Source organism: Carassius auratus, unplaced genomic scaffold (assembly GCF_003368295.1).
Source record: "Carassius auratus strain Wakin unplaced genomic scaffold, ASM336829v1 scaf_tig00001679, whole genome shotgun sequence".
Taxonomy (NCBI): Eukaryota; Metazoa; Chordata; class Actinopteri; order Cypriniformes; family Cyprinidae; genus Carassius; species Carassius auratus.
The window spans coordinates 409,699-464,745 of NW_020523380.1; the positions used below are offsets into that span (position 1 = coordinate 409,699).

Here is a 55,047-nt window from a genome sequence, read left to right on the forward strand (position 1 = left end):
ACATAAACCATTTCATTATTTTGTGGAAATATTTTTCCCCAAACAAAAGTAATTTCCAATGCAACAAACAATTTTGCCCTATTAAAGTTTTTCAATTTAATAAAAGTATTTAGTACGTTTGCTGTAATTTTGTTGAATTATGCAAAGTGTTTTAATTGTTTTTATTTATTGAAATGTTTCTTTTAAAAATATGCTAAAATGTAATTTACTTGTACACAATAAATAATTCGAGATATGGTTGATATAGCAAATGTTCCTACAACTTCGTACAAAATTTACAGAATTCCCCTGCGTGTCCACAAAAGTTAGTGGACAAATTCTCAGTGTGAAAAGTGTGTTTTAAGCATTTTAGTTAATTTCTTCAACATGCCTTGAACAATTCTCTTTTAAGTCAACATGCCATGAGTTCCCAGAGATGAACAAACACTCGTTATCTTTTGTTAAAAAGTTTAGTTAAATTTAAAAGCTTTTGCAACCTATCTATACTATTCAATTCACACAACAAGATGACATACCGTTTTGACATAGGTTGCCTTTATATGACGCAGTCAGTGGAATAAAATATCAACAACGTTATCTATTTTTGCAGATTGTACTAGACTGTGATTTCACTGGATTATTTCCCTCATGTGTTTTATCTTTAGTAGGAATTTCCTTCAGGCACGTTAAAGGCCGCCCTGCGTTTGTGCTTGGTGTCAGCAGAGGGCGGTGTGCTGATGATGTCAGCATGAAGAGAGGTAAGGATCAGCCTGATGGGACCTTTATGGGATGACAGCTGATCCCACCGTGGCGCAGATGACCGTCGATATCGGATCACATGCAACTTGTGGGCCAAGTAATGACAGGCGGGAGAAACTCATCTTACATTTAATTTCTAAAGAAAATTGAACGATACAAAGCTAATGGCAGAAGGGAAACGCGCAAGAGCATCCACTGGATAGTAAAAGTTTTCTTGCTGTCGGTTTTTTTTTTAGTTAACGTAAGCCTTTTCAGCAACGCAGTCTAATCGCATTGAGGGCGTTTGTGGTCACACAGGTAAGTGGAATCTTGTATTTAATTCTGTATTTAGCTTGTAGGTAGCCTCGGTTACCACGAGTGGTTCGGGTTCAACATTGTGTCTTCTGTTTTGAATATGTAAGAGTGTTTATATATTTACATAAATAGCGGTGCTGAGGGTATTTCGTGGCATGTATTTGTCAAGCATCGTCTGGCATTTTTATCAGTTTCCTTTTTCCTTCATAAAACACGATTCTCCTTTAGTAGTGTGGATTTCGATTCTTTTTAATGATTCGAATCTTTTGAATTGATTCGTTCTGTGGCTCTATCAGCAGGTTACACTGTTAAAATATGTGTCAGGGTGGGAGTCTCTTTTGTAAATTATAAGTGAGTCGCTGTTTGAGCCTTCGATCAGACGATTCGTTAAATGTCGTTAATGACCAAAAAGCTGAGCGTGATACACAAAATATTGAGTAGTTCAGGGAAGGGGACGTATTCGTTCAGGAGGTCCATCCAGTGAAATGCTTCAATGAACTAAATATACAAAGAAAAACTTAAACCAGCTTAAAGTTTTGATGGTATAACATGATGGTCGCACAGACTGGCCAGGCTGAAGGTGAACTGTTTAGTGTCTAAATGGTTGACAGTCTGGTTTACTGACCAGCTAAAATCAGCAAACAAACCAACTGAATCAAGCTTTGGAGACCTTGGTCTTAGACAAGGATGGGTTTTTAAACGTAGTTAGGTGCACTTACATTTCCAGGAAAGCTTTAATCGTTTGTTCAGATATTGTGACCGATGTGGCAACTACCCCTTAAATGTTCATATCAATAAAACTGAAAACCAATTGAAAATGCAAGCCAATTGAAACAGCATGTAGGTTGATTCTTGTCACCTGTCAGATGGCAACTGTTGTCAGTTGTCTCTCTTCCTGCTAGAGACTTTGGGACACGATTCATTTGCACAAATCAAACTGTGTGTCAGAATATACTTGTATAGGTGTTGGCAGCGTAACAGTGCTGTATTTACTCAGAGATTAACGGAATGCTCTTGTTTGTCTGTTTTGTAATCCGATGTACTCAAACGTTGTGTTGTTGGTTGGGTTGCAAGGGGGTGGAACATCTTCAGTAAATTTAGGACATTCCACAACATTCCAGAAATGTTGCAAACTTTGTAGGATTTTTAGTAATATTCCCAAGGATTTTTGGAAAGTTTCTGGAAATTTTCCACCCCTTTGCAACCCTAGTTGTTTGTCATTCAGACCTCACTGATACAGTTGGTACCAGTGCAACCGGTTTAGGCCTTTTTTCTTTGGAGCTTTCAGTAGATGTTGACATCCTTATATTAAAAAATATTAATTAACAGGACAAACCAGGTTACAAAACTAATAAAAAAAAACGTTAATTATTTTAAATCAGTCTGAGTATTCTGCTCCCTTTTTTCAGTTTCCTTGCCAAAGACTCACTATGGGTCAGCATCATCAGCTACATAAATAATGTTTCAATTATTTATTATTGTAACAACTAATGTGTTGACAAGCATCAATGTCAGTGAATGAATTTGATACTATTGTATGGTTTCAAACTGATTTTCAGCTACATTTATTGAAACATTCTTATCATCATCAATGTAAATAAAATAAAACATAGTGTAGTGAACAGATCACTATCAGATCATCATCTGATAGTGTTGAGAAAACCATATTTTGCATATTGCACAGATATTAAATACTGTAGCCATTTTTCTGGTATTGCAGTGAGACCTAGAATTAAATGTAAAATAATCAAAATAATATATATAAAAATATGTATTACAAATTGTAGAACAATTGGATCCATAACAAAAAAGTTTATAATGTACATATGTTTATCAATAAATATTATTATATATAAAATTTGACATACCAATTTATTAAATGAGAGAGAGAGATCAGTTAAAAATGAATAAGCTGTTTTTGTAGCAGTTATTTTTAGTGCTCCTTTGAATATATATTGAAAACAGTATATTTAAAATGCTCCTTCAGTATGTAGATCTGGTTGTAGAAAACCAACATGAGACTACGTTCCTTGTTGCATGTGGAGTGTTTGAATTATTAAAATAGTCAGCAGTAGTATTCCCTGTCCACGCTTGTCATTCGAGTCTTTTTATAAAGATATTATAAGAAGTGGGTTGTATCTGAAACATGACAGCTAATACATTGATGCACTACAGCTGTTCTGCAAAAAGCCTCCTGCCTCTCAAAATTATATTTTTGATTTTACATTAACTGATTTAGATTAGATTTGCTGAAGAGTGCAGGGTAAGTTCATAACATGTAGAGACTTCACTCCACTCCACTGTAGTCCAGAGAAAAGAAAGTTGGGAACATTCTTGGCATTCTTTTCCAGCCACAACTGACGTTGGAAAATTGAATCTAAAATTATCATAGAGGTTTGGCATTGTCTGTATGAGACAGCATCATTGACTCCTGAGACTCTTTGAATCAACCGTAAGCTTGCAATGCAGCTCTCGGCCCATGTACTGTAATTGATATTAGTTTGTTTTATGTCATGTGCACCATTCAAATTCAGCAGATACTATGAATCATGCAACAACTGATGACTTCCATTTGTCTAGAACACCAGCTGTTTTTAGGAGCTTGTGTATTGGGACCTCATATTGCACATGACCTCCTCTATTTGATTCAAAGAAGAGTTGTACTTGTCAGATTCGGGTACAGAGTTTAAGTCATGTGGGGCCAAGCCATGTGACTTGTGCATGCTACTTCCAACTCCACACCAGAGGTGATAGAAGGCAAGCACATTTTAAATGAATCTGAGATTGGTCAGTCTATGACTGTGTTGTTTTAAGGCCTTTCTTTATGGTTTTTGAAGACAATGAGTTGTGGCCTGTGGTGGATGATCTTCTTTTGTGTTTCTTAGAGCAAGATTGTATATTATAGATTACTGTTCTATCCATAGCCAGCTTCAAATGGATCTAAATGACACTTTATGTTGCCTAAAATGACGGGGTGTTTGTGTTGCTTAAAATTTCATGATTTACTCACGATTCTTCTAGTTACAAATTCTGTATGCATTGTTCTTAAAGCATATTTTTTGAAATCATTAAGCATTTGTTTGGGCATTTGATCATTCGTTAAACCATTAACAGGTTTATAATGCTAAAAGTCATGAAGTTCAATAAGGTTCCATTCTGTATTTAAAAATATAAACATATATAAAAAAAGTTTAGTAGTTATACACGTAAAATTAATGGAAACAGTGCAGTGTTATTTGTGATCTCACAGTTATTATGGTATATGGAGTACTTTGTATAAAGAAACAAGTGATTAATCAAAATTGAATTCATTGCAAATAGAATCAAATAATACTGAATTTGCTAAAATTGTTCTTGAACCCAGTTGAAAACCTATGAATGGGGAATAGAACTGAATCAAAATAAATCCCATTGCAAGTCGAATCAATTTGTTTTTGAATCGAATCAAAAACATGTCAATTGTGAATAAAATTTAATCTAATTATATCAATAAATGGAATTCTTAAATCGAAAACCTGTGAATCGAACTGATGAGCTGTTACACAAAGATTCACACCCCTAGGGCCAACTAAACCTCTTTTATGCTTCTTCTGAGTATTTTTTTCTCCTTTTAAACAGTGACCTTAAGTCACCATGTAAAGTAATATGAACTTGTTTCAGATCCTTATTTCACTAATGCAAATTGCTCTGGACTTCATAAACGGTAACAGGAAACATTGCTGTTAGAAAAGTGGCTTCCTGGTGGCAATTTTAGCACTTTCTCTCAAAAGACTCCTTGATAACTGATAGTCTTGTCTTGCTTTTTCTTGAATGTTCTGTGGAAAAACCATTCCTCTTTGCCAATCATTTGAGCATCTTTAAGCCTCAGCAGTGGGCCGTAGTCCAGTAGTCTCATTAGATGCTCTGTAGGAGATTGTTTTCTGTATAACCTGTAAATAAAGAACAGCCTCTCAAGGTTGTGTTTGTTGGGGGGGATGTGTGTTTGGGAGAATGGGGCATTTCAGAAAGTCCTCTCTCACAGGCCAGTTTCCACAGTAACTGTGTACATCTGGGTTGTGCTTCTCAAGACAAAGTGTTTGTGTAGGGAAAGTTCCCCATGCATGGTCTCTTGTGAACCTTGGATTTCCCCATAAAACTCCACTTGGACCTGCCATACACCTCCCATTTTCATCAGCCTAGAATCATGGCACCCAGAGAAAGTGATGGAATGAGGAAGTTTGGGTTCTCTGTTCGTTAATCAGACAGTGTTTACTTCACTCATGTCAAGCTTTCCTTATTTCCTTTTTCCTGATTATTAAAACTTACATTTCAGTCTGTTCTCTCACATTGTATTTCAGAGCTTCAGAAGAACGTACAGGACAGGAGTCTTAGGGACCAGTTTTATAATATTTTCCTGGTGCTTTTGAGTCCTTTTTGATGCTTGAAAATGTAATTCCTGTTCATTGTAATTGGATGGAAAAGAGCAGTCTATGATTTCTCCTAAATTATGTAATTTTTGGGCTATTACTTTGAATTAGAGAACAGAATCATGTAGAACTAAGGAGTTGAAAATGTCTTTGACTTGAAACAATGTTTTTTTTTTTTACATTTTAACTTATGTGAGTATGTGTATGTGTCAAGCTCAACAAATTGCTACATTTTTTTGAAGATTGCAAAATAAGGATTATCCTGCCAAGATTCAGTATAGGAGGGTACCGTCTGATTTCCCCATCACATTGTTCATCACATAATTTTGGGTCGGATCATGGTTGTGTGTTTTGTTTCTTTTTTTTCTTTTAATTAAAGATTGCAATTTTACTGAGAGAACATTTCATTAAATGTTTACATTGTTATCTCTAAAGCACACTTGAGTTGGTTCTTGATCATTAGATGTGATGTTATGGTGTCTTGAAAACCTTGCAAACCATTTTTAGGAGGTACTTTTACACAAAAAAACTTTCTGTTAAGTAATTGACTGACTGCCAGTTTCTGACACAGCCCACGGCCCATAATAGATATCCTCTTTCACTGACGTTGTATTAGCCTTACTGCTTCTTGTTTTTACTGCATGACTTCATTACCATCCACAACCGTGATCTGTTTGAAATCTGCTGCATTTTCTCCCATGCTGAGACAGGAGCCACATTAGTTTGAGCTCATCTAGAATGATCCTCATTTAGGGCTGTTTTGAAATGAATGCATTTAAATGGATGCAACGCCACATGCCTGACTATGGGCACACACAATGCCAGTGCTGTAAACACCCATCCGTAATAAAAAAGCAGCAGAACTATGCCACAATATGGAAGCTTCCAGTCCTGAATGTGTGTTGCAATAACAGAGGGGGCAGGCAGCAAACCACCTCTTCGCATATCCCCTCCTATTGTTGGCATGAAATCGGACCTGTTCAATAAATAAAAGCAGGCAGTCAGCAGATCGAGTTCCAGAGAGCGAACACTGCTGGAGAATCGGAAAAAGGGGAAATGGATGGTTAGAGTTTTTAAGGGAGTGTCTTGGATCTGGAGAGGGATGAGAAAGATGGTTGATTTATAGCCAAGGAAAGGATGTTTTCACTTAGTCTCCGTCCAGGGTTGGATCACAGCCACTCATGACAGCGAATCATACCTAAAGAGAAAGGACAGAGACGTAAATCCTTTATCAGAGTTTGGAAAGGGATTATATACAGTATGCACACTTCCTGTACAGCATGGCAAAGAAAAAACGTGTGAGTGGGCTTTAGCTGGAGTTTTAAACTTGGCGTCATGCAACTGGTTTCCAGCACGCAATTTGTCCACAAAGAAAGTGAAAATGCTGTGTGACAGTTAAAGGGATAGTTCACCCCAAAATTAAAATTATGTCATTAATGACTCACCCTCATGTCGTTGCAAATCCGTAAGACCTCCATTCATCTTCGGTAAACAGTTTAAGGTATTTTAGATTTAGTCCGAGAGCTTTCTGTCCCTCCATTGAAAATGTGTGTATGGTATAATGTCCATGGTTAGAAAAGAAATAAAAACATCTTCAAAGTAGTCCATTTGACATCAGAGGGTCAGTTAGAATTTTTTGAAGCATCGAAAATACATTTTGGTCCAAAAAAGGCAAAAACTACCACTTTATTCAGCATTGTCTTCTCTACCGGGTCTGTTGTGAGTGCGTTCACTGCAGTGTATGATATCCGGTTCGCGAACGAATCACTCAATGTAACCGGATCTTCTTGAACCAGTTCAGCAAATCGAATTGAAGCGTTTGAAACGGTTCGCGTCTCCAATAAGCATTAATCCACAAATGACTTAATCTGTTTACTTTTTTAATGTGGCTGACACTCCCTCTGAGTTAAAGCAAACCAATATCCCGGAGTAATTCATTGACTCAAACAGTACACTGACTGAACTAGGGCTGTACGATGTGTCGTTTAAGCATCGATATCGCGATGTACAAATCCACAATAGTCACATCGCGGATGTGCGATGTAGGCTGTCGTAGTTGATCCGTTATTCATTAACCGTACGGGCCAGCTGCTCCCCGGCCCTTGACAAATGTGATTCGCAGATTAATTGCACAGCTTAACCATCATGGAGTGAAAGTTTATCATTTGCATGTGTTTTTAAGTCCTGTCAGTTTAACAGAGCGCATATAAGAACGAGCAGAGAGAGAGAGCGAGAGAGCCCTGGCCGCACACGTACACTCACCTTCACCGTCTTCAAACAACACGAGCGCTGTCTTGCTCTCTCTCCCTCGCGCATATTAATCAAAATCAATTGACACGATGGTGTCAAAAAACAAAACAAAAAAACTATCCACTGATGAAATGTTTTCTGTGTTGTCAAATCTTGTGCGATATCCTAAACTGCAGAGATAATTACACAACGCATGCTGTACACGTCTGATTCGCGAACTAATGATTCCTTTGAACTGGTTAAATTTAATGAATGGTTTAAACAACTGACCTGTCCAACACTGAACTCACGAGACTTCTGAATTGGTGAATAAAAAAAATCTTTAACACTTTACAGTAATGTTCTATTTATTAAACTATCGATTCAATAAACTGGTTGAAGAAAACGGTTCACTGGTTCTTTTGCGCTCGACGTAATGACGTCTTTGGCGATGATTGCCCTTCATTCAAGCCTTCGGTTTACCCGCGCTCATAACACTAGCACAGAATCTGTTCAGAATCAATCATCAAAAGAATCTGTTCGGTTCATACGCTCTGTGTGTCGGTCTGCTTCACGCTGAATCACACGTGTAGTATCATCAGCTCCTCGGTTCACGAATCGGACACGTCTGAAAGAAACGGTTCTTGACTTGAACGAGTCAATCATTCATTCGTTATCTGGCTCAGCTCTCTTCACAACAGTTCAGTCAGTGTACTGTGTGTATTTTCGATGCGTCAATAATGACATAATTTTCATTTTTAGGTGAACTAACCCTTTAAATCACAGTTAATCAGAATATATTTGATATTAAAGTCAACAAATAATGTAAACTGACCCTGTTTACTTTCTTAATACATTTTCCTTGTTTTTATGTGATGATTCATTATTCCATGTAGTATAGGGTTTCCCAAACTGCAGGGGGTTTGTGAGTTGATGAAAAGCTAATGTAACGATTACCGGTTTGATGATAAATCATGATAAGATTCCCCACGGTTAGTATTACTGTTTCATCTTTTAATTATCATTAAAAACTGTAATCGATTACCATGATTTGAACAACTAGCGATAAATAAATACTTTCCAGCATAAAGCACAGTTTTCAGTAAGTCTCACCTGCGCACAGCATGCGGAGTAGTTTTGTTTTGAGTGAAAACGGGGGGAAAGCTGTGAGGTTTAAAAGCATGCTAAGGGAATTATACAAATGAATATATGAATTAATTAATTAATTATATGAATGTACCACTGAAGGTTCTCGCTGTCTTAAGAAACTATATTGTTTTCATCTTTGCTCCATGTAATACCTAAATCAGTGGTTCTCAATTCCAGTCATTGCGCCCCCCTTCTCTGCACATCTTGTGTCTCTTATAACTTCAGACATTTGTTCTATTCGAATGTAAGTGCCCTGCAAAGTGGACATCACAGGATATTCCACCATGATTCCAGTTCGAAGCAAACATATATGTTCCATTCACAGTGCATTGAAATGTGCAAGACGTGAATTTAAATAGTTTTATTTACAGATGTATATATATAATAATTAATTAAGCAATTATAATTTTGAAATATGAGGTTTACCTATTTATTAAACTTTTTCAAAGCTTTATTTAATATTTTACATTAGATATTTCAACTTGCTATTAAGAGGCATTTTTATTTAATATTCTGAAAACTTGCATGTCCTTCAGAACAGGTAATGCCATACTTTTTTGTTAGCCAAACAGCTTTGACCTAAAATATTTACCTGACGTAGCCCCTGAAATTGACTTAAATTTGTACAATTTGAAAACACATTCTCTTATTTACATTTATGCATTTAACAGGTGCTTTTATCCAAAGCGACTTACAGTGCATACAGGCTATACAATTTATTTTTTAACTAGCATGTGTGTTCCCACAATTGAACCCACAACCTTTTGCGCTGCTAACGCAATGCTCTACCACTGAGCCACATTTTTATTAGTGTATTTATATAATTAATAATAGTATTATTAATATTATTTCTATATGTTAGAAGCGGAAAAATAAATCTAATGAAAACCAAGTTCCCGTTAAATTGAATTTATTGATAGTATATACTAGTCAGTATTTGCATGATTAGCGACAATTGGCCAGATTATTGTACTGGCATTATCCTACAAGGTTTCAGGATCTTCGGAAGGAAGGGGAGGAATTCCCACTGCGAATGCTTCACAATGTCTCGTTCCGCTCTCAGGGAGCCGAGGTTATGACAGTAACTAGAGACATTTCTCAACTTTCTTGTTTATATCCATTGGACGAAATAGTAGTAAACATTCAGTTAACTTGTTTTGTATGTGTAAACTCAACATTTTGCCCGCTTGACTTAAAATTTTAAACTTTTTTTAAACAATTTGCAAGTTAGAGATTTTAGAGTGAAGCAAAATACAAATTAACACATAGCAAGCAAATTGTCTTGGAGACAAAACTATTCATTGTACGTAATAAGTTTTTCTCATTGAATATCCAGTTTCAGTCTGAAATACCCTAAAAATCTTAGAATGAAAGTAACATTTGACACATGATGTCGTCTTTTTTAATATGCAGTTTATGTGGAGCATAGGGTGGTTTCACTCTGATGTCTTGTCTTGTTGTAGTCACAGCTGGTTAGGAGAAAAACCTTTTCATGAAAAAGGGGTTTTCTTCCAGCAGTTTATACCAGAGTTTATTCAGTGATGAGAAGCAAAGAGAAATAGTTTGTATTAGTAGGTGTGATCTAGTGTGAAAGCGGCACGTGACCTGCTCAAACACAGATAAACAACAGCGATATAATGTCACATTAGTTCTCAATACTGAATCTTTCATCTGATGCACAGTTGCTTCTTTATTGTAATGCCAGCTGTTTGGGTGTTAGTGTGTGTGTTTGAGATAGAGTGTGTAACCCTTTTGAAAGACTGTAGAGTGAGTGTTTACAAAGCTGTCTGTCGTTCTAGCACCACTGTCACTCCAGTGCCAAGTGTCTCACTCACACACAAATACAGAGACCCTCTCTTTCTTTCACTAGTTTGCTTTTTTCATTCATCTTTATTTATTAGCCTGAGATTTACTCGTCGTCTCTGTTTCATGTTCTCGATGACCTTAAGATTCAAAATGAACTTTTCCTAGCACTGACATGTGATTATTTCATTAAAACAATTTCAGCATTGATTCAGCAGGGCATGCTTTTATTCGTATTCATGGTTTTAGAATTGGAATCAGCTTTTACTGGGGAGATTGGATGCATTGCTGCAGGAAAGTAGATAATTTGTGTTTGTTTGTTTGCTTATTGTATCAGTCAGTATTCTATATTTAATTGTGCATGCTCATGATGAACTTTGCTGACATAAAATAATGTAATAAGACCGTTAAATATAACATTTTGAGCAAATCTGAGAATGAACCACCATTTGTATTCTGGAAATTATAATGTTGTGATCCCTAAATTCACTTGTGGAATTAAATTTTTTTTAATGTGAAGTAATTTATATGAAAAATCGGATAGAATTTTAATATTGGAAATTTATTTGTGATCAATGATGCCTGATCAATCTAATATGGCCAAGGCAGAGAATTGATCATTGTCATGAGAAGATTCTTGTTTAAATGATCAAATATTAGTTGTGTTTTAGAATGTGTTTTAAAATGTATTTAAGTGTTCAGATTGTAGCCAAGATAAACATGTAATGATTGAGTAAGCATTATTGGATTCAGATACAAGGTTGTTTTCCTGGACACAGGATGGGGTGACATAAGTATGAAGTTCTGCTTCAACCTGCCTGCATGCGTTATGACTAGTTAGCACCATGCAGAATGTTGAAGAGGTTAGTTGTGCTTAAAAAACTGCCCACTGGTTCTATTACCACATTCCTGCTCATCTGTACACACTTCACCCATCTGTGTCAGACGAACTGATTCAGACAAACTGAAAGAAAACAAGAAGCAAAATATTGCTTCCTAATTTTTTTTTAATATATTCTCTAAATAAAACACACACAAAAACACACACCATATAGATAGCTAGATATACAAACAAATACAGAATTTTGTTACAATTCTGAAATATACTAATATAATAGTTATACATGATAAAAACATTTTTTTTTTACACACACACACACACATACACACACACACACATATATAAATAGCTGCAGGTAGACTGTAGGGTCATGCCAGTTCTCTTTCTGATGTTCAGACATGATGACTCACATGAACTGACTCGTCAGCTGGAAATATCCAGCTCTCATTGGAATCGTGCTCTGGGAACTCGCTTTTTTTCCCACTTAGAAGATGCTAAAGCAAAGAGACTGTTACTCTCTCTCTCTGACACACACAGCCACACACTGTCTGTGGCTTTGCCCTCGTGTCTGAACATGTTGGTTCTTCCGTCATTGACAACTTATTTATTCTGCCGATTGAAGTGGTGCACAGAGTGTGTGCCGAAGACTGGAATCCATTTCTGAGTCAACAAGTCTCTAATTTTCCATTGTTACAGAGGGTACTGATCAGAGGAGGACATAGGGAAGGATGCAAAATGCCTGAAATCATTTATCAAATCAGTGTTCTGGTTTTACTTATCCCCTTGTGAAAGCAAGAAAAAGTCTTAAGTCTTTTAGAGAAATGGATGCATATATGTTTTATCCAACAGTTTTTAGCTGACTATAATGGTTATTTAAACACCCACAGTGAGGTTAAGGGTATATTTAAGGTTCACCCTCTCTCGTGAGGCTTAAAGCTTTGATACTCCCTCATATTCTTGAGTTGCGTCAGTGCATTCTTTCTGTAACTGAAACACACTGGCTATGTCCAAAATCAAGAGCAGCTGCCTCTCTTCTCAGTCCATCAGTCATTCAACAGACTGCTTGTAGTATGAAGGCACATTTTAAGGTTTTAGACTGCCTTCTGAAGCACCATAACATGATGCCTCAATGATCATTTAATTAACTTAATTGTTGAATGAAGTCCTTAGTTTTGTTTTCTTTGTACGCAAAAAGTATTCCTGAAGCTTCGTAAAATTATAAATTGTCTGTGTTGCTGCCTTTTTTTCTTTGACTCCGCACATCATGAATACTTTCTCTGCCGCAGGGGAAGATCAGTGGTGTGGGTGAACACTAGGCTTTTGTATTGTATTTTGAGTTTCTTTAAAGCTGCAGTATTTTCTTTCCTTCTACTTTTATCACACAAGCCTGACTCAAATGCAGTCATCTGTGTGCAACATAAGGACAAAATGTCACTTTCAGACACAGTCTTTCACCTGGCATCCAGACAAGTTCTACTGTGACCCCTGTAAACTTTCAGTTGAGTCACCTGTTACCCCTCAACCCAACACCCAAGAGGTCCCGAGAAAGACAACCACACACACACACACACACACACACACACACAGCAGAAAGAGAGTTTGTTGAGCTTCTGAAATGTGTGTTTCAGCTCTAATTTCCTCTCTTTATTTTACAATCTCCTTTTTTTTTTTTAAATGAAGGAGTACTGTAACTATCTAACTTCTAATTCTGGCAGCAACATGCTTTCCTATAAATATTTTGATATGAATTCACATTGTTTCAGAGCCACAATCACTTGTATTCTTCATGCATGCAGAACTTTATGACTCTTCATTGTCTATTATCTTTGGACTGCACCGTCTCCCGCTCAAGGCCTCCACCCCATTATTGCTCTCATGTGGATGACTTAATGTGTTTATAGGGTGTATAAACGCATTTGAGCTTGTTGAAGAAATGTTGTCCAGAGAGAGGTGAATTCAGTTGCTCTAAATTATACACATTTATTTCGTCATCCTCATGAAGGATTAATTCATGCTGTCACTTCTGTTTGCTTGCACATGGAGTTGCTGTTGAATGAGCAGAGGTGCAAAAGAGGGAGACTAGGGTTTGTACACACAGGATGCATTCTTTGCTATTTATGCTACCATTCAAAGGTTTGGAAACAGTATGGGTCTTATTATTATTATTATTAATCTTGAAAATAAATAGGTTGCGTGGTATTCTAATAAATGTGGAATCTTTATTTTCCAAATAGCTCTTCTGACGTCATTGTGTTTTGAGCTCATCACTTCAAAATGTCTTATAGGTGAAGTTCTTTAACAGGAAAGGGCATCCAATCAACAAATACATTGGGAGGCCATATTGAAAATATGTTTGTTGTATAGGTGTCATGTTTAATCCATCTCTCTTTTGCTTGTGATGCACAGGTGATGAGTGAACATGGAGGCTGGATCGGTGGTGCGTGCCGTGTTCGAGTTCCTTCCCAGCGTCTCTGAAGAACTCCCTCTGTTCACCGGAGATGTCATTGAAGTGCTCAGTGTTGTTGATGAATTTTGGCTGCTTGGAATTAAAGATGGAGTCACAGGTAAAGTCATGTGAGGATTCACAGTAGATGTTGTCTTCTGTCTGTGATTTCGATCTTGATATCTTTTTTTATTCTACCTTCAGGCCAGTTTCCCAGCACTTTTGTGGAACCTGTTACAATCCCAAGCACCAAGACAGGAGAGAATCTGTATGTGTGCATCAGTGACTTTAACTCTGTGGATGCTGGAAACTTACCACTAAAGAGAGGTACATACATTATGCTCTCATTTGTTAAACATGCAGGAGTTTTATCCAGGTCCAATAAGGTTAATAATACTGCAACAAAGGGAAAATTATGCTGATGCTTACTGCACTTTTAAACCGATCATTTACTCAACCTCATGTTATTCCAAACCTATATGACTTCCAAACAATTCAAAGACATAATGCAATCCCCATAAAGAGACTTTTGGGCATTCTGCATTTTTGGAGATAGTGGGGGGGGGGGGGAAACATCAGAAAAATCCTTGCATCTCAAAAAGCTACCATATGGTTTCAAGAAGACGTTTGTGTTTCATGTAAGAAAGAAAATCTTGCAGGTTTGGATCATAAGGGTGATTTATCGATTATGACAGAATTTTTCTTTTTGAACCAGATATTGTTTTAACATAAAGACGTTTAATCTATAATGTAAAAACTTTTAAGTAGGTGACGAGTTAAATCTCTTTGTACTGCTATCTCTTTTCTTCAGCATAAATCCTGCTTGCTCAGAGTGACGTATGTCATATATGTAGGTATATATCATTTTTTACAGTAGACAGTAGAGCCATAGATTGTAGATCACCTCTACTGTAGCAACAGAGAAACCAAGAAAACACAATTTATAAGGTTTAATTGCTATGTTTGCTATGTTTTAGCGAGTAGAGATGTATATCAAAAGTGGAAACTCAGTCATCTTTATTCCTGAGGTATCTAGTTTATTTATGGTCTGTTTTGATCTACATATAGTATATAAGCTTATATCATCAGAGTTTCCAGATTTTGAGCACTATACATGCAATTTATAGTTTTCATGTGACATCACACCCTTACAAGAACGCCCACATGGATGGCAAAACAAGGCTGACCAGCAGTTCTTTTTATGAAGTTTGGTTTAAGTAGTATTGTAGTAAGACGGTGATATTTAAAGGCCAAATATTCAAAATATTTTTGAATCGGAAAATTAACAGGGTTGTGCTGCAGTTCTATAGATGTTTTGCCCGCCAAGTCTTCGATCCAGTTACCAGAAAACTATGAATTTAAAATAGCATTTTCAAGAAGAGCAGATCCCAAGTCACCACTAGATGTCACTAGTTATTTGTTTATAATGTGTGGAATAAATGATAGTCATTACCTAAAAATATATATATTTTTGTATAACTTGTCTGTTATTCGTATCAGTTCTGAAATGTTTTTTTCTTCTTTTCATTACCTACTTTGGAAAATGTTACTTTGTGTTTGATGTTTTGAATATTACATATTACATGTTTTATATTGCTTTAGATATAGTCAGTCCTGATCTAATGTGGAAACTGTGATTTGTCCAGTGCACACTTCCTTTATTTTTATGTGAAAAACACAACTGGAAGAGTTTTGTTTCCGCTATCATGTCAGTGGGGATCATATACGCTGTTCTAGTTTATGTGTTGAACACAATGGGAGGCGGAGCGCGACTGTGTGGAATTTGGCCCTTGTGACCCTAATGGACATTCTGGCTCCTGCTCCTGATGTGAATGTGTGCGTGTTCGTTAAGTGAAACTGATCACACCGGTGATTTAACCGCTGTGCAAACTGACTTGATGTCAGACGTCAGAGAACTTCACACTGCTCTAATACTGTTTACAAGGACAGCATAAAAAGAAATAAATTGTGTATTTGGCCTGGGTGCAAACATAGGCATCAACACAATTACTCAACTGCTAGTTCAATTTTCATTTACAATTAATACACTTAGCAGATACTTTAGTGAGGATTCAAACAAATATGCTAGTTTTACAAATAAGTATGATCTCAAACAAATAAAACTAATGCAGCTAATACAATATATAGTCCACCTAAATCCTTATATAAATAAGTCAACAGATTTTCTTAATGATCATTTTAAGCTTGACAGAAGTCCTCGTGTTCTCATATGTAGTAGTTATGTACACTATTTGGGTGTGAGAAAAGTAAAGAGAAAAGGAGGGACTATTAGGTGAGGGTGACGAAGGGTACTGTGGTTGTCAATCTGAAGGGGCGGTCCAATTGTTGGTTTGTGAACACATGCAGATGGTCATCTTTCGGATCTTTTTTTTTTTTTTTTTTTTTTTAAATTTATTGTCAGTAGCATTGAATCGTGTCTAGATTGAATTGGGAATTCAGACTTGTTTTCTGTCTTTAATTACTGCACCAGAGGTACTTATTTATAGTATAGTATAGTATTATAGTATAAACAAGTAAAAAAATATATATTCCCATATTGTATAACAAAATACACTTATTTTAAATGCTTGATATTATTTATCCTGTTTATCTAGCCTTATCCTTTTTTGAAAAGTTTATTCATTTATTTACTTATTTTAATTTACCCTCCTGACTGTAATATAGTAGCCTAGATTCTGCCATTGCATAAATAAGTAAATTTAATATAGTCTAGATAGGCTAAGTAAATTAATATCTTGTTTTTAGGATTTTTAAATCTTTTTTTATAATAGAAAAAAAGACTAATAAAAGCTCATTAAAAGGGGAAGTGAGAAGTTTTGCAGTGCATCCCTAGATATAAACAGAGCTGCTGCATTCTGATTAAGCTGCTATGGACTCATTACATATGCTGGGAATTCAGCCAGGACAGAATTGCAGTAGCTGTTGCTAAAAGATTCAAGCAATTTTCTTCAAATAGTTTTTTATTATAACTAATTGGCAGTAATTATTTTGAGGATATTTCAATCCTCATTATCCTGATGTTTATCTTCTTCTCCTCTCTCTCTCTCTCTCTCTCTTGCTGTAGGTGATGTAGTTGCTGCTGAAAGCAGTGTGGATGCTGTGTGGATGAGAGGGCATAATGCATGGGGCTCACGTGGGCTCTTCCCCATCTCTTGCGTCAAAGAGCTGGAGCTTTCTGGGCAATCCAGGCAGCTGTCAGAGCGCAGTGCGGCTGCCCAGGCCTCGGAGCTTCCCCCACATGCGCTGGGCCAGGCCTGTGCCCTCATGAGCCTTCACGCCCAGCTGGACGAGGAGCTTGACTTTCGAGAGGGTGATGTCATCACCATCATAGGCCTGCCAGAACCTGGCTGGTTCCAGGGAGAACTGGAGGGCAGGACGGGAGTTTTCCCTGAGGGCTTTGTAGAGCTGCTTGGACCCCTGCGCTCACTTCTGGAGGAGCCTGAACCTCAGACCCTACATCAGTATCCAGCTTACAGCATGGAGGAAGAAGAGAGAAGGGATGAGGAAAATTCAGAAATGGAGATTCAACAGCAGCATGAGGAAGAAGAGGAGGAGGAAGAGGGGGCTGTATATGGGATTGCGCTTTATGAATTCCGAGCCCTTGAACCTGGTGAGCTGGACTTTGATGCTGGTGAAAAGATCCGTATCCTCACCACGCTGGAGGATGGCTGGTTAGAGGGGCAAATAGGTGGCAGAAGAGGAGTTTTCCCTCATCGATTTGTCAAGATACAAGGGCAGCTGCAGGTTGTCCCACAAACCGAGACATTAATTTGTGCAATTAGTGTACCTGAGAGAGAAGAAGAGTGTTACACTACCGATAATACCTCACCTCAACAAGATTGCACAGTGCCAGAATATGGGCAGGAGTGGGCTACTCCGGAAGATCACACAGTGTGGGACCTGGATTACTTTGAGCGCCGGGAGGAAGAAAGAAAGGATGAGCAGGTGTACTACATGCACTCTGATCAAAGTTCTCAGGGGAGAGAAAAGACTCTACATCAATCACAGGTTCAGTCACAAGAAAGAAGACTAGAAAGACCTCCACTCCCTCACACACCACCCCACAGAGCGAGTAGCTCAACCCACGGAGAAGTCCAAAGTAACAGAACAGGCAGCCCCAATTTGGGTAAACCCCAGCTGCCCCCTAGGCCAAGTCTACACGCCCTCAGCAACCGAAAATACAGTACAAGTTCTCACACCAGTTTACGAGAACCTCCCCCAGCACCCATCACAAAGACACAAAATCTGAATCTGCTCACCAGAACCTCACCTAATTCCATCTGGACAAGAAACAGAGGTAACTATGCATCTCATGACAGCAGAAGCCCCTTCAGCAGTAAAATCTCTGCTGATACAAACAGGCAGAAGAAGTTAACTCGACACGCAAGTGTTAGTGATGCGGACCTAATGTCTGGGGGCTGCAGCGACCACTGGGCATTGCCTCAGGAACAGGGTTCAAATGGGTTACCAAGGTCTCAGACATTGGGGACTTTAGCTATGTCAGCTGGAAATCTTGAAGCCAAGCTTTCTCAACAGCTGATAGAGTTCGAACAAAGCTTACCAGGTTGTGGCAATGGATTCACAGAACTGAGCCGATGGGAGGAGGTTAGTGGTAGGAGGGGCAATAAAGTTTCCCGCCACTTCTCTATTATGGACTACAGCAATGAGCATGACATAATCCATGGTTCCTCCCATACCTTGATGGAATGTCTGTTGCCCACCACTTCCTCTCCTTCTGGTTCCGCCTCCTCCTCTCTGGAGAGACGGAAAACGCTACGCCCACCTCCTCCTAGACCGCGGGTCCTTAGGCCACCTACAAACTTGAATTGTCCTCAAACCAATGGACGTATTGCTCCTCAGCCTTACAGACCTGCACGTCCAGCGCCACGACCACCTCCTCCATGCACACGCACCAACTCTGTGATGCCAGGCCCTCCTTCACCCACCTCCAACCCATTCTATAACTCACCAGAAGAGAAGGAGACTGTTGAAGAGGTGGAAGATGCGGAGGATTTTCTGGAGATGGAGAAAGAAATTGAGAGCGAAAGAGAGAGGGAACAGGAGCAATATAAGTTACTCTTGAGGTTGGAGGAGGTGGAAAGAGACATTGATATGTATTCTCACACAGCCCAGGAGCTGCAGACCATGCTGGAAGACGAGCAGGATGAGACTTCGAGACAACAGGCTCTTGAGAATCTGGAATTCTGCACATACACCATGGAAACACTGATCCTGGAGCAGCAGCAGCTACAAGGTAGTCACTAATACTCTCAAATTAGTATATGTGATGTGTTTTTACAGCAGATACAGATTACGTTCATTCATTCATTATCATCCTTTGAGGTAAAATTACACCTTGAACATTACAGAAGTTCCAGATAAATGCTTTCGATATGCCTTTGAAACGTCATCAGAGACAAAGTTCACTGCACTGGGTGTGTCAATACATACTAACTTTTATTTATGGTGCAATTCTCCATACCATGTCTGTCAACATAACTTATTTCCTAAGAAGTTCGTCATCTATATCAATATGCATCGGCTGGTTTGCTAACATTGTCTCAAAGTTGTTGTCAATAATTTAACAATCTAAAAGAGGAATTATATGCCCTATATAATTATTGTTCTAATGCTTTCTCATCGCTGTTATGTAATATTCAGCGGTTGTTCATAGATGGTCTATGATTGACCTTCACACCTAACTAGGGAATGGAACACACCTAGGCATAGTGCTAAACACATTATAGGCGGACCTTTTCAATAAAGGATAGAAACCACTTTGATTCTCAAAGTAGAAAAATGTCTTTACACAATATTTGTTGAAGTCTGACATAAGGCATTGTGGCCATGATTCACTGCACAATAAAACATACTACTGATCACTTTGTAGCAGATCTTGTTAAACCTCTCGGTCTTAGGTGGTAATTTTGTGTTTGCACAAACTGTATACACAAATACTAAAGTAACTGTTTAGCAACTAAATATGCATCTGTAGTTGTAATTTAAAAGGTATTAATCCTTATAATTTCTTTAACATTGGTATATTATATGTGGAATGCTTTTCCTGTTGGCTACACTTTTACCATGTACATATGAAATATATGGCCTCTTTGCACCCATGTTCAGACATTATAATTGACATTTATTAGAGTTATTATCAGACATAGTGATGCATACAATTGGTTTAGAGCACTGCCCAAGTCTTATTGAATATCACTTGATTTCTGTGACGCCTGTATGTCTTGGACTAACTGAAGTGTATTGGAGCAACACTGTTTGTGTGTGTGGTTTAATCAATTTTAATTTAAACTTCTTCATTCCTATTAATAATTCTTTGTTCTCTTTACTGTTTACAAATTTTGCACAGTTCTTTTCCTGACTAATCAGCAAAAAAACCTGTGGACTTTAATAAAAATTTTTTTACACTGAGCAGTAAACAGATAATAAAATAATCCCAGTGAAATTATTTAGGTTTATAATGCTTAATATTATAGCAATGTGCGTCATATTGAGTCATTGGGTGTCATAATTTTGGAAGTAACATTATTTCCTTGTGGGTTTCTCTGTATTAATTTAGGTAGGTGTGTGAGTGTGTGTGTGTATGTGTGTGTTTCCATATTTATCATAACAGGGTGTGTTTCTCAACAGGGAGGGTAGAAACCATGGTTATTTATTGTTACAGTGAAGGGAGTCAGTCAAGAGCCTATCAGCTATGGAGTAGTACTTGCTGAACAGCGGTTTTCTACTGGAGGGAGGAGACAAGCTTCTTATTTCATCATCTCTTCTGGAATGGAACAAAAAACAAGACTGAACAAGACCCATATTTCTCATGTATCGTTTTTAGTCTGGGAACAGTTCTTTCCATAGCTATGTAGTTGGAGGAAAGACAGAGTTATGATTTTAGTTCTAACAGATTCATTTATATGTGTATCTATGAGTGAGTGTCCCATTCTAGCCTGGTGTTGCCCCTTTCACAGCCCTTGTTCTAATTTGGATCTATAGTTTGGGTGCTCATAAAAAGCATCAAGAGCTCATTTGTGTCCTGGATCTAATCTCCAGCTCCCAGCTTTTCTGTGCTTGTCTCATACATGAAAGCCTATTCAGGTTAACAGAAGGCTCTTTAAAAGACCCGTATGATCCTATCGCCTGCTGGAAAGGCTGTGAGGGATTGAATGGAGGGCTATTCTAATAACAGAGATGAGAAGAGTGTCATGCGAGACCTGGATCCTAACTTCTGTCACAAGCATGCATCTGAATGCTTCATTGCTGTAATTACTTTTTGGGTCCTGTTGTGTTCTCTGATAGATTTGGACTAATCAAAATGTATGAAACAGACACTCACCGAGGGACAGTGCCTGTCTTGAATGCTTTTCATCCACAGGTTTGTCTGTGTCCTAAATGAGATTTTCAGGTCCCAGGATGTCCAACCCATTAACTACACAGTGATGTTTAAACCTCCCTTAAAGTACCTAAAAATTTAACCTATAATAGTCAACTGATTATGTTTGTCAGATTTTAGATATAAATGTTTTAAACATGTTTTTTGACGAATTTCTACAGGTGCACCATCTTTGAATGTGAGTTTTGTTACTTTTCTAAGGGTTGTACTTGTGCAAACAAAGAAAAATAACTCAATTAAACAAGAGGAATGTTGATCATGATGTCTCTGAAGTGAAAAACAACATGCACACAGTTTCGGTCTGCTCCATGTAAAGAAATGTGAGCTCTTAAACACTGAGGAAAGGAGAAGCAGTCCACAAACCACAAATTTTCTTTCTTTTCAGCCTTGACTGGAGAAATATTTAGCATTTTAATACCTGAAGTACAGTACTGTGTACTGTGCAGTTGGAAATCATAGTACTGTGTTCTATTTTGTCTATTTTTTTTTCTTTTTTCTTTTTTTGTAGAGAGGAATTACATACTATACTGAAGCGTGTGAATATATATATATGTATTTTTTTTCTCCATTGCATGAAAAGATGCCCTAGCCTGTGAAACCAGGGGCATCCCATAACAATGGTGCATTGTGCAGTGTGCAGGCACTCGACAGTGAACGGTGTTCTCTGGAATAATCAGCCTGTGCCTAACTATCCCAGGTCAGCTTGTTGAAACATGAATGACAAAGATTATGACATTCATGGGAACCTTGTTTCTCTGAAATGTATGATGAGCATGTTAGTGCAGATAATGCACTGATTCTTCTTTTGACAGATCATTTAGTGCATCAGGTTGTTTTTTTTAACCATATACACACCTCCTAAATTTCTTGAAAAACAAGCAGAAACTGAAATAGTACAGATTCAAGATCCCTGTTCTAGTTGCACAACAGCCCAAAGAGAGTCTTTAGGGGACATATACAACTTTGCTCATGAGTAATGCCAAGTTTAAAAAACACCTGAGAAGTGGAATAAAGAGGATAATACTCCCTCCTCTTTTGTTAAGTCCAGCCTGTGTTTTCTTGCAAATAGAGACTTCAGCCAATCACAGCTTCCCTGTAATCCATTCATGTGACTACGTACAATGATTAACCCTAAATGCCTCCCCTTTGCCTCCTCTCAGTTGTTGCTTCTTCCCTCCCCCACCTCCTTCTCTCTCTTCCTCCTATTGGCTGGGTAGGCAGAGAGAGAGAAACGGAGAGAGAGAGAGAGAGAGAGAGAGAGATTGAGTTTCTCAGTTCTAAACCAGACAGTCCTGTTCAGTCGGCTGTCTGAGAAAGAGAGTTAGCGTGAGACAGAGAGGTTTAGAATGCCTTTTAGGTGGAGTGGTCTACATCTGGACCTGGAATGTGAAATCTGGGCTAACACAGCTTGCCCTGTTTGTGGACTTCCATGGCCATTATGAAGGGACAGGTGGTCTTAGGACACCCTATGACATTTGCCCCAGTGCCCTGGGACTTTAACAGGACTCCTCCCAAGAGAGGTAAGAGTGTCGAAGAGTTGGTGAGTGAGGGCTGGGAAAACGAGAGACGCATACAAATGCTGAATTTTCAACAGCAGCAACATCTTCAGCAGCAGTCAGTCATGTGTCCTCAGGACTTTAGACCCGCACCAGGAGATTGCGAGCACCAGGCCTACCTCGGACAAGCCAGTGGGTGCCGTCAACAATGCTGGGAATATGAGGACTGGGACAAGGTTCCTTACCAAGAGGTCCCTCCCAAACAGTTCTTCTATCAGTCACCAGAAGCAGTGTACCAAGAGCCGAGGAACCCACAAGAATGGACCAGCAATCACGGTTTCTATCAGCACCGGAAAGAACTGGATTATGCTGACCACAGAGACTTTGCACAGAGCCCAAGGAGTAAAGAATGTCCTAACTATGTGGCCCGGTACCACTCTTGGGAATCAGATGAGTACTGTGAGGGTCAGGAGCCTTACAGTCGCAGAGATCGGGATGCGCACAGTTTTGATCGAGATAACCAGGGCTACTACGATAAGGAGCCTGATAATTATAAAGATGGGGACTGCAGGGGCCGGGATTACTATGACCATAAACAATTGGATAAGTCTGAGCATTATGACCTCGAAGACCAGTACTATGACAGTAAAAAACATGAATATTACGACTCCAGGAAAAAGGACAGGTACAGATATAGAGAAGCAGACCACTACGGCTCTAGAAAAAATTACGATTATGAGTGCTATGATCGTAGAGAGAAAGACCAGAATGATGATAGAAAAGGGGACCGCTATGACCGTAGTTACTGTGAGGAAGGCCGTAGGAGAGGTGACAGCTATCAGTATAGAGTGACGGATTCAATCGATCGAAGAGACTATGACCGGTATGTACAAAGAAAGGGAGATTACTATGACTACAAAGAAAAGGAGAAGATCTGCAGTGAGTTTAGGAAAGATGACAACTGTGAAAGAACAGGAGAAAAGAAAGGTAACTGCTATGAACTCAAACTGAGAGACCGGTATGATTACAGAGAAAATGGCCAGCCTGAGCAGAGGGATCGCTTTGAACCTAAAGAAAAAGACTCTTATCAGTACAGAGAGGGAGACCAATGTGATTACAGAGAAAAGGATGATAGAAACTACTGGAAAGATGAACATTATGATAGTGGTGTTAAAGACTGCTATGAAAACAAGGGTTGTGAGAGTTATCAGTATGACAATTGCAGAGAGATCAGGTTAAATTCAGTAGAACATAGACAAGAGGGTTGCAGTACTGACCACAGCAGTGGACGACACTGCAAGGAATGGGAAAAGGATGCTTATCAAAAGCAGACACCGAAAGAGAGACGGTCTTATGAGGATCCTGATAAATTCAGTTATGATTACAAGGACCAGTACCATGATCGCCTGGGTTTAGGAAAACTGGATAAGGAAGGTCAAGGCCAGACACGGAAGCCTGTTTACGTGGGTTCACTTGACAGAAACAGCTTCTATAGGAAGACAGCACCCTGCTCTCTCAGGAAGTCAGAGTTTGCCACCAACAGGAAAAAGAAACAAGGTAAAGCACATTGGAAACAGTAGCACATCCAGTACTATGAAAATAAATCTGAGGTTAGAGTAGGGGCAAAACACACCTTGAGGTAGCTGTAGGTGTTGTTTGATGTAACCGAATGAGTCAACTAACAATTGTAGAAATGTCCACATGGATATCACTTATGTTTATAGCTCTCTTTTAACCTTTTTTTTTTATTTACCTTTTTTTAACCAGGAAGTCTTATTGAGATAAAAAACTATTTTACAATAGAGACCTGGCCATGGTAGCAGCCATGCAATAAGACAACATTTTAAAATACAATTTATTTATTTATTAGCTTAAAGCGTCCTTACCTAAATAATTTATATAAATAGAAAACAAAATAGGTCTCAAAATGGAACCCTGGAGAACCCCTTTAGATATATCAATAAAATCAGATTTGAGATCCTCCAAATCAACACATTCAATGTCCTTGGTCTGAAACCAACACTGCCGAGTTTGTTTAGCAGCAATTCATGATCCAATAAATCAGACGCCTTGGATAAATCTACAAATAAGGCTGTGCATTGCTGTTTTTTATCCAGGGCACAAATAATGTCATTTATCACTACCGTAGCAGCAGTAATGGTACTATGGCCAGTTCTAAGACCTTGTTGTGGAGCTCTGCATTAGGACATCTCCAAATCAATTCAGGAAATACCAAAGGTGTCGATTGTGCAGTCACCATCTTAATGCATAGGGATGCATGTCTTTGAGAGTGTCTATTAAAGCTGGCAGTGTGGAGCTGAGTTTCACATGTTTTTTTTCCTTAGAGGTGAACTTGGAAACGTACAGGGAGGGGGGAACTGGTCCAACGGGTGTAATTACTTTTCAGAAGTTTTGTTGTCTGTCTCCCAATTGTCCTCTGTATCTCTCTTCCTCCCTCCCTCCCCTTTTCAGTCTTTTTCTTTTGTTTGACAACCACTATGTGTTTTGGTACCGTGACTTCAGACAAAAACAACAAAATGTTCAATGCCAAGAAGTACCATTTTGCATCAGATTTTACAGTCCCTTTTGCCACTCTATAGACTTTATATTTCAGAGAAACCATCTTTAGGTTTTTTTCTGATTTTGTGGTAGCTCTCAATACTTCTATAGCATCACTTTTGAGGAGTAATTAGCTGGTGAAGTTGATTTACGTATTGTAGAGTTAAATAAGTTACCATATGCATTGTAATGTTTGAAGCTAATTTAATAGCAAATGTCAGTAGACCAGAACGATTTTAAAATGAATGGTTCATTCATAAATTTGTATGACCTAACCTTGATGCTGTGGAAATTCAAACTGGGTCCAGATCTATATCTTTACTGTTTACATTTTGTCTACTTCTTCAGTTTTCACTGACAGTCAAGAATGAATGGTCTTCAGTTATAGTAGCCTTATCAGTGCTTTTTAGCATGAGGTGACTGTTTGTTATTATTTCAGTGATTGGTGATGGGTGCTTGCCATGGGTGTCTCAGTGGGAGATTCGTCTGGCTTGTCAGGTCTGATACAGGGCAGGTGGTCAGTTCAGCCCAGGGTAATCCTCTATAGCCCAGTGTTCTAGTCATCACCTCGGTGTGGAGGAACAGGAGGAAAAGAGACTCCAGGGGAGATCTCTGGGACTAGGATGTGCCTGGTACCAGAACCCTCCTCCCAATCATTATAGTCTTCAAAGACCTCTTACTAGTTTGGGGCACCATGAAGAGTATGCCCAGCCTGACTCATAGTCTGAGTTCATCTGTTTCAAGCTTGGCAGAATTTGTTCTTCTGTTTTGGATTTTTGAGGTTATTTAGTACTAACAATCACCAGCCTGCTGATAATATACAAATAAGTGTGTGTGTGTGTGTGTGTGTGTGTGTTGGTGTGCTTTTATCTATTTAGTTGCCTGCTGTTGGTCTTTGTAATCCTTGTGCAGCTGCCCATGCCAGTGGGCTGGAAGGGGATTAGGTGAAAACCTTCAACCAACCCTCTCACAACATTTGTACAACATTAAGTCAGTGGCCAGCTTGGAAGACAAAAGCATCAAGTAACTGGCTGAGGAGGGAATAAGCTAGTTAATGTAGGTCAGGAGCTCTTATACATACCCTGAAATACATATGCTACATTACAGCTCCGTGCCAAACACCATTGGTTTTGCCCTTGATTTACTGCTTTTTTAACATGAGACCGAATATTTACCCATGTGTTGAGACTGAGAGTAATTGCATGAATAACTATTATAGTAGAAAAGCTCCTCTTTGTGTAACCGTAATGGGAGGGCTCTCACTGGATCTGTATATCATGCCTTCCTTTTTGTGCTTAAACAGAGTGTTAGGATAAATGCAATTACATCATATTTCTGTAATGCTAATCTCAGCCTGTTAAGGGGATTATATACAACTAAATGACTATACCAATATGCAAGTTGAGTCATGAGCATGATCTTATCAGATTATGTGAATCAAGAGTTCTGTGGGAAAGAAGGGGTTTTGTGAAGCTGATATTCAAGCATAATAACAAGATTAGCCAGAATAATGATGAGATTTTGATGATGTTATTTGTAATGAGTCTAGACAGGTTGCAAGGGGGACATGCAGGGTTTCTTGATTATATTATGAAAGAAAACAACTGAAATGTCACAGTAGCTAAACAAACTGTATTGCCAGCTGCTTGATATGTAAAATTAATTAAACACAAGGAGTGCAGTACATTGTGTTCTTTTGAGACCAGAAGTTCATATTTTTAAGGATCTAATGCTGCGTTCACACCAAACGCGAATAGATCGTCAAATTTGCATCTACCACGTCTAGTTTGCCACTTGAACATTTTGAATGCATTCACGTGTCTAGAGCAAAATAGACAAGAGTTAGAAGCGAAATTGATGCGCGTCCGAGGCAAAATCCGCTTTTTGTGTGAGGGGCAAGTGCAAAGCGGTTGTCTGTTTGCAAGATCGCTGATGTTGATCGAGCACTCGGGTATTTTCCACTTTTTCCTGCACGCTTCCTCTGAATAAACACATTATGTTGTTAGCGAAAAGTAGCTGTAGGCTATATTAGAGGGAAAATAGTTGTGAAAAATGGCGGGAAGGCAGCGGCTCGATAAACATGTACGTGACTCAAAAGTTAAATGTGTATTTACAACACATTTGTCTAAGCGAGGTCCTTTTTATTCCTGTCTTGTGTCATATAGCTCCGGCTGACTGCTCACTGACAACATCAGTCGTTCCTCCATGTTGAATGAGTGACTCATGAGCAGGCTCCTGATTGGTTAATGCGGCGCGAATTGACGCCAAAGTAAAAATTTTTCAACTCTAATGGCAGACGCGAATTCTCGTCAAATGTTAAGTGCACAAAAAGCCCAATTCGCGTCATTCGCGCGGACGAGGCGAATTCGCGTTTACCGCGCCGCACTAAATGCCTCATTCGCACCCCGAGACCTACAGACGCGCGTAAACATGTCTTTACATTGACTTAACATTGAAATCATTCGTGCCAGACACTCTATTCGCATTTCGTGTGAACACAGCATAAGCCTCCTGACCATACTGTGCGCAGTGATTTGACTTTTTTTGTTCAGAGTACTTGTAAAACATACTATAATATAATTATAAATTTTATTTGTAGTGCTGTCATAATGCGTTAACGCATGCAATGATTTTTTTATTTTAGCACGTTAAAAATATTTAACACAAACAACACAGGGGCATTCCAAACCCGTAAGATCTTTGGAACACAAATTGATATATTTTTTGATGAAATCCGAGAGCTGTTTCTCAACAGCAAGGTAACTACCACAATCAAGGCACAGAAACTTAGTAAGATCATCGCTAAAATGGTCCATGTAACATCAGTGGTAATCATAGCTTCATAGAATTACAGTTGGACCATTTTGTCGATGTTCTTGGTACCTTTCTGGGCCTAGAATGTGGTAGTTACCTTGCCGTCTATGGAGGATCAGAAAGCTCTTGGATTTAATCAAAATTATCTTAATTTATGTTCCAAAGATAAATGAAGGTCTTATGGATTTGGAACGACATGAAGGTGAGTAATTAATGACATAACTTTCATTTTTGGGTGAACTAAGCATGACAGAAAAGGTAAAGAGTTGTGAGAAAATACAATGCGTGTAAGATCCATGTCATGTTCAGCAGCAGCAGCTCTTAAAGCAGCCAAAATAACCTTATTACCCAACTGCTGTGATGTCTGTTAATCAAAGAACAAAAGAAAAAAAAAGGAAATAAATAACTTTTGTAGCTTTAAGGATTCATCTATATTTAAAGCTGCGGTAGGGAAATTTGACGCTCTAGCGGTTAATAAACAGAACTGCTTGCGTCTTTCGGAAGAACATCGTAGCCGGAACTACTTCTCTCTGTTTATGTCTATGAAGAATCACAAAGGTACTGGGTTACTCCGCCGAGGTATCCCCGAAGCAATCTAAAATAGTCCGAATATAAACATTTATTATAGGTGCACCCTAGTGATTCAGGACAAGCCAAAAACACTGTTTGGAAAATGGATTCATGGTGTACTCGCTTATTATATACATTTTTCTACATTTTGAACACAAACAAAGTTACCGACCACAGCTCTGATTGGTTATTTTTTACCGGGAGCGATGGAGTTTCTGCAAATGGCAATAGGACCACTGGGAGGAGCCAGAGGAGCTTGATTTTTTTCACAGATTATCTGTCTCGTATTCTACTGTCAGGACATAATGACAGGTTTAATAAATATGTAAAAAATATTTTTTTTTACAAAAGTTCCCTACAGCACCTTTAATTTAGTATTTAGTGTTTGATAACTTGATTCAATTTCTGTTCATTTCCTACATGCTGAAGGGGAACAGGTAGCAAACTATGATATTAATTATAATACATTTATGTGAAGATTGTTTTAAGTTCACTTAAATCAAAAAATTTGATTAGTTAATTTTTTATTGATTGATAGCACTATTTTTTATTTTCTAGTTAATTTTTTATTGATTGATAGCACTATTTTTTATTTTCTCAGAAAAATAAAATAATAATGGATTGCCTCAGAAAGAGTCTAGATCTCTGCAATAGAGTTCCACTTAACATTCATTTTCATGACTTTGTAGATACGCTAAAAATGATGTAGACTTGCAAGGGTACAACATTTAATTTGTTCTTAGTCTTGTCAGCAAACAGTGTCCTTTATTTAAATTTCAAAGTAAGGTTTTTTTAAAGGAATTTTGAAACAAGCATGCATCTGAGAGGATGTGGAGATGTTATTGGAATGCTTGCTCATGTTTATTATGGGTGTCACATCCCACACAAATCAGACATCTGACTGACTACAACGGAGAACTAGAATGTGAACCTGCAGCCTTTTGAACAACAAAACAAAAAACACAGGTTTCTGTGACGCAGGGTTCTGCACCAGAATGAGACTGAAAGTGTGTGGTGTAACTAATAGTTTTTTAAAGAAGTTTTAGCCCTCTTGCTTTTCCTGTGTAAAGTATTTGAAATTATTTTTTCATTAATTCCTTGTACATGCAGGATTTCAACTGTACTTGTAAGCCTTGTAAGCTTTAAATGCAACATACTGTCATTTTCCAAGCTGTTTACTTCGTTCTTAATTCTGACTAGGGCCGTAAATCTGTCTGAAAGACTGGATTTTTGTGGCTTGCAACAACTTGCTGCTTTCGCTCTCACACTTACTCTCTTGACAGTTGTGAAGGGTATCCATGGTAAATGGGCGGTCTTATGTGAACTTTGTCTTGAACACACAGGCCTAATAATTCAAGTGACCTTAGACTAGAAAGGGACAAAAACAGCTCAGCACGGTCAGACCATAAAAGAGTTTCACACGAATAACAATGTTATCATTTAATTTTCAGTCATAAAATGGTTGGCTTTCTCTTTAGCACATTTGTTCTTGCTAAATGAAATCTGCAGCAGATATTGTGAATATAATATAAAATAACTATTAAATGCATGAATATAGTATGTATATGGCAAATACTTTTATAATATAATGATCTATATAATATTGTTTATTATAGAAAACAATACATATAAATATTTATTTTAATATTATAAATAATATTTTATAAAATAATTTATATTATTTTAGAATACTATAAAATAAATTGTAAATACAATAATTATATAAATAAATTATTTGTTGAACAATTAATCAATTATATAATTCTATAATATTATTCTGATTATTTTTTTATTTTATAATATTCAGTTATATAGTTATTTGCCAGTGTTTTTTTATTTTTTATTTATTATTATTTTATTATTATTATTATTATTGCTTATTAGCATCATATATGTATTATATTGTTAATGGGCCATACTAGATAAGTAAGTAAATGCATTAAATATTAGTTTTATCATGTTTGAAATTCATTGGAGCTTGATGCACATAAAATAAAATGGGTGCCCACCTGCCCCCCGGTACACCTGAACAAATATCCCCACTTTAAACAGAAACAGATTAAGAGTGATGAAAGGCAAAGAAGCCTTAGCATTGAGAGATCCTCAAGATCTTGATGGAGTTCAGGCCCAGTGAGGTGGGGCAAGGCCCCAAGTAGCCGGTCACTCCAAAAACACGGAGTAGACCTCCCAAAATGAGAGTATCAGTACAGTTTGTTTAAGAACATTAAAACTCCAGCTCCAGGCTTTAGCGTGTGAGTAACTGTCTCTGTGCTTGCTCAGTTGTCTTTAATGGTGCAGGTTCCCATTTATTCAGATGGTAATGCCGGGACAGAATAGAGTTTGTGTCTTTTAGAGAGGGCCTTCACTGTTGATACAGAGGGACCGAGCTATTCCACTCCCCTTTAGAGGAATGCATCGCCTGTGACCTCTGGTGTGTGTTTGTGTGTGGCAGTGAAGATGAGGAGTTTGGAGGGTAAAAGGTGGGTGACGTCTTAGAGGCCATGTCCTTTCTTTAAGCACTACTGAGTCGCCAACACAGACAAGCCTGAAGATAAAAAGTCTTTGCTGCGTAGATGTATCGAAATGTTCAATACGAAATGGAAATCGGTGTCAGATTCATGGAGTATGTTGTTTGTGAGAGGAAGTGTTGTGTAGCTGTGTACACTAGTTTACGCCTCTTGGCTTTGTGTATGAACAGCATGTTTAGTTTAGTTGTCCATGGTTATGCTAAGCTCTTTACAGATTCAACAGTAGTGGTTTATGGAGAGTAAACATTGGGATTTATGATCATTTGGTGTGTTCCTGAGCCATATTTAAACCAGTGTACAGTGAGGCTCAAAAGTCTGAGAATTTAGCTTCTGCTTTGCAAAATTTTCCATAATAAATTATATTATGCTTTAAGTAAAAAGCAGAATATATAATGTAAAATGTAAAACAAATATTGATACATATATCAAATGTCATAAAAATGTGGAGAAACGTGTATAAAAAGTAATTTAATTAGCAATTTAAGTTTAAAACAAGTTGTTTAGGGTATTGTGTTTCCATATTTGTGTGTGTGTGTGTGTGTGTTTTGGACATCCTTGGGTTTGCTATTGTGGGAACTATGTGAACAACACAGAACACACTGGCTGGAGCACGACCCTGTAAGCAGACCAAACATAATGTCACAATCAATTATGTCCACAGAGACAGAAAGAGAAGCCATTGTGTATGTGTGTGTGCTTGGTCGTGATTACCCTCTCTGCCATTCACCAGACCATGGCACACATACAGAAATCCATGAGCGCTGGAACACAGTCTTGACATGAAAGCTTAGTTCTAGTGCAGCACAGCACCAGTTCTATACCACATACTGAACCTTTTTATGCTCCGTTTCAGTTTCTCTTCCACTCTGTTTCTTGAGATTTGGTTTTCTTTCTAGGAAACCATAAACCTCAAACGGTTTAAGGTTTCTGCTTGAGTAAAAATATAGCTTATTGAAAATCATATAGAGCTTTCTTAGTTTTTTTTTTTATTTTTTAATTTTTTTTATTTGGACAATATAATGTTTCAGCATGACAGAGAGAGTAAAATAAATCTGTGCTTTTCACAGTGGATTACTCATAATTTAATTTCCTTTCTCTGCTCTTGTGCAGTCATAAGCACCATAAATCCCCCCAATGATGGTTGTTAATCATTTTCTATGACTGATTTCTTAGATTCAGTTTTGAAAATGAAGTTGTTTTCATTTTAGACTCTCTGAATGAATGAACGTATTGTGAGAATTTGCTCTTTGAAGATTGTTTTGTTCAGAACAATGAATACCCTAGGCTTGTTAAGTAGATGTGGGTCACAACAGATTTCATTATAGTGCTAGTATTTGTGTACTGTAAAGTAGAACAATTAGTGCATGGATGAATGATTCATTGACCAAACTTTGGTTAGTATAGGCCAAACTTTAATGGGTTGTGCACAAAACATTTGAAAATAACTAAATTAGAGGTTATTTATAAATTACATCCTGTTTTGTTTTTTTACTTATTTACTTGTCGCCAACAGGTTAGACCATACAGAAGCCTAGAGCTACAGAGAGGATGCCATAAAATTAACATTATTAGTAGTAGTTATTCATTGTTTTTAGTTAATTGTTTAAAGTCTCTGGTTGTATTGTGCATGATTCATTGCACAATTGCTTTTTATCATATTAACATTCAATTAATAATTAAGTATTAATATACAGTTGCCCTGTCTCTCAGAACAGAGGTTCCAAAGATGCTATTATGAACCGTTTCTGTTTTGCTGTAACATTTCAGAGGTCAAACGTGCAACGGAATTATAAGGCTTTTTTTGGTTGTGCTCAAATCTCTTATCAGTCTTTACTGAATCAGCAACATTAAAGATTTTATGTAGTGTGATGTCAGTGTGAGTCACCACATCAGATGGCTAAGAAGTATTAAGCCAGAGACGAGCTAAATGAATCTCTATATTATTCCCATATTGACTGTAACACGAAATTTAAACTCTCTCTCTCACACACACACACACACACACACGCACGCGCGCGCGCGCTCACACACACACACATCATGAATACAGTTACATATTCACCAGTATATTTGCTTCTTTCATTTATTTTGAAACTTGTTGGGGTTTCCTATCGTAAAGTCCCAGCCCCATCTCAAATGCCTCCTGCTTCCTGAGAGGGTCCATGTCTCACCGTGTGCTTTGACAGTCTTTTGTATGTCCATAAAGCACCATCTCAGGCAGCATTGTGGGTAGGCACCCATGCGTGGGAGTGGATCTCCCACACACAGTCTCATGCCTCACACCTATTTGAGTGCCAGTTCTGACCGAAAAGATCAAAGAGCAGTCAAACTAAACTCCAAGCCATGACATCCTCTCGACAGCCAATGGCAACATGCAGAGCAAACTGCCTTCTCTTTGCCATTCTTACTGGCAGCTTAATTCTTGTCTCAATTGTTCTTACTCATGTTTTATAAATGAGCGTAATCCATTCAGACTGGTATGAATGTACGGTATGTCGGTACTGGCATAATAAAAGTGATATTGTGGCATAGATCCGTCCATCCATCCATCATCCAGAGGTATAGGACTTCAAGACTCATCAATATTAATTATTTGCCCATTTTTACCCAATAGTAACTGATATGCTGAATTTGAACCGATTGCAACAGCCATAAAGTTGTTTTATATATCATGCTAATGTTGCTTTTTCACACCGTATTTAATCAAAAACAAAGTTCTGCACAATATCATAAAAACTCCCCCAATAGTGGCATTCAAATTTGTAAGTTGTTTGTGGTTGACGAGGGCATTCTTTCCTTCTCTCTCTTTAGAGATGACCCTGTTTGCCTCCCAGCCTAAGTCTCTGGAATCATCCCCAGCTTCAGCGGCCACCACTGAAGACCCTGAACAAAGGATGCTGGAGAAAAGGTCAAAGGTCATTGAGGAGCTTCTGCAGACAGAACAGGACTACATCAAGGATCTTCAGATGTGTGTAAAGGAGATCATTCACCCGCTGCAGAAAAAACAGGTAAGAAAACACTCAACAAGCGTGAATGATGTATTTATGTGATGAGAACCATTCAAACCCTCATCTTAAATATCCATGTGTCCTGTAGGCCCAGACTATTGATTTTGATGGACTCTTTGGAAACATCAACTCTGTAATTGACCTTTCCTGTCGGCTTAACAAGACCCTCCAGGATACTGACTCAATAGGTTGGAGCAATTATAGCATTATGGAGCATTATAGATTCAGATCAGTAGCCATATTGCCGTTTTACCATAATCATTTTTGTTCATCCAGGTAAAGTGTTCCTGGACTACAAAGGTGAATTGGAGGAGGTTTACAAAATCTATTGCCAAAATCATGATGATGCCATCTCTTTACTGGAGACCTATGAGAAGGATGAGAACATCCAGAAGCACGTGTTGGAATGTCTAGAGAAGCTCAGGTAATTTTGACTGCTCTTTTAAATGAATCGGACACCTTCAGCTCATTGCATGGTGTGGTTACAACTACCAACGCATGTCCAGATCCAGTTAAGCATGTTGATGCCAGTCATGATATTTAACAGTGTGTAAGTGTATGAGAAGAATTTGTGTTGGACACTAATTGTGTGTTATTTAATGTTACACATGATCTGTCAGTTTGAATGGTATCTGGGATTGTCTGTCATGTGACGTAGATAGAATTCTATAGTAATACATCATCAACAGAGACAATGTTACAGGGTGTGCTGGCTCACTCATGCTATCATAAGTCTCCAAATCTAGAGGAACCAGTCCATTTTTTTAGTTTTACTTCTGCTTTTAATGGACTCATCTGATTGGACTTAGGATGACTGATGGAATTCCAAGACAGGAATTATTTATGATATTATAAATACCAATCATTTGTTCCTATGTTAATAACAAATGGCAAACAAAGTGGGATCTATATACAACGAATAAACTCCATGAAATTAGCCCCAATGTTGGAAAAACACATTTGTATAAATTTTCCAACCGATGAGACCAGATTGTTTATAGCCGCTGTAGAATAGGTGATTCCAGGATGACACACAAGTTTTTAATACTACGTGAAGATTTTCTTTTCAACATTAATAATAAAAATAATAAATGTTATTGAGCAGTTAATCAGCATATTAGAATGATTTCTGAAGGTTCATGTGACACTGAAGAATGGATTAATGGATTGCCATATCAAGAATTAATTACATTTTAAAATATATTCAAATAGAAAACAGTTAGTTGAAATTTTTATAATATTTCGCAATATTATTGCTTCTACTGTTCTTTTTTTTATCAAATAAATGCAGCCTTGTTCAGCACAAGAGACTTCTTTTTAAAACATAGAAAAATCTTACTGACCCCAAACTTTCGGATGGTAGCCTATATGTATAACAGAGAAGCATCATGTCTCTCAGTTTTCAGATCTTTGTTATTGTGGATTAGTAATGAATGGCGGGAGAGGAAGCACCTCACCTAGTTTCACCACTTTGTTGGTTTCACTGTTTCATCAATCGCTTTCCATCTGTTCTAGTATTATATCTTAAGCTTTATTTGAATTTAAGAACAATTTGCCAGTGGCTACCTCATTTCTTGACTAGTTTCAGTTCAGTCCACTTCCTTCTAGCACAGTTTAGTTTGTTCTTGATAGTTGCTTTAGCGCTTTACCAGATAAAGCAAAGAATACAAGGAAATATTCAGCCAATTTTCCCAGAAGTTCCAGAAATGTTTTTCACTCCATCCTAGTAGGTAGTGGGAACATGGAGCTGTTTGTCCCAAGTATCAAGAAATTTGTAAAATGAATGTGCACTTTGCCAAGCCCACAGCTTAGCTTTATACCAAATGATTCTGAATCCAGTTGAAAAAATTGCTGACATGTTGCTTCTCTGGCAGGATGGTACTGTAACAAAGCTAGCCATAAAAAATAGGGGAGAATAATCGTCCAAATAGCGCTTTAAGAGTAATGTCTGGTGTGTTTTTATTACTTTTGTACTTCCACACTTGAGTGCACTAAACTCTGACTGACATTTCATTTTGGTTCTCAGTGGGAGATCAGAGAGGGGCCAGTGGAGGCCCCACAGAGGCTTACTGCTCGCCTAAAGCGGGTCACCCATGGCACGAGTTGCCCCAGCAACGGGCAGCTTATTAATCAAGTGCACAAATAGTTTTTCAGTTTTTCAGTGTTTGTCGTCTTGCCCTTTTGCCCGCTGCATTCATGTTCATTGCAGCATGATGGAAAGACATAACTTTTATTTGAATAATAAGCTGTGAAACAAGGACATTATATGTGATAAGCTCATTAGCTTATTTCTAATAAGAGACAGAGGTGGTTTAACTCGAAACTGTGTTTTGTTCCCTTTCTTTCCTCTCTCTCCTTCTTCCTCTCCCCTGACAGAGGGATATACCGTGAGTGGTAAGTTTAACACAACTCGAAAGCAACTGCATGTGAAGCGCCTGACAGCATGCTGAACGTTTATTAACCTGCGCAACCCTTTTCTCCTTGTGTTCGTGTGGGACCAGGAGGCCATGTATGCTCTGTGTGTGTGTGCTGTGTGTTTTGTGATCGTTTCCTTGTAAATTCTGAGTCATATTCTGACTTAAATTTGCACAAATGAGTAGGGATAGGTACTGAATCAGATTCAACTTGATTCTTTTGATTATGTTTCATTTATAAAACCCATTTAGCAAACATATTCTTACGTATAGAAAGAAAATCTCTATTAATGCTGTATATTATGCAGGAACTTCTTTCAAACTGATTCAGAATTTCTAAATATCATTTTACATTTTAATATTTGTTTTTTCCTGGGAATCAAACTACATTGGTTAAACTTGTCTGTTTTTGATTCACTGAAAAGAACCATATAATAAGTCATTTGTTTGTGAATCGGACTACGCTGGTCAGATGTATGTTTTGAAAATCAGAATTGAACAATTGGGAATCACGATTAATCTGAAATTGCTTTTATTTCTTCAGATTCCAGTCCTATAAATTAGATGCAAGTTGTGCAAAACAGTGATTTTGAGTCAGAATGTGATACCAATGGGGAAAATGGTTTATATTTTCAATGTTTTTGTACTTTATTTCTGATCTAATGATCTAATGCTTTCTGGTGATGTGGAAACCATTATTAACCCAATCTCTGAGCACATGGTGTGGTATTTTAAGCAATGTTATTTGTTAATAGGCGAAAACATTTAATTGCAGTGACTCAGCTTTTTAAACATACTCTTGTGTTTATTCAGATTCATTAGTTTTGAAATATCCTATTCCGCAACATCCAAATCATGCTTCAGCTCTAGATTTGGATCTCCTCTGCATTCATCCTATCAGTTATATTATGCACTCTTTGTTAGACCATTTTAGTAGCCTACTGTGTCTACAGTAACCCTTTTTAAAGCAGTTGACGGTGAGCCAGTGGATAACTGATGGATGAAAACAATGTGTGTGTTCAGTGACCCCAGTCTACTCTCAGAGGAGGATGAAGAATGTTACCTTGATGAGTGTCTAAATCTTTTTTTTTTTTTTCACTTTATCTCCCTCTCTCGCCCTTTTGTTCTTTCACAGGGAAAGACAAACTACATTAATCTGGGTTCCTTCTTGATAAAGCCAGTGCAGAGAGTGATGCGATACCCCCTGCTCCTGATGGAACTGCTGAACACCACTCCTGAGTCACACCACGACAGGAAGCAGCTCGCTGAGGCATTGAGGTCCATTAAAGAGATCAACGTCAATATCAACGAATTCAAAAGGAGAAAGGATCTTGGTATGTGACTGTTTATCTGTCTGTCTATCTGTTTGTCATTCTATCTATCTATCTTTCTGTCTATCGTTCCATCTATTATTCTATGTATCTGTGAGACTGATAGGATGTCTGCTATCTGGCTGTGAGTGTGATCCCTAACTCATCAGCACCATCTGTTGTCTATAGTGGTGAAGTACCGCAAAGGCGATGAAGACCGACTCATTGACAAGATCTCAAAGTTGAGTATGCACTCTATCATCAAGAAGTCTAACAGAGTGAGCAGCCATTTAAAGCACCTGACCGGGATCTCATCTCAGGTACACTGGCACAGCTATTACCGCACCATCATTCCTGGAATGAGAGATTGTGTTGTGTTAACCAAACTGCTCTTTATTCCTTCTTAGATCAAAGATGAAGCTTTCGATGATGCTGAGAAACGATTCAGACTCCAGGAGCGGCTCATCAAATCCTTCATCAGGGACATCTCCCTCTATCTGCAGCATATAAGGGTATTGAAATTATTCTCTGCCTTCGTTGTTTACTGATCTTCCCATATGCTTCCAATTTCATTTTGACCGTTTTTTGTTTTTCGTGAACAAATTTGCTTTTCGATTCAGTATATGAAGTAATTTTGCCGCACCCTTTTATATCCAATAGGAGTCCACCTCGGTAAAGGTTCTGGCCGCCATCAGTTTCTGTGACATCTACACAGAACGGCAACAGCATGTGGACCCTGAACGGTTTCAAAGAGCTCATCGATGCATCAGCGACAAACAGTTCACGGAGTTTGTGAGTACCAAAATTACCTCACATTACCTTTCATAGTGAAAAACATATTAAAGAGCCAGTAAGATGAAAATTCTAAGCTTCCAATCACTGTTTATAAGTCCTGTATTGTTAAACATTGTTTAAATCCATCCAAGGTTAAAAAACATTGTCATTTTGTCAAAATATCATTTTAAAATTACTTCAATTCTCAGAGATCCCCAAACGGTTCGCGCGAAGCTGTTCAAAAGATTCAGTTTCCTTAAACCCCACCTTTCGGTAGCATACTGTGTACTGATTGGTCAACTAACATAGTCAGGTTTGATTGGTTGTTCCGCATGAATGAATTTTAGCCATTGGTTCTTCTGATTTTCATTCTTTGGCAGTGAAAATAAAACAAACTTGCCTTTACAATTAAAAACACACTGTCTCCTCGACATGATGCTGTCACACCAACCAGAGCGTCTGTGTGGGGGGGTGGGGCAGGTCATAGTTTCGTTTCTCTCAAGACGGTAGGCGGAGATTATTATGCAAAGTGTTCCTAGTGACGTACATAGAGATGGGCAAAAGATTTGAAATCTATAACGACTCGTTTCAGCAATTCAGAGTCGACTCCTTACTTTAGAAGCCAATAACTTTATAAATCGTGTACTTTTTGGTTTAATTACTTTGCACATTGTTTACACTGATGGACAGCTACATCATACACTGTAATACAGCTCATTTTTGATTTCCCATCTGTGTGGCTCTTTAAGCAGCAATCAGTCAATTTAAGTACCGTATTTTCCGGACTATAAGTCGCACTTTTTTTCATAGTTTGGCTGGTCCTGCGACTTATAGTCAGGTGCGACTTATTTATCAAAATTAATTTGACATGAACCAAGAGAAATGAACTAAGAGAAATGAACCAAGAGAAAACATTACCGTCTACAGCCATGAGAGGGCGCTCTATGCTGCTCAGTGCTCCTGTAGTCTACACTGAAGATATAGAGCGCCCTCTTGTGGCTGTAGACGGTAATGTTTTCTCTTGGTTCTTGGTTCTCTAAATAAATGTGACTTATATATGTTTTTTTTCCTCGTCATGACATATTTTTGGACTGATGCGACTTATACTCAGGTGCGACTTATAGTCCGGAAAATACGGCAGTCATTATTAACATTAGTTAAGTGTTTTTTAAACACATTTCTTAGTGAATAGACTAAATGATTTACATTTGGTGGATGACAAAACAGGCCAAACAGAAGGGCTTTTTTGACTTGGGGCACTATGTAACCATACATACATTTTGTTTTGTTTTCTTAGTAGTTATTCCACTTATTGTATTTTTTCCCCCATTCATGATATTGGCATGAACTATGTCTCGACTCGTTTCTTAATGTCTTTGAGCAGAAGGAGAGGACAGAAGCCCTAGTCATCACTCCCCTCACCCAGCTGCTCAATATGTTCGCCGGTCCCCACAAACTAATCCAGAAACGTAGAGACAAGCTGCTGGACTATGACAACTGTAAGGAGCGTGCAGAGAGGCTGAAGGACAAGCGTGTGCAGGAGGAGCTGCAGACGGCGAGAAATAACTACGAAGCTCTGAACGCCCAGCTGCTGGATGAGCTGCCCAAGTTCCACCGCGCAGCCGAGGATCTGTTCACCAGCTGCGTGAGGGGCTTCACCCAGGCCCAGAGAGACTTCATTGCACTCACGCTGGAGAGCTTTCACCACTGCTGCAGGTGGAGACATAGTTTTATCATGCTCTATAATAATCCTGTGAATTTTCGGCTTTCTTCATTCTTTTGTGTGTTTACATCTCCCTAGCTGTCTGGTTTGGATGGTACAGAGGGAAATCTGGTGTCCTTGTTCCAGGAGGAGCACACCCGTGTCTTGGATTTTCTTCAGAGCTTTAGTTTCTTTCCCGATAATCTTCCCACAACAACTGTACGCAAGCCTTTTGACAGGAAGACTCTGGAGAAGCAGAACTTGAAGAAACAAGGCCCTGTGAGTTTTCCTAATGCATCCTGATCCAGAACAGACAGGTTTTTTTTTTTTTTAACAATGTTGTCTAAAACTGTTAAAAATTGTTACGCTCAAATAAAATGAAGGTATTAGATAAAAAAAATAAAAATAAAAACTTAAATGAAGATTAGAACTATATTGCCTTGACAACTAACTGAAATAAAATAAGTTTGGGATGGTGTTGGCGCATTGGATGAGACACATGCCTTTGGTGTGAGAGACCCGGGTTTGAATCCACTGTGAGACACCAATGTGTCCCTGAGCAAGACACTTAACCCATAATTGACCTCTGACCTCTGACATATATAGCACTTTTTTTCATAGTTTGGCTGGTCCTGCGACTCATAGTCAGGTGCGACTTATTTATCAAAATGAATTTGACATGAACCAAGAGAAATGAACTAAGAGACATGAACCAAGAGAAAACATTACCTATTACTCTATGCTGCTCCTGTAGCATCTCCCTGAAAACATAGAGCTGTAGACGGTAATGTTTTCTCTTGGTTCTAAATAAATGCGATTTATAGTCCAGTGCGACTTCTATATGTTTTTGTCCTCATCTTGACGTATTTTTGGACTGATGCACCTTATACTCAGGTGCGACTTATAGTCTGAAAAATACGGTAAGCCACTGTAGGTCGCTTTAAACAGCACACAGTCAACCGTGGTTTAGGAATGACAAATTTCTGTCTGTCATTCATTCTCCTCTCTTTCTGTTCCTCATTTCTGTCTGATTTTGCAGCCAAACTACGTGCTGCAGACGGATGAGCACCGTGCTGGGCTTCTGACAAGATACGGGCCAGAAAATCTCTACCAGGCTGAGAGAAATTTCAACGCAGCACAGGACTTGGACGTGTCTGTACTGGAGGGAGACATAGTGGGTGTCATCAAGCAGCAAGACCCCATGGGCAGCCAGAACCGCTGGCTAATAGACAATGGAGGTTTGTAACGTGTTATCTGTATGTGATACATGTGTCTGCACCTCCTAAAATACATTCGGCTTGAACACACTTTTTTTCTCTCTCTCCTTCAGTTACGAAGGGCTTTGTGTATAGCTCCTTCTTAAAGCCCTACAATCCACGCAGGAGTCAGTCGGATGTTTCCATTGAGAGCCAATCATCAAATGAGTCGGGCTACAGTGGATCCTCTCCCATGTTCTCACGGCAGAATAGTAACAGCACTCTGACTTTCAACCAGGAGACATCGACTGTCAGCTTCACAACGGCGATGCCTCCACACCAATCACACACTCTCCCGAATCAAGAGAGCACTCCGAGAAAAAACAGAGAGGCTTCTTCAACTAACTACTCTTCCTCCAGTAAGAGGGATTCCCTCGACCCCACCTTCAGAAACTCTCCCAATCACAAAGAACTGTCCGAGACAGCCTCTCGAAAAAACAGGGAACACTCAGAGCCCTCCTACAAAAATTCCACCAATCACAGAGATGCGTTAGACTCTGATAAAAACACTCCTACCAATCACAGAGACACTTCAGACTTCTCTGAGACAGATTCTTGTCCCTCCAGTAAGAACTCCAGGTATGAACCATCTTCGAGGTACCATGACTCACAGCTGAGACAAAATGGAGATTATTCGGTACAGCAGAGAATGCCGGAGTACCCTCCTGAGGAGTATATAGATCCAGAGCCTGAACGTGAGCTAGATGGACAGCAGGTATGTCATACTGCACACAGAACTAGATCAGTCCAGAATTCAGTGATTGCATACTTTAGATTGTAGATCGTAATTCCAGTATGTAACAAATTAGAATATGACATGTTAATTAACATTGCATGCATTAATTGTATGCCATTTAAATAATTGAAATGATTTAAAATAATAAGTCATTTTAAATAGAGAAATGCAATTACAAAAAAGAAACTTAATTTGTAATAAATGTATAATATAATATAAAAGAATGTATTAAACCATCATTTAAAATCTTCGATAACGTCTTCATATTAATAGGTTCAGCTTTGTCTTATGTTGAAAATCTTCTCCTTATTAGTTATTATTAGTTAGTTGTTACACCATTTAAACTTTTAAAACATTGTGTACAAATTAATAATTTGAACCTTATAGTAATTAGGAAATGAAATCATTTAAAATAATGATTTTATATAATTAAACTATAAAAATACATGTAATTTAACAAATATAATAAGTGTGTAACAAAATAATAAAACCACATTATTTGACATTTGTGGTTCTTCATATAATTAGGTTCAGTTTTGATTTTATGTTTTGATTTAAAAACCTTCCTGATATTGATATACCACCATGTTAATCAACAATTTGGTATGTGAATTAATAGTAATAGTAATAATTATAAAAATACTAAACCGGTTTTACTTCTTGTCAATGATTATTATTAATTTTCCTTCTTTATATTCTCTTTCAGATATACTACGCTCTTTACTCCTTCAGTGCACGGTGTGCAAACGAGCTCAGCATTTCAGCCAATCAGCAGGTCCGAATCCTTGAGTTCCAGGACATGAATGGCAACCAGGAGTGGTGGCTGGGGGAGGCAGGAGGACGGAAGGGTTACGTCCCATCCAACTACATTCGCAAATCTGAGTACACATGAGATGGACATTTGTACAAGAACAATCCCCAACTACCCCAGACCTCTACAAACCAACTCATTACAGGGAGAACACTACAAAAGGACGTTATTGTGCCTTAACTATAGAGGAGATGCACTGATGTGGTGAACTTGTCATTGCTACTGATGGAAGAAAAAAAAAATCCCCTCCATATTGACTACAGTCAATGAATGTAACTCCTGACTCCTAGTGCTCATAGAGGATGGTGTATGTGGAATTTAAAATAATGGGAGAGAAAAAATAAATAGTTTGGACCGAGAGGCAGATTGGTGTTGGATTCAGTGATCTGACATGTTCTGTTGTTCTTGGATACTCCATTTACAGTGTTTGCACTTAATTGCTCCGTAGAGAGTGTAGATCTCTTTTGATGTGTAGGAGTGGAGTGGAGGAATTGTATTGGGCATGTGCGATTCACACTGGATGTAGACTGATGGGATTGATATTCCAGGACTGGCGATGACAGTGATGCCCGTAAATAAGAGTGCAAGAATGAGTGTTTGTTTGTGGAGTGTTTTGAGATGTTGCCTTCCTTCATCTGACAATCACAGTGCACCTCTAGGGAGAAAAAAAGATTTTACTGGGTTTCAGTGAATGTGAACAAAATAATTCATATGAAGTGTTTGGATTTATTCCCCATTGGGGCTCTCAGATGATGACAATATTACCACTGGTGACCATATGATATTGCTGAAAATATGAATGAAATGCAAAAGACACTTTTTGTAAGGTACAGTGTTTTTTACCTTTTTACTTTTTGACAGCATTAAGTTTGCCACTTGCACTTGAATGCATTTACAAGTTAATATTGATGTGTTGAGCCATTGTGAGAGAGTTCAAGGCACCTGTGAGCTCATTGCACCAACAGAACTCTGAATATTTATCTCTCATGCTGTATATACTGATAATGAACTTCTGCACTCCAGTGTGAACGGATCCATTTCTCCTCTTTAAAATAAAAAAGAAATCCGATGAAAAACAGTTGCTTGTTATGTATTGTCTTGGCCTTAAAATTATATCAGTCATGGCCTAATAGTTAGAGAGTCTGACTTGTAACCGAAATGTCTCGGTACCGCGAGGGTTAGATTTTAGGTTTTAGGTGGGGGGAGTGATTGTATAGCACTCTTTTCCAACTTCAATGCAATGACTGAGGTGAGACATTAGTGCAAACCACTGTATCCCCAAGCGTGTGTGTGTGTGTGTGTGTGTGTGTGTGTGTGTGTGTGTGTGTTTTCACCGCTCACTGCTGTTTGTGTGCACTTGAATGGGGTAAATTCAGAAATTCCAGGTGTGGGACACCTACACGTCATGTCACTTTCACATTCAATATCTTACAGTTACAGATTATGGTAGTACCAGTTTGGAAATATTTGGCAGTACTGATTTTAACACAATGTTCAGATTATTGTTTTTCTAAAAATTATGTTTAAATGAACAGAATTCAGTTACACCCTTAAATAAATACAAAATGTATTTTTACTGTTGTATTAACAATCATTTCTATTAAACAAAACTGGAATAAATTAAAAATGAAAGATGAAATAATTTTTTTTCACTATTGTCAGTTGTTTTCTAAAACAGTAGCAAAGACCTTCTCAAGAGTAAACACTGCCGGGTAACTGACCTAATATCTTTGATTTGTCAGTAACACTGTGGATCAATGTACAAATACTGCACAACACGTTATTGTGATTTGCTTTTTAGAATTATATATATATATATATATATATATATATATATATATATATATATATATATATATATAAACACACACTCACACACCGGCATCAGTTCACATTAAAATTAAATTAAGCCACAATATTGTTTTAGTGCATATCTAGTGAGGCTCACTGGCCAGAACACAGAAAATCAATGCTGTTAGGTAATGATTGCTAGATAGTAAGCAGAGAAAAGGGTCCAGGGTCATCCTCATACATGTCAACATATTTACTGCCCACAATATAGACAAGTGACTTATGGTGTTTGATTATGCATCTTTTACTCCTGAAATCATGTTAACTGTGATTCTGCTTCTGATGAGTCTTTCTGGCCTCACTTTGCCAGTCCAAGCAGCACCGGTATGTAACCATGTGAAACTATAAATCGCTTAAACATATATGCTTAATTGAGTGATATTATACTGCGATTTGAATGAAATTGTGTCAAATTTTTTAGGGTCTTTTGGATGAGATTTTAACTTTATTTGATGGTGAGAAGTCTTAACATTTTGGTTGGTGTCTGTTTATGCGTTTGCAAGGTTATTCGTTTATGCATGTCATTATTATTACTCTCTCGCCCCCTTGACAGAAATAAATGACTATACTGTTACTGACACCACGGGGGAAATATCCTCAGCTGAAATTAATGAAAGCATTGATTGGATTTTTTCCTTCTTTGATGAACCAGGCAAGAACTTAAGTACTTAAGTAGACAGTGCAAAGTTATTAAAGGGGTTAGTTTGGGCGCTCACAAACATGTACGCTGATCATGTTCAATACGTCTGTAGAAGTGTGTGATCCAAATCCATGCCAGAACAACGGAGTATGCGAGGTCCTAGAGAGTGGCGGCTTCAGATGCATCTGTAAAGAGCCTTACATTGGCAAAAAGTGCCAGGATGGTGAGATCTTAATAAGCTATACCTAACAATAATTATTAATCAGTAAGAGTTTGTATCGTTCTTGAGTTTTCATGTTGGAATCTTCTAGAGAGGAACGTGTGTAAGAAAGTGAAGTGCGGTCATGGTGATTGTGTCAGAACTTATGAAGCCCCGTTTTATGAATGCAAATGCCGCCCTCCCTATACACCCCCTACGTGCAAGAAAGGTGAGCTTTCATGTCTTCCATATCTGAGATAAAGCGAATTACTTTTCAGTGTTTCAAACTGTTTTTTTTCCGTAGTAATGATGAGAGTTTAGTGATTATCAATGAGTTCATTAAAACAGGTCTATGTCAGACTGTAGTGTCTTTTTAATTGCTTTAATACTTATGTTTGCAATATTAGCCTCTGCTTGTTACCCGAGTCCATGCCTGAATGGAGGAAAGTGTGTTAAAGGTCGTACCAGAGCCAGTTTCACATGCACATGTCCTGAAAATTACAGTGGGAGGTTCTGCCAAGTTGGTAATAAACTTTTTTTTTTTTTCATTTATTTTATACCAAACCAAATGGTATTTTAAAGCTACACTAACTTTTTCCTTAATTATATTTAAGTAATGTGCCAGTTCATCAAAAACTATGTTTTTGTCTAAATCACTATGGTTAGCCTATAATAATTTGTTTTGTATTTTAGAGTTGTCTGGGACGGATTTTACGGGAAATGGGAAACGTTATTTTAAAAACAAATTATTTCAACAAGTCACGACGTACCTGCTCATAAGACATATTTTTCACATATTAGTCTGTAGTTATTGGGAAAGTTTTGATGTTTTAAGTGACAATCGCACAAACATGGCGATATAACTTATTTAGGTGTATGAATCAACCACTAGAGGGCAAAAAATTATATAGTGTAGCTTTAAATAACCTTATAAACTAGATGGAATAATGTTATAAACACATAATGTAATTTTGTATTCAGGTCCAAATGATTGTTATGAGGGAAATGGGGAATCATATATAGGTTTTGTCAGTCAGACAGTGGAAGAAATTGAATGTTTACCATGGAACTACTATCGGATTCCCTTCAAGGAGTTTGAAGGGAATGAAACCATTGGAGCCCACAATTACTGCAGGTTAGAAGTTGGTTTTAGTAAATCTCACAATTAATTGTGGTATAACATGTTGCCTTAACAATTTTTGTCAATTAAGAAATCCAGATGGAGAGCGGGAGCCATGGTGCTTTGTGAATGATAAGGGGAATCTCCGGTGGGACTACTGTAATGCCAAGCCATGCTCTGAACCAGGCACAGAATTTCCTTCTATTTTTTCTCTCTTCTATATAATGCAAAAACAGAAACGCATGTTTTTCAGTCCGCTCTAGCAGTCGGTGTTAATGACATCATATACTTATTTACCAAACTCTGACAGAACCAGTGAAACCCTCCAGGGCCCCTGAAAAACTGCAGTTTTCTGACTGTGGAAAGATCCAGGCTAGTATGATAGCCCCAAGAATATTTGGTGGGAGGAAGTCTCTGCCTGCAGCCCATCCCTGGCAGGTCTCATTTCAGGTCCGTCCCAAGGGCTCTAACATATCCTTCAGCCACAACTGTGGAGGAACCCTTATTGACTCCTGCTGGGTCCTAACTGCGGCCCACTGCATGTAAGTTAGGGGGGTGCTGGTGTTGCATTAGGTCTTTGTAATGTTCAATCAGATAACTCTTACTTTAATTTTATGTTTTCTTTAAGTTATAAATTAAATTATATTGAATCTTGATGATTTTGTACTCGGTTTTTACAGTAGTTTTGCCTTTGAGAGGTATATGGAACAAATATCAGTTTGATAAACTATGTTTGCATGGTTTGCATGATCATGGCAGTGATGAGAACGAGGAGGTAAGGGTGGAGATGGGTGGTGTGAACCTGGAGAAAGATGATCCTGCAAAACAGTTTCTTGAGGTGGAGAAAATCATTGTTCATGAGAACTATACAGAGACTCCTGAAGCCCTGTATAATGATATAGGTCAGTAATTAACTCGCTAAGTGAACATTATCTATCTATCTCGTTTTATTTTAGTCTGTTCTGTCTGTTTACCATTCTATCATTCTAACTTGCCATGTCTATCATTCAGTCCATCATAGCTGTTATAGGGTAAAATAAAAATAACCAACTTCTGTTTGGAAATAATCTTATGTATTCAATTGTTTAGTTTATAGACTGTACATTTGTAATTCCCATTTTAATATTATTATTGGTTGTGTCTCCTTGATTGGATTAACATGATAGCAAGTTATAAGATTATGATTAAAAAGTAAAAATAATAATAACATACAGGTTTTAACTAGTGTCCACACCAACACACAATAATTTTCAGTTTATTGTAAGTGTGTGCTGCAATTATGCCATGAGCTGTGTATGGATTCTGGGTGTCAATGTTTTTTATCGTTCATCCAAAAAAAAAAAAAAACTAGTTATTAGAATTGTTTTTCTGTTATCCTTGTTGCGGTGTGTGAATTATAAAATAAATTAAGCTATATTGATAGTTATATCTATCATTCTTTGTGTAAACAGCCTTAAGATCATTAAAATGGGTGAATTTTAATTTTATGCTGATTCCAATTTTTGTGACATTGAATGATTAAAAAATAATGCAAATGAAGCATACAGTAGCCTAGTTTTACTGGAGGTTAAAAAAAAGACATCCCGGGGCAAAGGGCATTGTGAACAGCCTAAAATAGTATTAGCATCTTTTTTTAAACCAGTTATGTGACAATTTATGTAACTCACTTATGTGATAACGTGTATCCAACTCACAGTGCTTTTGTTTCTCATCTCTACCAGCCCTGCTGAAACTAAAGGCAATAAATGGAAGGTGCGCCAATGAGACCAGGTCTGTTAGGGCAGCATGTCTTCCCACGGATTCATTCCCTGATAAAACTATGTGCACCATATCAGGCTATGGAGCCACTGAGAAAGGTGTGGTTTCCATATTCAAATTTCACTGGAGACATTCACCATAGCCACACCTGCCTCTGAGAATATCTGTCATCTATCTATAACTCTTTCTTCCAGATCATGCCGTCTCTCCTCAGCTGCTGGATGCCAAAGTTCTCTTAATCTCTCAGAAGCGTTGTATGTCTCGTAATGTCTACGGGAACAGAATGGATGATTCCATGATGTGTGCTGGATATATGCAGGGAAAGATTGACTCCTGTCAGGTGTGCTCCAATCTCAAATTAGTTTTTTGTCTTTCAGTGAAAATTGTATTAATATACATCAAACACTAAATCTCATTTAAAATGGTTGTGCAAACTGATGGCGCAGTATGCAATTTTTTTTTTAATAAATGGTTTTCTTTTTATAGGGTGACTCTGGTGGACCCCTGGTTTGCCAGAAGGACGAGACTCATTACATCTATGGTGTGGTGAGTTGGGGTGACAGCTGTGGCAAGAAGAACAGGCCCGGTATCTACGCCCGTGTCACCAAGTTTGTTGACTGGATCAATGAAAAGATTCGAGCAGTTTAGGATGGCTACTCAAAAGGTTGGAGTTCAATGATAGTTAATATCACATCCTAATAGCTGGAAAAAAAAAACATAAAAACCAAAATTCTATGTATGCATGTGTATATCAGCAGGCAGCAGACCAATTAAAAATAGTTTTTTGGGTGATGAGCCCTTTAGTGTCACATTTGTGATTCATGTTCATATTTAAAGATCAAAATCAAAGGGACTGCCAAATAATAAAAAAAAAAAAGTTATGGATTGGATTTTTGGTATGCTTACTGGGGCAGTTTATTCAGACTTAATGACTGGATAAGCCTTTTTTAACCAGCAGATCCATACCTTTGGTTAAAACAAAATGCATGGATACATTCTTAACAGTATGATCAAAATGTATTTAGGAAAAACAAAGGATGAAATTAACTTATTTTGCCTTTTGTAACATTTTCAAAGTCAACAAGTTGTTAATAAATCAATGTGTTTTACGCATATCCAAGTAAAAATGTCTTGATGACAAACATACTTTGGAATAAAACTTCAGATTTTTAAAGTCTCATTAAAACCCATCGAGTATGAATCAATGAATGTCGCACAATACCAATATTTTGTATCAACACACAATTTATTTCCAGTTATTGAAGGTTTAATTTGCTTCTTAACACCAAACATAAGAGACACTGAAAAACAAAAAATTTGGTATACATCAAATCAGCCATGCTCAGAGAAAGAAGACCTTTATTATTCTTCTTCACATGGAAATTATGGTCAAGTGAGCATGTCACAAATGATAGAAGTCTCCCGGAGATGTGAAATAAGCGCAGATATCTGCCTTATAGGTTTTCACAAAAGGACTTGGACAGGATCTTTCTGCAAAAAGAATAAATGCTGCAGCCAAAATTGAAAGAAAATCAAGGCGTTACACAGGAGCAATCAGGAGAATACTGGAAACAGCCAAGCACTCTGCACCGCAACACGCCACCTTAACAGCTAACCAGCAAAACTCAACTGCTACGCAACTGCGCCTAGTGCATAGAAAATACACAAGAGAGAATATTAGAAATCAAGTTATTGTTAAATTTTCCATTTAAACCATAACACCTGCTCGGTTAGCAAGCTTTATGATGTCACTGTTTTACATAAAGGTTTTTTTAGCGGCCAAATTTCGGTCTCTACCCAGTCCTTTAAGGTCAAAGAAATATTCACATCCAAAATGGTCCAATAATAAGCATTTATTAAGAACAAAAATCTGATTAAAAATGAACTTACTTTAGTCTGGGAGTTTCAAAAACAAAAACAAACTACCAAAAATAAAGAGAAGTGATTTCACCTATTAGCCCAATTTAGGCATAAAGATCATTTAATATCACAAGAAATTCAAATGTATGACAAAAACAATTGTGGGCAACAAAGAAAAACTAGTCATTTAAAAGATTTAGACCAAATCACAATAACCTTTCGGTCAGATATATGGATAATTTGAGTATCCTCAGATGGACATCTGTTCGGTGCGATCCTCGAAGATTCAACCAGCTGACATCATCTAGAAGAAAAGAATAAGTTAGTTAATTTCAAACAGCAAAGCAGAGGGTGTTCTACAGTAATCGTCAGAAAACGAGGCATTGCATATTACGCAATGCTCGATAACTGGTCCTCAGTTATACAGAACAAACAGGCACTCTTTTCCACACATCGAGTATCTTGCCATATTTAAAATTAATCTATAGACCTCATTTTTGTTCTGCAAGGAACCTCATGTACCTGATGTTTGTTCTGCGAGAAACCTCATGGGTAGAGAGCCAACAAACCTGAGGGTGAAATTAATGTCTCATAGCTATTTTAAGTGTCAGCAAGCTGAGGTATAATTTATTGGCAGTTAGAACAAGTACTAAATTACAGACCGGTTTAAAATCAGATACCCAGCAGCCTGACAGCTTAAACTAGCTCTGAGAACACACCCCATATCCATCCTGCTTTTGCCTATGCCACGATAGACATGAGTTTGTGACAAGGATGATGAAAAGGTCTCAGTCCATTGTCCTGAAGACGTACCTCAACACCACCTCAACACTCAATGAGACCGACCTGCTCCATAGCAACCGCCAATCAGCAGCAGGCAGCCAATGGTCGGATCACACACTAACTGCTCTCAAACTGCCCCAAACTCCTTTTGCAAACAGGAATCAGCAGCTTGGAGGAAAAAATTCCACATTTAGATGAAAATCAATGGATTTTGGCTGGTACACGTTTCAAAACAACATACTTACGGTATTATACCCAGGACCGCTCCAAATCAAACATCCGTTCTGAGGTTTAGGATTTAAGTTAAAAATAAACCCTTAAAGTCATGCAGAAACTGAGAAACCAGACAAATGCTGTAAAACCCAAAACTTGGGTAATACATGAAACCTCCTTTGAGAATGCATCTGCCGATCTACTACATCTGCAGATGTATGGAACTTAGTGAAAGAGGAAAGTAAAGGGGGAGGAACCATTAAATAGATTTTAAGCAGCCATTTTCAGTGATCAGTGAGCCACGCAAGTATTTATTTTAAACTACTTTGGGCTTGAGTTATAATGGTGGTCATTAGCTGGTCTGCTTTAATCAGTTTAATTAAATCAAGTTCATGACTAACAGCATTAACTATATTTAAAAAAATTTAAGTGCACTTGTCATTAAAATTATTGGGTGACGATACAAATTCCCCCAGCTGCAAGAAAATCAGGATGTCTTCATACAAAGCATTAGGCTCACCTATGTTTCAGCTCAGGATTCAGCAGTGGCTCCAGCATCCTCTGGAGATTTGGGTCTGCTTCTCGATCTGGATCGTGATTTGGATCCTTTGTTTGATCTGGGAGTATGGCTCCTGGAGTGAGACTTGGACTTAGACCTTGAACGGGACCTGGAAGGAGATTTGGACTTGCTTCTGCGTGGTGTGCGGGTTTTGGAGCGGGAACGGGACTTAGATCGGGAACGTGAGTAGGACCTGGATCTGGATCGGCTGTAGCGGGATCTGCTACGGGAACGGCTTCTGGATCTAGACCGGCTGTGCCTCCTGCGACGAGGACTACGGCTATAAATAGATTAACGTGAACAAATTATCATGAATATTGTTTACATAGAGAAACAAACACTGTGTTACAGCATTACAAAACACCAAAAAGTCTTTATAATTAAAAGCTGAGTAGCTTATACACGTTTAAATGGGAGCAAACAAAAACGCGTCTGTTTGCATGCAGTCATGTTTTATTGTCTTCATAACCAGTAATTCGAGTATAATTACCACGTTATCGTATTCAAACAAAAACTCGTAGCACAATGACTGGAAGTTTGATTCACTTCCGAGAATCAGTTCTTTCGAATAATTAGGTAAAACAAATCATTTAATTGTTACGGTATTACATAGCCTCAAAGTATTTTTTTTATTTTAAAAACATATCTTAAAGAGAATGTTGTAATAAATACGCTAGGAATGGGTTTGGTTTCCAAACATTACAAATTGATTCAAAAGAAAAAGACTCCATTACCAATTCGATCACAAATTGCTAATATTAACGGTAACGATAACGTTACTTTGCTTCGTTCACAACGTTGAGCGATTGTTTGGTAACAGTTACAAAGCCAGATACGACGGAACGATAAAACGGGAAACTACTTATACCAGACTTACTGAATTAAGCTATTTAGGGCGATAAAACATCGCGTCTACGGTAAGCAAAACAAGAATTTGAGCACGTGTGGTTTAGCGCTCTTGAGGCCTGAGGGCCTCAAATGTGACCTTTGAACGAGAACATTAACTTAAAATAGTTAAAAAATGACTATTAAAAGAAATTGCATATGCGGGCCTTACCTTCGGCTTCTCCGTCCATGTCCCCCGTACCTCCTCGGTGGGCCTCCACGGCGGCTGTAATGTGAATCTGGCGGGCGCCCGTATCGCGCCATCTGCACGCGCAGCTCGCGGCCGTCCAGCAGCGCGCCGTCCATGGCGTCCATCGCATCCTCCGCGTCCCGCTTATCATGAAAACGGACAAAGGCGAACCCGCGGCTCTCTTTTGTGTACCGGTCTCTCGGGATATAGACGTCCCCGACTCGGCCGTACTTCTCGAAAACCCGCCGCAGTGTTTCAGGGGACGTGCGGTACGTCAGATTGTCGACTTTTAAAGATGTCATGCCCTCGACGTCGGGCGGAGGTCTGCCGTAACTCATCTTGAATCACTAACCCTACTGCAGTATGTTACGCGAAAAATAAAACAGATGCTTGCAAGATTTTCAGGAAAAATACCGAATCATTCGGAACGACCAAAGAAACACGCCGAGAGCAGATAACTCTCTAAAATGGCGGTAACCGGATGTTCGTGTTCCGTGGGGGTCGGCTTTTATTTTCTTTGAAAGGAGAGGAAATACTGCCACCTCTGGTGTATAAGTGACACTACATGTGACCTGATCTCACAAGCTCCTCTTGACTGGGAACAGAGTTTAAATTTTTTTATTTAGCAGCAGTTTGATCAAAATGTAACAAACGAGCATTTATCTCGTCACCCATACTCATTCAATCCAAAATTAAGTAAGCAGCCCAAATGAAACACACACACACGCGCACACACACACGCACACACACACACACACACACATATATATATATATATATATATACATACATACATACATATATAAACTTTTATACATCCATGGAAAAGTTTGGGGGTCCGTCACGTGAAGATGATCATATTTTCGGGTCTGTGGCATCTATAAGATTGAAAGATAATGATGATAATAACAAATCAGTAAAGCTTATTCTATAATCTTAGATGCATATATTTTAATGTTCAGTCTTTGTCTGGCCAGCACGTGTTGTTATATCAAACTACTCCCAAATGACATCCTATAACCTTCAAATTGTGATATTTCCATTTGTATCTTTGTGAACACAGAAGAACATTCCATGAAACCCCACAGTTATAAGTTTAAACAAACAAGAGCAAGCAGTTCAAGAGCACAGAGCATGGGCCTCAAGTACAATAAAAAGAAACATATGAAATATAATGGAACAGTTAAGAAAATAAAACAGCAGAGTTGCTCTCTTGAAGCAACACAAATAGGCTGCAACATAAATGTTTTTTATATAGTGACAAATGCGAATAAAATAAAATAAAGAAACATTCACATTTAAATTAGCCAGAGCTAAGTGACACAAGGGCCACTGACTGAAGACCAGTTGAGGTTCCCTTACTGCACTGCAGTGAATCACATCCGAAAACTCGGGGAAGGTCACGTTTGGCGAGGCAGGATGTGTTTGTACTGCGCAAAAACCCCAAGTCTGGATTTAAGCCTGACGTCAGAGGTGGCCAATAGCGCTTCTGAGGACAGTAATAAATCACTGATCATTGAGAAGCAAATCTTACTAGCTGAAATGTTTTTCTTCTGCGACATAATACATAGTTCCAGCAGGGGGCGCCTGGCGGCTCAGAGAGCTTAATACTCTATTGAGCCACGTTCAAAAAAAAAAAAAAAATTCTGGAGACCTTGTTAAACTCAAAAACAAATTAATTTGTAAAA

General features: G+C 38.1%; 2 protein-coding genes and 1 pseudogene across 6 annotated transcripts; 2 read left to right on the top strand and 1 right to left on the bottom strand.

Moving 5' to 3' along the window:
* The first annotated feature begins 768 nt into the window (after positions 1–768).
* LOC113069506 (dynamin-binding protein-like) lies at positions 769–43,529 on the top strand (annotated as a pseudogene).
* Positions 43,530–45,316: 1,787 nt separating this feature from the next.
* LOC113069507 (hyaluronan-binding protein 2-like) lies at positions 45,317–49,574 on the top strand. The gene is made up of 13 exons (XM_026242633.1): positions 45,317–45,476; positions 45,574–45,607; positions 45,706–45,804; positions 45,905–46,015; positions 46,104–46,220; positions 46,399–46,515; positions 46,973–47,126; positions 47,203–47,297; positions 47,422–47,653; positions 47,871–48,013; positions 48,833–48,967; positions 49,064–49,209; positions 49,356–49,574. Exons 1-13 carry the CDS (start codon positions 45,375–45,377, stop codon positions 49,515–49,517), a joined length of 1,647 nt encoding a protein of 548 aa, XP_026098418.1. The 5' UTR covers positions 45,317–45,374; the 3' UTR covers positions 49,518–49,574.
* A 544-nt stretch (positions 49,575–50,118) lies between these two features.
* LOC113069508 (serine/arginine-rich splicing factor 2-like) lies at positions 50,119–53,835 on the bottom strand. Of its 5 annotated transcripts, none has more exons than XR_003279739.1 (4): positions 53,342–53,835; positions 51,543–52,564; positions 50,946–51,033; positions 50,119–50,515 (listed from the first exon to the last, which is right to left on the bottom strand). XR_003279739.1 is itself a non-coding variant. In XM_026242634.1 (3 exons), exons 1-2 carry the CDS (start codon positions 53,695–53,697, stop codon positions 52,258–52,260), a joined length of 663 nt encoding a protein of 220 aa, XP_026098419.1. In that variant the 5' UTR covers positions 53,698–53,835; the 3' UTR covers positions 50,380–51,033; positions 52,246–52,257. The 5 variants fall into 5 exon arrangements, 1 of the variants encoding a protein (XP_026098419.1); XR_003279738.1 differs by having other exon boundaries at positions 50,380–50,515; positions 52,246–52,564; XR_003279737.1 differs by having other exon boundaries at positions 50,380–51,033; positions 51,543–51,680; positions 52,246–52,564.
* Between the last annotated feature and the right edge of the window lie 1,212 nt (positions 53,836–55,047).

Bases quoted from the DNA above. Each gene is read 5' to 3' on its own strand.
- LOC113069508 (XM_026242634.1), bottom strand. From the start codon at position 53,697: ATGAGTTACGGCAGACCTCCGCCCGACGTCGAGGGCATGACATCTTTA. The intron at 52,565-53,341 runs GTAAGGCCCGCA...ATCTATTTATAG, and splicing joins CATGGACGGAGAAGCCGAAG to CCGTAGTCCTCGTCGCAGGA.
- LOC113069507 (XM_026242633.1), top strand. From the start codon at position 45,375: ATGGTGTTTGATTATGCATCTTTTACTCCTGAAATCATGTTAACTGTG. The intron at 46,221-46,398 runs GTGAGCTTTCAT...TTGCAATATTAG, and splicing joins ACCCCCTACGTGCAAGAAAG to CCTCTGCTTGTTACCCGAGT. The intron at 48,014-48,832 runs GTCAGTAATTAA...CATCTCTACCAG, and splicing joins AGCCCTGTATAATGATATAG to CCCTGCTGAAACTAAAGGCA.